The sequence below is a fragment of the Peromyscus leucopus genome, chromosome 4, assembly GCF_004664715.2.
Source record: "Peromyscus leucopus breed LL Stock chromosome 4, UCI_PerLeu_2.1, whole genome shotgun sequence".
In the NCBI taxonomy this organism is placed as follows: domain Eukaryota; kingdom Metazoa; phylum Chordata; class Mammalia; order Rodentia; family Cricetidae; genus Peromyscus; species Peromyscus leucopus.
This window is the reverse complement of record NC_051066.1, coordinates 107630407-107701667: the sequence shown is the minus strand read 5'-3', so window position 1 is coordinate 107701667 and position 71261 is coordinate 107630407. Positions and strand designations below refer to the sequence as shown.

Here is a 71261-nt window from a genome sequence, read left to right as displayed (position 1 = left end):
CATGGGGGTCACTATCCTTTGGTCACTGTCCTTTGGGTCTTTCAGCAAGGTGAAAAGACTTTGGGGCTTTGCTGGCTTTTAAAAGTCACATAAGCACACACTTTCTTTTTGTCCGCCTCCCTAGATGTATCTGTGATGCCCTGAGGGTCTCAGGGAACATAGCGGCTACCAGTGTAACTGGGAAGACGATACATGAAGAGATAGATATACACACCCCATGCAGACAAGTGTGTGGAGGATGAGAAAACCCACACCCAGAAGACATATTCCTTCAGCTCCGAGTAAAGGCATACACCCCGGGGTCATAAACCATTCAGTCTCTAAAAAGAGAATACCAATCACATTTATCCAACCTGCATGGGTATGATAACTGTGACCAGTGGGCCCTTAGAAGGACAGCTATCTGAACAATTCCCTGAAACTGGAAGAGCCGGGTACCGGCGCCAACATGGATAGGTGTTGGGAACCAAAAGCGTCTGTCCTCTGCAAGCATCACCACAATTCCAAACCTTCCGCAATAATTTTACAAGGTTGAAAAGGAAATGGTAGGAGGGCTTAGAAAGAAGTGACTTACAAAGCGAGCTGGGATCCGGTTTCAGAACTGGCCTCCCTAAGCACCCCGGTGCAGAGGAGCAGGTATAGCAGGTACTAGGAATATGCTACATACTCAAAAAAAGTCTCCTTTGTACCTACTGACGTTCTTAAAGCTAGGGGACAGGCTTTGCTATCTTCTCACAGAGGTGGAATACATGGGTGAAGTCAGAGAGAGAGTAGCCCCCAGTGTCAAGTAATTGAGCATTGACCTCTTGGGTAGAAGTGAGTCAGGTTTGTTTCATAAGCTTGCTTAGGTTTGGGGGTCCCACCCAGTGGGAGTGGGGGTGATAGAATTGACAGCCTGATCAGTGTTTGTGCCAAGCATGATGATCATCTCAGACCCTATCTCCTGGGCACACTGCTGCTCCCCACACTAGGAACGGGGTGTGAATGAGGTGCAGAAGGCTGCAGAGCCCAGAGAGAGATCATCTTCAGCAGAGGCCTCCAGGGATCGTGTTCTCATAGCTAATAAAGCGCTGCTGCTGACCTCACTCCTGGGACATGACAGGCTCATGGCCAAGAGGGATGGACGGAAGGGTGACGGAGTGGGGGAGAGATTGCAGGTGACGTCAGGAAAGTCTGGGAGAATGCACCATTTCTTGGGGCCTTGGGTGCTTCAGCACCTCAGCCCATCCTACAAATCTGTCTAGAAACTGTCTCTGAAGTGCATAGACGACATGAGGCCTCAAGCCTCACGTGACCTTAGAGGAGAAGGCCCGAAGACATCTATGGTTGGGGAAAGGATGGTTCTAGGAGGCTGTGACAAAGACTGCCGCAAGCTTTAAACGACACCGCTGTTTGTCCAAGTCCTCAGGCCCATCCTTAGCCTCATTCCTGCCTCCTATCCCAGGATCCCAGCTGTCGTCTAACCACTCACCTCTCCTTACTTCCCACACTCTTCCTCGGACCCAGGTGCTTTTGCAACTCACCAGGGAACCTCCAGTTTTCCTGGGCTCAACCCCATGTTAATGACGTCTGCTCTGGTGCCGTCCCTTTCCTGATAGTCAGAGTCTGCTGAAACTAACTCCTGCTCATCCCTGCTTCCTTTCTCCTTCCTCCAAAGGCTCCTCTCTACCCTTAACATTCCCAAGGGTTGTATTCCTCGTCTCAACTCTCCACATAATCTCATCCACTCCACATCTCAATGACCACTTACATGTAAATGACTCCCAGGGACTGTCTTGAGCTCCAGATGTGTGGTCAACCTCCCAGGCACACCCCAAGTCTGTACACCCCAAGTCTGTTTCCTTCCTACAGAGCCACTGAGCATGCCCTGCCTCCTCCACTCTCCGACTTCTTGGTTTTACATCTTGCCAAGATCTTTTTCACAAATCTCCATCTCTGAACAAGCCCCCAGGCATCTTACAGCCTCTCAGGTCACTCACGCCCAGCCTGTGTTCAGTGCACTGAGGGTCCTTATGTCCCCAAGAGCAGATATGCCCTGCACTTCTATGGTAACACACGCTCCACTCGCCTTCCTGTTGACCAGCCCCTCCCCCTTTAGGCTCCTATCATCAACCAGTCCCCGGGTTCCTCCTGTTCCAGTTGCTGACAGGTCGTGGCGAAGTGTCTGAAATCTCCATCATCCTTCCTTGTATTACAGTTCCAACTCCTCAGACCCCTCTTGACCTTGATTCTATTCCCATCCTTTGATACCCCCAGGGGACCGACTACATGGTCACCGTCTGTCCACTTGGAAGGAATTTTTTATAGTTGGCCCCCTCCCGCCCTGCTTCTTGTGGCTCCAGAGAAGCACAAATCCAGATGCTCGACAAGGCTAAATCAGTCCTCGGCCTCTCTGCCTGGAATAGCTCACAGAGAACCACTGAGGGGTAGGCCCTTTGAGAACGGAGCTTGGTGCTGTTCTCTGGTAGCCTGGGCTTCCTGTCTTCCCTTCCCCATCCCGACCTGTGCCTCAAGAACAAGGACACTAAGAGGATGCTGACCAGGGCAGAGACCTACATTCTAAAACGACTCTGGTCTGAAAGGACCCACAGGAAAACTGCAGGATGCATTCGGAATGGAGACATGAGACCTTCAGCCCAGTGGGGTGGCCGTGGTAGAGTGCTTGCTTCATGCATGAGGCCCTAGCTCCGATCCCCAATATCGGGGTAGGGTGTACCAATAAGGAGTCCAGGAAACGGAGCCACACAAACTGGGCGCTCAAAGAAACCGGGCTGGAAGTACAATACACCGGCAGCATCGCCAGCACTCGAGCTGCTCCGTTAATACACCGACAGCCTTGCCAGCACGCGGGCTGCCCCGTTAATACACCGGCAGGCTCGCCAGCACTCGGGCTGCCCCGTTAATACACCGGCAGCATCGCCAGCAATCGGGCTGCCCTGTTAATACACCGGCAGCCTCGCCAGCACTCGGGCTACCCTGTTAATACACCGGCAGCATCGCCAGCACTCGGGCTGCCCCGTTAATACACCGGCAGCCTCGCCAGCACTCGGGCTACCCTGTTAATACACCGGCAGCATCGCCAGCACGTTGGCTGTCCTGTTGGCACAGCTTTCTTCCCCACTAACTGGCTCCACCCGGGTGTCTGTGCTCACTCCTTTCTATCCTGCCAGAAACCAAAGAAAGAGTCCTAATTCCTTTTCTGTTCTTTTCATAACATACCTCTACCAATGAAATTTTACTGGTGTGTGTGTGTGTGTGTGTGTGTGTGTGTGTGTGTGTGTGTGTGTGTGTGTTCAGAGGATAACTTGCTGGAGTTAGTTCTCTCCTTCCACCTCTTACGTGGGTTTCAGGATTCCATCTCAGGTCCCTTGGCTCATGCAGCAAGCACATTTTCCCACATCGTGTCATCTGCTCGTCCCTTTCCCTGAGAATGAATCAGATTGGTCCCACTCATCCTTTGAGCCAAGCCGAAGAGATCATGGGTCACTGGCCAGCTCACAGACGGGCTGATTTGAGGTCAAACCTAACCGCAGGGGAGGCAGGTGGGAGTAGGAACGGTCACAGAGGACAAATGCCATCTGCACACCAGCATGGGGGAAGTGAGGTGCTCGGAAAGTGGGAGGAGAAGGTGGGTAATATGGACACCTCTCGGCACACTGGACCAGCTAAGGAGGCCGTGGGCATTAAAGACACTGATCGCTCCCTGCGGGATACAAGGCGTCGTTTTTCCTCACCTGACAGCTAAAGGGTACATGGGTTGCTAGAACTCCCAAGCTTACACTGTCTGCTTCACAGTCTTCATTGAGGGCTTTTCCTCTTCGCTGCGCCGTGACCAAGGGCATGCTGCTCAAGGTTGAGACCGAGCGGCTCGGAACTGCAGCTACAGCCAGTGCCTGCCTCCAGTCATCCAGCATCCAGAACCACAGCTCCCCTACGATCTCACGCATGCCCTTAATGGCCGGAGGTAGACTCATGCATGAAAGACTGGGAAAGTAGGCGGGACTGGTCTAGGAAAGGGGCCCAAAAATTCTGCCAGCCAAATTCAGACTTCCACCCGACTTAGCACTGCCATCTTAGTTAGGGGTTCTGTTGCTGTGGAGAGACACCATGACTGTAGCAACTCTTGCAAAGGAAAACATTTAATTGGGGCTGGCTTACGGTTTCAGAGGTTCAGTCCATTATCATCACGGCGGGAACCATAGTGGCACACAGGTAGATGTGGTGCTGGAGAGGTAGCTGAGAGTTCTACATCTGGATCCATAGGCAGCAGGAAGACACTGTGAGCCACTGAGTCTGGCTAGAGCTTCTGAAACCTCAAAGCCCATCCCTAGTGACACACTTCCTCCAAAGAGGTCACACCTACTCCAACAAGGTCACACCTCCTAATACTGCTACTCTCTGGGGGGGGGGGGGGGGGACATTTTCATTCAAACCACCACACACCCACAAACTAAAAGTGAGGGAAAGTCAAAAGAATATTTTATGGTAATGTGTGAATATTACCATCTAATATCTTCAGTTTTGCCTCTTGATTCATAAAATGTAAATTTATTCCCTTGACCTTTACAGGAAAAGCATACTGGCCTCAGTCTTGGGATAACATAAAGGAATCATTGATTGCTTCTTGGTAGAACTACCTGGACCAGAACAGGGTTCTGGCAAGCAAGAAGCCTCAGAAAATATCAGGCAGGCAGCCCTGGTTGTCTGCAACGCATTTCAAGCTTGTATTCAGTTATTTAACTTTTTATTGAAGTATGTTCATTGTACATCGTGATGGGTTATTTCATCTTCAGACAGTCGTAAACTAAGAGTTAGCCCCCCTCACCAGTCCCTGGGACAAAGGAGTTATTCTGGATTGCATCTGCTTCGAGGACGTTGTCTCAGATTGGCCAAATGTAGGGTTTAGAAAGAGACCTGAGAAAACCAGAAACTAACCAGCCATCTGCGGCAAGGTGCCAGATGTCAATGTTAGAACTACAGGAAGCAGGTCTGGTGACCTGGGCTGTCACAGTTCACTGCACTCACTGGGGAGTGAAGTTTGTAAGGTCCAACCAGACTAGTCAGTGCCCTAATGACTGAAAATGAACTTGATGGGAAGCCTGAAAGCAACTTAGCGAGCTGGAAGGTAGAGATGGAGGTTCTGGACCTGGGCCAGTAAGCTACCTCCTAGCACATCCTGCCTGTTTCCATGCTGCGTTCTTCTCCATCTTCCTTGATGCATCCCTGTCTGTCTCCCATAATACATCCTTCTGCATCCCTCTCCAACCTGAAGGTGGTGTTAAATCCTTTCTAAGTCTGACTTGTGTTTCCTTCCCAACTCTTTCCTCTTGTTCTGTGTGTTGGCCATCTGTCATGGGTCCACGTCAGACTGGAACACCAAAAGACAATCAGATTTTATTTCTAAGCTGTCAGGGAACATCTTATGGTCACCCTGGTGGACAAGCTTGTGTGTGTGGTGAATTCTACCCGCACAGGAGGGATCTCCATGCCTCCTGACATCCTTCAACCACACAGTACTCTCTAGCCAGCAGCAAACACCTAGGTCACTGAGTAACTCATGCATTTGATGTTTACTGAACACCTACCATATACCAAGTAGGTGAGAATAAAACAGTTTCCAAGAAGAAAAACAAAAACGAAACCTTCGGCCTCCATGGAATTCTTTTTCTATGATATCTAGGGGGTACACGATAAACTAAACAAACCCTACGGTAGGTTGCATAGGAATAAGGAAAGAGAACATAAAAAGGAAGTGGTAGAGATAGGGACATGACACCCTAGAACATGTGGACGTTCTCAGCAGATGGTGGTGTGCAAGAAAAGTCCTGAAGACATTAAGGAAGTGAGCCGAGCGAGTGCCTGAAAGGAAACATTCCAGGCAGAGGAGACAGCTGATGCCAAAAGTCATGACTTGATAGGATGCCTGGAATGTCCGAAGATCACCAAGGATGCCACACCCTGTGGCAATTTTAATCAAGAAACGAGAGTGGCTTTGTGGGTCAGTTCAGGCACCGGGAGCGAAGGGGTGGCTCTGGGGGTGTTCCAGAGATGAGGCCCGCTTTTCAGGTGCCACACATGATCACAGGATCCTCCCCAGCTACCGATTAGTCAGCCCTGTTAGGAGTCGTTGTCCCTTGGGGAAGGTTTAATGTCTGATTGATTTGGTTTTGATCAAAGACAACATTTCTAAGTTAAAGTAGCATCCTGTGAAGCGCTTTCTAAGACTTTCCCTTTAAAATACTAAAAAAGAAAATGAAGATGAAAATTTCAAAACAGATATGAGAAATAGACTATCAGCCAAGCATTTGCATGCTGTGGGAACCAACTTGAAGTCTTGTGGGTCCTTGCCAGAATTAGCCCTAAGTATCAAAGGCACCACTGGCCAGGGGTGTGAGGCTCCTCCATTCCACAGACCCACCACCACCCTTAACTCCAAGAGTCTACTTGACCATCAAACCATCAGCCACCATCCTGCCACCCACAAGGGACTTTCTGAATCATCAGGAAATGAACCAAGACCCACCACTTTTCTGATCCCCTCCAGGGACTTCCTATGCCCACAAGGACCAGGTTATCTAGTCAGCATGTAGGTTTGGGGTCAGAAGGAACTTAACAGAGTAAAATTGTAGTCTTCCCACTGTGGTGGTATTGTGTTCCCCAAAAGATTGTGCACCCTAATAAACTTATCTGGGGTCAAAGAACAGCCACTAGATACAAAGGCTAGAAAATGGTGGTACTCACACCTTTAATCCTAGCACTCTAGAGGTAGAAATCCCTCTGGATCTCTGTGAGTTCAAGGCCACATTGGAAACGGCCAGGCATAATGACTCACACCTTTAATTCCAGAAAGCGAGCCTTTAATCCCAGGGAATGGTGGTAGAAAGCAGAAAGGTATATAAGGCATGAGGACCAGAAACTAGAAGCTTTTGGCTGGTTAAGCTTTCAGGCTTTGGAGCACAGTTCAGCTGAGAGCCATTCGGATATGAAGACACAGAGGCTTCCAGTCTGAGGAAACAAGACCAGCTGAGAAGTTGGCCAAGTGAAGTTAGCTGTGGCTTGTTCTGTCTCTCTGGTCTTCCAGAATTCACCCCAATAACTGGTCCAGGTTTGATTTTATTAATAAGAACTTTTAAGATTCATGCTATACCCACTGTTTCATCTGATCGAGAATGAGTGGCTGGATGAAGTTTTAGGATGTTCTTCAAGAAAAGAGTGGGTTTTCCTGGTAGGAGTACAATAGAATTAAGAGTAATCATTGGCTTCAAAACATAGCCTGCAGCAGCATACCCCTTAAGCCATGGAATGCCTCCACTGTGGGTCCAACCCTGTGGCCTGGTCCTTCCAGGCCCCTTGTTGGGGTGAGGACACACTTGCACCCTGAGTGACTTCCCAGTCTATTACCAGTTGCCAGAAATACCCTTCTGGGTCTGATGACTCTCCCAATGAAAGGTGTATCTATCAGCTATTATCATAATGTTGTGAAACAACCTACCACCACAGTCACAGATCACAACTGCAAGCTTTCTTTATCTTGCCTATGTCTGTCTTCAAGCTCCAGGTTTGGCTCAAGATTTTCATGGGTTCAGATCTATTCCCATTTTCCCCATATTCTCCTTGAACCATCAGCTAGAGCATGTATTTCTCATGGCAAGCGGTAATTGTACAAGAAGCCAAAACCAAGTGCACACGTTATCAGCTTCTGCTGCCTGCCTCAGGAAAGACGCCTTAAGTCACAGGAAATCTGTGCACATTCCTTTAGCCAAAACAGTCACATGGCCAACCTAACCATCAATTGGACAGAAGAGTAGACTCTGGCCCAAGGGAAGAGACATGAGTGAGTATTTGCTGAACAATTCTCTAGCATATCATAAGAAACCAACTTTCCTGGCAAATGTAACCCTGTGCCTTACTCTACCCTGTGTCCGGGAGCTCCAGGTGTAATTAATGAAAAGCCCAGTGCCCCTGAGGAACCTGGACCCACTTCTGATGACTGTTTTGCTTCCAGCAAGCAAAGATTTTTTACACAAAAGTGGGACCATTCAGGACCAGCATCCAGATAATACTGTGCGATTCAACCATATGTATAACTGTGAGGTGGCAAGGTGACACCCAGAGGGTGGCTGTGACCCTGACAAGGAGTCACAGGATCACATTTCTGCTTCTTTGAACCTTTTCTTCAGTCTGTTGACTGTTGAGGGCCTGGTTTCTTGGCAGCGGCTCTCAGGAACTCCTGAGCAGTCTTTCAGCTCTACCTCCTAGGAAATAACTAGACCCCTGCAACTCCATCTCTCCCAGACTCCCTCTCCCTCTTCTAAGGCTGGCCAGTCACGGGCATCACCGCGCCACTGCCTTCTGTCACCACAAAGATGCTGTGTCACAGCCAAACACAAGATCTCGGTCATTCAGAAATGACACCGACTGCTCACACGTCTGTAGTCAGCTGACCTTGGCTAGGTTTGTGTGTCTCAGGGCTGGCTGTTCAGTGACCTAGACCAAGCTGGCTTGTCTCCAGAATGACTAGAGTGACTTGGCTCTGTTCCAGATGCCTCCCAGCCTAGCCCAAGCACGTTGTCATGGTGACTGCCAAAATGTAGAAAGTTAAGGAGAACAGGCAAGGACTGTTGGCGCACGCTCACTTCATTCTCATCTGAAGTTGCATAGCCAAGCACAGGTTCATTTGTGAGGGCCTCTGTAAACAAACAAACAACAGATAGATTGGTGGAGCAAGGTAAATAACAGAAACTTATTTCCTTACAATTCACAGGCCAGAAATCCAAGTTCGAGATGTAGTTGAGTCGTTTTCTTCTAGAGACCTCTCTCCTTGGTTTACAAACGGACCTTACTCTTTGTTGTCTTCAGTCATCATTGCTGTTTGTCTACATCCTACTCTCTGTTGCTGAATTAGGGTCTATTCTAATGACCTTTGTCTTAGGGTTTTTATGGCTGTAAAGAGACGCCATGATCACGGCAACTCTTATAAAGGGACTATTTAATTGTGGCAGCTCGCTTACAGTTCAGAGGTTCAGTTCACCATGGCAGGGAGCATGGCGGCATGCAGGCAGGCATGGTGCTGGAGAAATAACCGAGTGTCCTACATCTTGTGGGCAACAGGAAGTCAACTGATTGTCACACTGAGTGAAACTTGAGAAAAGAGACCCCAAAGCCCATCCCCACAGTGACACACTTCCTCCAACAAGGCCACACCTCCTAATAGTGCCACTCCTTTTGGGGACCATTTTCTTTCAAACCACCACATTCTACTCCCTGGCCCCTAAAGGCTTAGAGCCATATCATAATACAAAAACTACATTCAATCCAACTTCAAAAGTCCCTATAATCTATAACAGTCTCGAATTTATTTCAAAGTCCAAAGTCTCTTCTGAGACGCATGACAATCTCTTAACTGTAATTACCTGTAAAACTCAAAATCGAAAAGCAGATCACATACTTCCAACATATAATGTCACAGGATATATGTTACCATTCCAAAACACAGGGGAGGGAGCATGGCAAGGAAATACTGCTGGACCAAAATGAGATAGAAAACCAGCTGGGCAAACTCCCAGCTCCTTTGATCTACAATAAACCTTCTCTTCCACCATATCTGGGAGCAGTCATGTCCTTCCTTTCTTATTTCTTTTTTTCATTCACCCACATGTAGTAAGCTTTCTTGTCAGACTATCTTTGGATTGCCAGCACCCAAATAATCACACAGAGACATTCTTATTAATTATGAAAGCTTGGCCTTTCTCTTAGGCTTGTCCCCAACTAGCTCCTAACTCAAATTAACCTGCTTCTATTAGTCTACATTCTGCCACATGGCTTTTATCTTTTCTTGGTATGGCACATCAGACTCACTCTAAGTCTACTGGCAAATTCCCTGGGCCTAGATTCTTCTGGAGTTTCTCTCCTTCTCTGGAAGTCCTACCTATTCTCTCCTGCCTATTGGCCATTCAGCTCTTTATTAAACCAATTGGAAGCTTCCTTATACAGCCATACATCTTTACAGTGTACAAAAAGATTATTCCACAACACCCACCTAGAACAATTATGTTTTTCCTGATAAGGGTGCAGGGGATTTAATGATGGTTGTGCATCATACCTGTTAGAAGTATGTCTTTGGTGTGGGAATCAGAGCCTGATGGATGGTCAGTCCTAGTGAGTGTGAGTGAACATTTACATCCTAGTATCCTAAATTTCACTTATCTCTAATGGGCCTAGTGTGGTAGATTAAATGTAATTGGCCCCCATAAGCTCATAGGAAGTGGCATTATTAGGAGGTGTGGCTTTGTTGGAGTAGGTATGGCCTTGTTGGAGGAAGTTTGTCACTGTGTGGATGGATTTTGAGGTCTCATATATGCTCAAGCCACTTCCAGTGAGTCAGACCACTTCCTGTTGCCTGTGAGTCAAGATGTAAGAATTCTCAGCTCTTTCTCCAATATCATGTCTGCCTGCATGCTACCATGTCCACTATGATGATAATGGACTAAACCTCTGACTGTAAGAAGCCTCAATTAAATGTTTTCCTTTATAAGAGTTGCTGTGGTCATGGTGTCTCTTCCCAGCAATAGAAACCCTAAGACAGAAGTTGTTACCAGGGTATTGCTGTAATAGGTCTGACCATGTTTGTTTGGAGGAATTTGGACTTTGGTACTTTGAGTTAGGAAAGCAGTGGAATGGAATGTTCTAAGCACTGTTTAAGGGCCATACTAGTAGGAGCATGGAAGACAGTGGTGCTAAATGTGATTTGATGAACTGTGAGGGCCTGGATCAAGAGGTTTTAGAAGAAACAAATGTTAGTATGTTATTTAGAGATCATTCTTGTGATATTTTGGTGAAGAACATGGCTGCTTTTTGCTCTTTTTTTTTTTGGAGTCTACCTAAGCCTAAAGTGAAGAGTTTTGGATTAATTTCATTAATCTCAAAATAGCCTAGTATTGACTCTGTTCTGTGGTTATTACTGGTCACTCTTATAAAGATTTATAATGAAAAGGAGCAAGCTGAGAAAGGAAAAAAGAAAATGTACAATTTGAGGAGAAAAGGAGCACCAGGAAGTAGAATGGAACTAAGTCCTGTATTCAAGGAGATAAACAGATTAAGAAATAAAACTGTGAAGAGGAATCCCCAGTAGAGAGTCTAATATTTTACAGATGCCAGGACCATAGGACATGCACCAAGGAGAGCTTTGGCATGGCGTGGAGCTGGCTCTGCAAAGAATCTGTCTGCTGAGTGTGTCAGAGCTTGAAGGCTCAGGCTACGCAAACCTTCCCGAGCCCTGTTGATTACATCACAGTCAGAACCAAATCAGGGGCTAGCAAGATGGCTTGGCAGGTAAAAGCAACCCAAATGTATGGTGGTATTTTATTTGTACTGAAATGTGATTTTAATTGTATATTAATAAATAAAGTTGCCAGGGGTCAGAGCTATTAGAGCCATAGCAGTGGTGGCACACACCTTTAATCCCAGCGCTTGGTAGACAGAGCTAGATAGATCTCTGTGTGTTCAGGGATACAGCCAGCATTGGAGACATATGCCTTTAAGATCTGGAGGGCTGTACTTACAGGCAGTGACGAGGCAGTCATGTGTTTGGGTTTACAACCAATGAGAAGGCAGAACAGAAAGACTATGTAAAGACGTACACACAGGAAGTAGGTCTCTTTTGGAGAGGTAGGAGCACTGCAGGAGTAAGGGTAAGGTTTTAGCTCTGAGCTCTGACCTCTCGGCTTTCTCTTTTACATTGGTTCTGTGTTTCTTATTTAATAAGACAGTTGGTTACATCTACACGAATGACCTAAGGTCAGTCTCCAGAACCTGCATAGTAGGAGAAAATCAACTTCACAAAGCTGTCCTCTGACCTCCACACACATACTTTCTCTGTAACCACAATATGCAGCCTGCCAACAAAAGAACTGGCCGAGAAAAATACCCTGCTTGCTCACACTCTGTTAATCTATAACAAGTTACTTAGATGTAAATGTATGTGAGTTCTTGGCATGACATTGTTTTAATCATGTAAGGGAAATGAAAAACTTGTTTTTTACCTGTATTCATTATAACCATTCACTCGAAAAACAAAATGTAGCCATTGTAATTTTTATATTGTCTGAAAGATTTTGTTGGAATATATGAGCTGTAGAAGAAAAATAAAGAAAAAAGAGAATACAGAAGAAAACCATCAAGAGTGTGAGTGTCTTTTCCCTTACCCCCTTAGATAAAAAAGTCTTAGTACACTGGCTCTATAGATTCCCTTTGAGCCCTGTAGTGCTAGAGGCTAGCCCTCAGGCAGAGGTAGGAATGTTTACTCTGCACCATTATATGTTGGAAATAAACTGTTTTATATTTTACAGGAGCTGACAAGTAAGAGACTTTAGACCTTACAGTGTCAGAACTGTTAGTGACTGTGGGAACTTTAAAGTTGGACTAAACGCATTTCATATTATAAGATGGTTATGAACTCCTTGAGACAAGAGGTAGAAGGTTTATAGCTTGAAAGTGATGTTTTTGAGCCCAGTGTGGTGGCGCACACCTTTAACGTCAGCACTTGGAGGCAGAGATAGGCAGATCTCTGAGTTTGATGGCTAGCCTGGTCTACAGAGTGAGCTCTAGCACAGCCAGTCTACACAGAGAAACTCTGTCTTGGAAAACCAGAAATTTTGGTGTCACTTTCATGAAGTCTGCAGTCACCTGGGCGATGGGCTGCTGAGCATGCATGTGGGGGACTATCTTCTTATGTTAATTGATGTTGGAAGACCCACTTAATCATGAGGGGGACCAACACCTTTTCCCTTAAATTGCTTTCGTCAGTGCATTTTATCACCGCCACAGGAAAAGAAATTAAGACAGTGTGTTTACATTAAATACAGAAATGAGCTGCTCTCAGAGGTTCAGTTCCTAGCACCCACATGTAGCTCTCAGCCATCTGTAACTCCCTTTCCTGGCCTCTGTGGGCGCCAGGCATGCACACAGTGCACAGACATACATGCAGGCAAAAGACCCACACACATAAAATAAAACAAAAAAATTTTTAATTGATTTTTTTTAAAGAAATGAGCAAAATTAAAACTAAGATGACAGGTGTCTTGAGAGTGGCAGCCCTTTGGTCTGATTAGGATCTAAAATGTTCCCCCAAAGTGCAAGATCTCCCTTCCTCCCTCCCTCCCTCCCTCCCTCCCCTCCCTCCCTCCCTCTCTTTTCCAGATACTTCCTGCCATAATGCTTCACCACAGGCCCCAAAGCAATGTGTCCGCAGGGCCCTGGGCAGAAACATCCTAGACTGGGACCCAAATCAACCTTTCCTCTTTATAAGCCAGTCATCTCAGATATTTTCACACAGTAGCGGCAAGCTGATGGACACATCCTTGGTAAAGTTAATGACTGGGAGAGACACAAAGGCCACTTTTGTTTCTTGATGTAACACAATGAGGTTCGAATTTTTTAAAGCACAGCACTCATGATCTGTGTATTGTAGTGCAATTTGTAGTGGTTTTGAAGTAGAATAAGGTAGAAAAAAGCAGTTATTAGATATGGACTTAGGCTATTAGATACAGTGATTTACTTAAGGCGCTTTTTGTACTGCCTATTTGCCAAGCATGACTTCATTTGCCACCTAAAACAGAATGACATAGAGAAATAGCTGAAACAATGGGTCATTGTCCTTAACAACCTGCCAATGGCTTCCTATAGGGCCATAAAATCTTGCTTGCTTTACAGCGCCACCTTGTGGGTTTAGGGTATAAAATGAGGATACAAACCCGACCCTGCATGGAAGCCTTTCAGGAGCTACCCTGGCCTGGGTCCACCGGCGCCATCTCCTCCCTTCCACTCACTGCTGCCATAGTGCTTACTCCAGAAAGATTTCTGCAACAGTTTGAATGAGAACGCCCCCTACAGGCTCAGGTGTCTGAACACTCGGTTCCCAGTTGGCGGCGCTGTCTGGGGCGATTTCGGAGGTTGGGCCTTGGAGGAAGCGTGTCACTGGAGGCAGCTTTGAGAGACTCCAGTTCCCTTTCCACTTCTTGCTTCTGGTTGAGGATGTGAGCCTTCAGCTTCCTGCTCCAGCATCATGCCTGCCTGCTGCCATCCCCCCCCCCCCCAAGATGGCGATGGAGCCATCCCTCTGGAACAACCAATCAAGCCGAACCCTCTCTTCTGTAAGTCACCTTTGTTGTGACGTTTTTTCACAGCAACAGAAAAGTAACTAATACACAGTTACATTCCAGTAATATTTTTTTTTTTTTTTTTTTTTTTTTTTTTTTTTTTTTTTTTTTAATACTACAGGTCTATCACAGTCTCTTCCTGTTAAATCGAAACGTTTATCCTTTTTAATGAAACCTTATTTTGTCCCATTGATGTAGCCAGATTTAATGGGACACAATAAATAAATACATTTATACCTAATACTTATTCCTCACACTTGCATCATTGGAACCAACACATATCAGTATTGTGTGCACAACTCTGACATTCAGCTTCACTTGAGGCGTAAACTAAAGTAACACTTCTTACTTATTGACTTGTAAATGCATTTTTTCCTCCAGACAGGGTTTTGCTGGCTGTCCTGGAACCTGCTCTGTAGACCAGGCTGGCCTCGAACCCAGAGATGTGCCTGCCTCTGCCTCCCAAGTGCTGGGATTAAAGGCATACATCACCACTGCTCAGTTATAAATTAATTTCTTGAAGCATAATTAAACTTTCTCAGCTCAGAGTCTGGCATATTAAATGAAATAACTAAACATCTACTAATAACTAAACATCTACTCAAACAACAACAAATGAATGATTGAACAAATAAACAAAAGAAAATCCCTCACATTAGGAACCAACAGCACCTCATTTTATTTATTAACGAAAAGTCAGCAGCAATGTAGGAAGAGATACAATTACAATATTATTATTTGTTCATTATTAGTTAAAGGGCGGTCCCGTGACGACTTGGTTGGGTCATTCTTTTGAATTCAGAAAGGCTCAGAGAGTCCCTCTCAATGCAGCTAGCGCTGTGTTCCCATATGGCCAGAAGGTGGTGGCAGAGGTCACGGCTTGGTCCAAGGCTTGGCCTTTCTTCCAGAGAACAGGCCTATTAACGTCCGCCCCTCCCGGGCCTGCCTTGTGAGAAAGGGAGCCAGTCTGCCTTGTGTGTCCTTGCAACTGGAAGATACCTGCCACCAGCTGCTGGTGTGAGCACAGTGGGACGGAGGAAGCCCCGGCGTAGACAATGGTATGTGAAGCTTGCCTGTGGAGAGGAGCAAAGGACAATCAGAGCACAGGGACCCAGGTGATCATTAAAGGCTGGGGTAAAGGGGTGGAGGGTCACCATAGCAGAGGGAATTCCCCCCAGGAGACTGGAGAGCTTGCAGTCTGGGTGAGGAAGTGACTTCTAGTCAGCGTTTATTGGTCCATGAGGCAGAAGGGCCTATGAGACAGTAAAGAGAACAGATTTGTGGGAACGAGGGGAGTCTCCGAAATCTAAGCTGACAAGGGAGGCCCAGAGGACTGTCACCAGCACTGGGGAGTGGGTCTCCAAGGTTGGCGTCAAGCATGGCATCCTCCTTCCCTTCCCAACTCTGTGAACTTCTTCCGTTCAGCTGCTCTTCCGTCAGGCACTATTTTAGATGCACTGGGTACACAGCAGTGAACCTGGAGCTTCCACAGGAGTGGGAGGATGGACAGGAACTGCATAAATAAACAGACACCAAATAACAAAATAGGGAAAGAAAAGCTGTGAAGAATGGCCAAGGAAGGGGACGAGCAGGAACCACGGGGAAGGGAAGCTTGGAGGAGAGTCCCAAAAAGTGTCTGAGTGGAAATCTTAAAGCAGCAAGGTGGGACGGGAGTTCCAGACAGAGAGAGCAGCCAGGACTGAGGGAGGAGGAGGTAGCAAGTGGATCTTGGGACATCTCACAGGGTGCCTGCAAGCAGCACCTTGGTTCTCCAGTGTGAGGGTGGCCACCAGAAACCAGGGAGTCTGGACTGGCCATCCTGGTGGGCTGAAGGAGGAGGTTACAGAGGAATCCCATCTAGCAGGCTGTTGCAGCCTTTCAACGCAGGACAGGCAGGAACAGTGGGGGGGGGGGGTTGAAACGATTGGATTCCAGATGTGTAAGGAGAGTTGATGAGACTCACCTATGGCAGTTCAGGTGATGAGGCGTGGATAGGGACCTGGGTGTTCTCCTGAAGCCAAAGGATGGCAGTACCACTCACTCAGATGAGGAAGAGTGTGGAGGGGTTACACCTGTGGAGGGACGGGATGGGGAGTTCTGCTTTGGCCCAGATATGTCTGTGGGGAGATGGTGTAGGCGGCACTGTATGGCCTGTGTCGTTTGCGTCCTCTGCTTGCTCTGGTCAGTGGACACAGCCCTCCTCCTCCAGGAGAGCCTGCTGGTATGGCTTGGTCCACAACTGAACCATGCTGACTGGTTTCAGGAGAAGAGCCCAGGTGAAGCGATAGACAAAGGTAAAATCCCAACCCCCAGAGCTGTTTACAACTAGTCAGCGCGCGCGCGCCACACACACACACACACACACACACACACACACACACACACACACGAGAGAGAGAGAGAGAGAGAGAGAGAGAGAGAGAGAGAGAGAGAGAGAGAGAGAGAGAAGCCCAACCCAAACTCATAAGCAAAGGACAGCTCCCTGCCCACGAGCTAGAGAGGACATTGAAGTCCCTCACAAATGAGAAGACAGTGTGGTGACATGGCCCTGAGCTGGGGTGTCTAGATGGCTGTGTGACCCCATGTGGCACCACATACTGAGATAGGGGTATTAGTAGATGCAAGACAAAAAGATGAAGGGTGAACCCTGAATCCAACAGGCCCAACTCATATGTGCCCAAATCTGTAAAATAAAATGCCCAACACTCCGCCTTCCTTGGGAGCAGGTGTGGGGTCTTCTTGACTACCAGCAACAACCACCGCTAGAATAAAGGGACATGATCATGGCTTTATCCACCTACCTCCTCTTCAGCTGTATGGAACAGGGCAGTGGCCAAGCCCTTTGTCTAGTAGTAAATATATAGCATGAGGTTAAATGTCAGGGTCACCTTAGCAGGACACTTCCTGCCTGCTCTCCTATACACATGGGAAATGGGCTCAATAAACTGGCTGACCCAGAGAGAAGTCCAGCCTCTTGACACTGCATTATGTTGAAAAAACAGTTAATTAGACGGGTGATTCTTAAGGACTAGCCAGCAGCCTACTCATACTACACCTCGGAGCTTCCCTTTTTCCCATCCCAACGAGCCCAAGCAAAACCCAGTTACTGCTACAGTCTGGATCTAGACCGTCCTCCAAAGGCCAATGGGTTAAGACTTGGTCTGTGGCACTACTGAGACACGATGGAACCTTTAAGAGACAGGGCCTCACCCAGGTCATTTTAGGCATGCCCTTGAAGGGCACATTAGGACCTGGCCTGCTGTGGGATGTTCTGTAGTCTGTGGAGCCCTTCTTGGGTTCCTTGTGGCGTTACCAGCAGGTCCGTATAGAGGATGATTAGGACCATGAGCCTGAGTGCAGGTGTTTGAGATGGTCTGCACTTGGCTGTGCTGGGGGATGTCTGTATGTCAAGTTGTTCTGATTGGTTATAAATAACCTATCGGCCGTGGCTAGCAGGAAAGATAGCGGGACTGCAGAGAGAGAGAAATAAAAGGACAAAGGCAGAAAGAGACGCTGCTGCAGCGCCGCAATGACCAGAGAGGCTGCACCGCGCCATGACCAGCAGCCTGTGAAGACGCCGATAAGCCACCAGCCACGTGGCGAGGTATAGATTTAGAAATGGATTAATTTAAGATAAGGACAGTTAGCAAGAGCTGCACGCATACAGTTTGAAGCCTCTGTTTACTGGTTGGTCTGAGCGCTGTGGACTGGCGGTGGCAGATTTTCCTACTGTGCAAGGAACTCAGCTACTGCCCTTTTTGTTTCCCAGCCACCATAGACAGACAGTCCTCCACCACACGCTCTTACCATGACCTACTAGTCAAACACAACAAAGCCAACCAACCACAGGCTGAAACCATGAGCCAAGACAAACGGCTCCTTATTTAAGTTAATTACCTCAAGCAGTTTGTCTCAACAATGAAAGCAGACTAACACAGAGACTTCAATCCGAGATGCCTCATTCCTACCGTAGGCTCTAGGCAGCTGCCATCACGTGAAAAGTAACCGTCATTCATAATTGATACAGTGGCAATGGCAGACACAATGACTGCCCAGTACCCCTGCGGAGTGTGTCTGAGACTCCCACCAAGTGACAGCTGAAAACCTTAACTCTGGAGTCCCCAGTGCCTATGACACAAGACTCCAGGATACAAACTTTTCTTTGCAAGTGAACTTCCAGGCCATGGAAATGACATCCTGGTGTGTGTTCACAGAAGTGTCGCACACTAGACAGAGCCCAGATGCCACGCTTGCTTTCGGAAACTCCGTCAGCATGAAGGAAGCATGTTAGAGGTAGAGTCTCCTTCCGAAGGGCTTTTCTCTTCCTTGTCCATCTGCCTCCAATCTGTTTGGGGACTGTGTCGTGCACACTCCTCACAGGACACAGCTATTTGAGGGAAGGCAACATCCTGGAGACATCCCAGAGGGCTGACCATTTCGGCAGATTCTCCAGAGCCATTGTCCTGCATCTGTCCCCATCTGCATCTCCCAAGGGTCCCTCGGCTTCCTCCTTTGGTTGATCCCTCCCTCCATAAGACAGCATGTCCCGAAGCTGTGTGGCCCAGGAGCCCCAAAGAAGTCCTTCTGAGAACTTTGGTTTCCTCTGCTATGAAACCCTCACACAGTTGCAGATACAAAGGATAAGGGGTCACGGGCAACAGATCTAATACAATAATAACCTATTATATGAACTCAAGGTCAGTTCTTATCACCAAGCCTTTGAGGCCAGCCTGGTCTATAAAGTGAGTTCCAGGACAGTCAGGGCTACTACAGAGAAAAAACCCTGTCTCGAAAAACCAAAGAAAAGAAAAAAAAAGAGAGAGAGAGGAGGAGGAAGGAAGGAAGGAAGATCCCTTACAGACTCAAGCATTTGGTTCCCGTTGGGTTATCTGGGGAAGCTTGGGAGGTGTGGCCTTGCTGGGGAAGTCTGTCACTGGGGTCCAACTTTGAGGTTTCTTTTCTTTTCATTATTTTATGTGTGGGTGTTTTGCCTGCATGTATGCCTATATACCATGTGCATGCAGTGCCTGCAGAGGCCAGAAGAGGATCCCCCGGAACTGCAGTGGTTACAGATGGTTGTGAGCCTCCATGTAGGCACTGGAAACTGAACTGAGTCCTCTGGAGGAGCAGCCATTGCTCTTAACCACTGACCATCTCTCTAGCCACCCAAAACCCAGGCTTTGAAGTTTCGAAGCTATTCACCATCCCCAGTTCACTCTCTCTGCTTCGGGCTTGCCGTTTAGGATGGAGCCCTCAGCCTCCGCTCCCCCGCCATGCCTGGCGTCCGCTGCCTCCACTCCACCATCAACCACTCTTTTCCTCTCTAGAACTGCTGAGCCTTCCTCCTCTCCTCCTACAATTTGCTTTGATCACGATGTTTTAGCAGAGTGATGGAAAAGTAACTAATACAGGATGTGAGTCCTTCCTCGCTTTATCTGCTCTCAAGATGTTGTCAGCCCTCTCTGCTACGTGAAAGAAATGAGCTGGGCCAACATGACCATGTTTGCAGTTGGGAGGGCAAAAAAGCCATCTTCAAATACAGCTTGTTTTGAATCGAGGCACACACGAAGTACAGAAATCTTCAGTGCACAGCTTGATGTGTTTTTTTTTTGTTTAACCTACATATAAATCTATCAGCTCCCGACAACTATGGCCACCTCTCACTGCTGATACTGTAGATTCCTTTTGCAGATTCTTGAACTTGTAATGAAAAGAAAGCACCCAGTGAGTGCAAGGCCTTGTGCCTGCGTTCTCTCATTCGGTACTGTTGAGACTGACCCACTATGGTGCACACAGCCATCTGCTCTGTCCCATCACTGCACAATGCTCTACTATATTTACATAACACGCACTAGTTCATTCTTTCTTCTGTTAGAGTGCACGGGCTGTTTCCAATTTCTAGCAATTATGAATTCATCGCTTCAGTGGACATCTGTACTTTTATTTCTCTTGGGTAGAAACCAGGAGCAAAATGCTGGCAGGCAGTGGCCAACCTTAGTAGAATCTGCCATATAGACTTCGGGTATGGATGTGCCTATGTCCACTATCTACAGCAACGACTTCAGATTGTTTTGGTGTAACAGTCTCATGTTCATGTACAACATGAAAGGTGGTCTGGACTATGGTGTAGGCAGACTTGACTGCCTACCTGAGAGACAAGCACACTAACTAATGTTAAAGCTTCGCTTACCTGCAGAGATAGATCATTCTTTCCAACCAGCACTGGCATCCATTGTACCAAGAAACTGTGAGCGAGACTGGCGAGATGGCTCAGAGATTAAAAGCACTACTGCTCTCTTCCAGAGGACTCAGGTTCGGTTCCCAGCACCCACATGGTAGCTCACAATCTTCTGTAACTCCAGTTCCAGAGATCTACACCCTCTTTTGGCCTGTGGGACCAGGTATGCACAAGGTGCACAGACATACATATAGAGAATATCTACACACATAAAAGCTTAAAAAACAAGCCCAGCGGTGGTGGTGCACACCGCCCAGCACTCAGGAGGCAGAGGCAGGTGGATCTTTGAGTTTGAGGCCAGCCTGGTCTACAGAGGGAGTTCCAGATAGCCAGAGCTACACAGAGAAACCCTATCTCAAAAAATGATAAATAAATAAGGGAAGAAAGAAAAGAAAAAGGTTTAAAAAACAAAAATGGTGGTTGTGTCTAGCATTTATGATTGACACCCTGCCAGCATGGGATTGGTGCTGGTGCTGAATGTTCTCTCTCTGTCTCTGTCTCTGTCTCTGTCTCTCTCTCTCTCACACACACACACACCTCTAAAGGTCCCCAACATTCAGTCACCAAATAAACATTTGGAGCCCCCCCCCCCTGGAGTTCTTTACAACTCCAGCACCTGGTAATTAATTAGTTCCCTCCTACTTTATGTCTTGTGGCTGCTTTGGTCTAACCTGCTGCAGCTGGTGAAGAAATCCAGGGACCATGGAAGCTAGCCAGCCTCTCTCACCACAAGTTCATAGTGAGTAAAGGTGGCTTCCGACAAAGGAACCTGGACCCCAGAGAAGGCAGCCAGCAGTGATCAAGGGAGGGCCCACAGGACATTGGTTAAGCTTGCTTGTGCAAGACATCCAACACGTATCGTTAGTTTAACTCAGACGCATTGCCCTGTGGCCAGCAGTGAACTCATCAGACTCCGGCATGGAGCCAAAATTGGGGTATCCGGCCATAGAATTTACCTTCATTCAACACAACCTGTCATCCAACAAGCTTCAAGAAGGGCAAGTGGTCAGAACCAGGCCCATCCTAAGAGAGTGGGCCTTGGGCTGAGAGAAGTACATATTCCAGGGGGAACTCACTGAGCAGGGACAAACAGAAGGGTTTGTAAAGGGATGCCTCGGTAAACTTTAGTACATTCCCTTTAGGAGTACAGTTACAACTCTTGCACCAACCCCTAGTCAGAGATGTGATTAAATGAATGCACACACAGAGGCTACGAACCGAGAAGGGAAGCCAGGAGCATGGGAAGGGTCACTTCTTTTATTATCCCAAAATGCAAAGTATTGAAGGCACTTGCAATAACATGGAGGGAGCGGGGGAAGCAGGAAGCCAAATCCCACCTGGTCATAACCCAGCCTGGAGAAAGAGAAAAGCTACAGGGCCAGGTCTGAGGCCGGCCCAGTGTCCACTACAAAAGATAAAATTCCATTCTACAGACAATTAGGGAATTACGAGTACATGGGCAAGGGAACGGACCAGCAGTCACGAGTTAGTGGTTCTTTAAGGAACACATTTGGCAGTGAGGACACCCTCAGGGGCCCTGCTGGAAGAGGTCTCGGTACATCTCGATGAGACGAGCGGCCTCGCGCTGGCCAGAGAGCAGAGCACCGTGGGTGGTGGAGTAGTATTTGCGATGCGTGGCCTCCCCGGAGAACAGCACCTGCATGGGCTAAGTGGGAGGAAGGGGAAGTGAGGGCGGAGACCCCGCCCGGGCAGTGGGCTCCCTACAAGGCAGACACCAGGCGGCCGGATGCAGGTCCTGTTCCACCCACCTACCTGGCCCCCTTCCCATCCCTTCCCCGAACACCACGCCTCAGTTCCTTCTGTCCCAAGGTTGTTAGAAGTCCTGGCTTTACGGTCCCAAGGCTCCATTCACCTCTTAATAATTGTCTAGCCCTCCTAAGCCTTTACTGTCTTATCAGCCGAACAGATTTATTTAACCACCTACTCCTGAGGCCGGCTGCAAAGATTGAGTGAGACTATGAGTGTGAGCACTGAGACTCTGGGGGAGTGTAAACAACAGTAGGTGGTAATTTAACAAACCTTCATGGAGCCCCTGCTGGGGTCCAGGGACTGTTCTGGGTACTTGGATGATAAAAGTGACCTGGCTGCTGCCTTGTGGAGCTTCCATGCTGGTGGGGAAGCCAGACACGAAACCCAGTTACTAAACAGTGTCCTATGTGATGACGGGTGTTTGGGTGAGGTGCTGAAAACCCAGAAAAGAGGGTCACGTCTGGGAGATCCCACAGAGCTTCCTGGAGGGCAGGACCTTTGCACTGCGTCTCAATGGATGCCGGGGTGAGTAAACGGGCAAAGGAATCCAGCCAGAGGCAAAGTCGCCACATGAAGACAGCGAGATCTCTGACTTCGCTGAGGCTCAACCTCAAGAAAGCAGGTGTCTCGGTGAGTCCAAGGACAGTTCAGCTTCCTGCACACCAAACTCAAGCGAGGGCTTTCTAAGAATGCAAGGTTGACTCCGAGTCTAGACTAAGAGCATGTGTCCCTAACAAGCTCCCAGGTGAGCTGCGCCACCAATAGGGAGCTCGGGGAGGTCGTTAATCAGAAGAGGGACGGGGCTGTGGCCAAGCACAAGCTGCCCACTCCCACACTCATCCACTCTTCCCTTCCCTCCTTAGTTAAGTCCTGGCTCTTTCTGTAACTGTTTGTTTTGAGACAGGGTCTCAAAATATGTAGCCTGTCGGGCCTGGAACTCACAGAGATCCACCTGCCTCTACCTCCTGAGTGGTGGGATGAAAGGTGTGCGCCACCACCCCCAGCTCGAGTCCTTCCAAAGTCATTCAAAACATAAATGACACAGCTCGGCCTCTCTGTCAGCGATGCGCAATCATGTGACTAAGTTCTAGATAATAGGCTTCAGGTACTGCTGTCTCAGCCCCAAGGACTCCCTTCTGGTCCGTGTGCTTTCTTCCGGCTTTCAGTTCGTAAGAGCCGTTGTTCTTACAGCCCTCTTGGACCACTCGGTGACCGAGCATGGAAGGCAGGGGTTAACAATATTTGGTCCTGCCACGGTCCTACAGACCGCTGCTGATCATTTCTGCTTTGCTTCGCTTCTGTCACAACCAGGGGTCTCCTTTGTAGGAAGACACCCTCTCTGAGTAAAGCTAGACAGACATACCTTAGTTGACAGAAATCTCCTTCATCAGTGACTCCAAAGAATTCCTTTAAATATAATTGTTGCATTTTAACATTTAATGTATGTTCACACTTAGTGGACAAAATTTACTGTTGGGAGCATATTTCTCTCAGTTTTTAACATAGTGTGTGTGTGTGTGTGTGTGTGTGTGTGTGTGTGTGTGTGTGCACGCACCACGTTACAATGGAAATCAGGACAACGTGCAGGAATCAATTCTCTCCTTATCTTTTACATGAGCTCTAGGGATTGAACTGAAGTCAGTCATCAGGCTTGGCAGTGAAGCTCCCTTACCCAATTTTTACTCTGCTTTAAGACAGGGTCTAGGTGTCTCAGGCTCACCTTGAACTAGGTAGCCAAGGATAACTTCAAGCTCCTGAGCTCCCCCACTCTGCCTCTGCAGTGCTACAGAATTGCAGGGATGCATCACGACACAGGGGTTCTGAGGTGCTGAGGACTGTACCCAGGGCTTCAGGCATGCCAGGCAAGCGCTCTACCAGCTGACCTACAACCCCAATTCTGTCCCCCACACATACTGAGGAAATCATTGTATTGCTGCTGCCCAATGGACATTTTGTACTGCATGACCCAATGTGGGGACAATTAGGCACATGAGGCTGTTGAACTTGAAATGTAAGGAGTACAACCAAGGAACTAAAACTTTAATTCGTTAATTTAAATTCTATTTAATTGATTCGATCTAACTGTGGCTGAAGGCGTATTGTCCAGCACAGCAGGCAATGATTCATGATGCTTCAGAAGCTCAAGAAAATGTTAAATTTCCATGTGATTCTAATTTTTTCTTCAGATGTTAAGCGTTGTCTTGTCTTCTCTTTCACTAGGGGGTTCACCCCCATCGCTCCTCACCCTTAGTGAACACTACCCCAAGATTCTCCCCTGGCCCAGACACACGTGAAATACCCGCTCCAAGGCCCGTCCTCGCCACTCACAGCCCACTCACCGCAGTCTTGGAACTCTCGGCGTAGGGTAGGGGCTTGGCCAGCTTCTCCACATCTGCCCCACTGGAGCCCACCTGTGTGTATGAATAGGAACCTCGGAAGTATGGGTTGCTGCCCCAGGCTGAGCGCAGGATTCGCCGAGGTTTTGGTATATTGGGGTTCCCTGTTGGGAAGTCAGAAGGACCAGGACAAGAGAGCATAAGAAATGGCTACATATGGAAGGCACCCCAAGACAGACAATCTACCTACCTCCTGGGCTCCAGGACATTCAGGAAGCCAGGAGGTAGGCATAAAAGATTGAGAGAAAGGGGGGGGGGGCTGGGCTCAAGCTGTATTCCCACTCATCACTTCCTGGTGAACCCCAGAAAACAAACGTTACTTATCTCAAGGCCTTGATTTTCCTACTTTAAAGTATGATTGGAGGTGGGGAGGTGCTTCAGGGGTAGCTATCATGGGTAGCACTCATGAGGCTAGGATTTAAAACAATTTCAGATAATCATGTTTTCCTTTCTAATATCATGGGCTCCTGGGAAGTTCTCCTGCAACGGTGGGCAGAACATAACCAACTAAAAATCAAAGATGTGGGGTATGATAGCCTATGCCTGTAGTCCCAGCACAAGGAGGCCGAGACAGGAGGATCAAAGTCTAATCAGCTGCAGTCCAGTGAGTTCCAGGCCAGCCTGGGCTATACAATGAAACCCTGTCTCAAAAAAAAAAAAAAAAAAAATCACTCTATCGGAGTAAAACAAATCTACCTCTGAATAAGATGCCATGCCACGGGAAATGGCCAGCTCATGGTGATGGTGACACTGGAGTCCTTTTTACCATGAAGTCCTTAGTGCACAGAGCCATCATTTTGAGTCATTCAAACTTCAAAATGTCAGCAACTGAGGTGACGGAGGCTAAACACAGCTCCCTGCGGTGGCCCTCCCGGTAGGACAGCCACCCCAGTGCCACAGTCTAGAAAGGGGAGGACTGCCACAGACCTAGGAGCGGAGAAAGCAGCCAGGCCCCAGGGAGCAGCCAGGCCCCAGGGAGCAGCCAGGCCCCAGGGAGCAGCATGGACCCAGGGAGCAGCCAGGCCCCAGGGAGCAGCCAGGCCCCAGGGAGCAGCCAGGCCCCAGGGCCCACCTGTGAACTGCCGCAGCATCTCAGTGCAGATCTCAGCCACGGCTTCATCATCGCACCTCTCCATGACGAGAGCCTCCTCCCCACAGATCCAGCCACTCAGCACGTGGCCATAGCGCTCTGGCGGGTACAGGACATCGAAGCCACAGATCTTGCGGTACCAGAGCTCAGGTGGGTAGGTGAGGGTACAGCTCTCTGCCTCGTCTTCCCACACAAACTGCAGGCTGTTGCACTCAGGGCCCCAAAAGGGCTCCTCGAATTCAAGGAAGATCTTGTCGGTGGTACCAATGCCCAGGCGGTGGATGGCAGCCACCTTCTCCGTGGGCAGGCATGGCCTAAAGAAACTGGTGTACTGCCTCTTAAGCACACCCAGCGAAACGGTCACGATCACATGGTCCGCTGGGATCACCTCACAATCCTCGCACTCCACGACTACCGGCCACTGCTCATCCTCGTCCCACCTCCCCTGCTGGGGACTCTCTCCACTCTGGCCACCCTCCCCAGTGTCGTGATTGTGGTCACCCTCACCACAGGGCTCAATCTCAGGACCCCGGGGGCGAGCCGAGGCCTGGTCCCAGTGGATGCAACGGACGGGCTTCCCCAGCTGGATGACATGTGGGGGAATGCCCTCAGCCAGCAGCTCCACAACTCGCATGAAGCCCGAGGGGATGATGTGGTGGGCGCCAGGGATCTCCGTCCATTCTCCGAAGGCGCTCAGGGACACCTCGTCTATGCTGTGAGAACTGCTCTCACAGCTCTCCACCTGTGGGAAGACCCAGAGAGAAGGCAGCTGACGGCAGGGCTGGGACAGAGAAGGAACAGCAGCTCGGAGCAGCACGGCCCTTAGGACCCAGACTCCCCCAGAACTGGTCTTTATTAGTCTGGCATCTATACTCCACAGCAAAGATACCTTCAGGTACTGCTGGATCATGGCGAGCTTCAGGCGCTTGGTGGCCTCTGTGTCGTCAGGGTCATCCCTGATGCGATTGCGCACCTTCTCCCGGGTGAACACCCCGACGCTGTTCTGACTCTCAGCATTGACTGGTTTACCATGCCGGAAGAACTCCTGGGTCAAGTTATAGACCTGCCAGAGAGACCCCTGGAGACTGAGCACTTGTATCACCCTCCACAGCAGACAGAGGGCCCAGCTAGAAAGCCACCTGCTCCCAGGTGCCCTGGTGCAACTGCGACTTCTGAATGAAATTGAGCACCTGCCCTGGTCCGCCAGCTCCTCACCTCCGAGGCTGTAAGAGATGTGCGATGGACCTAAAGCTCTCTTAGGGACAACTTCCTAGAGCAAACCACAAACATCTCCAACCTGTAGAGCCTGGGGGAAGGAGATGCCTCTCTGTGGGCTCTGTACCTGTCTCCAAGGGCCCCACATTCCCCTGGAGAATTTGGTCTGCACACATTCACCTTTCCTAAGACCCAACTGTAGGAAGCTCACCCCCGTAGACATCCTCCTTGCACTACTCAGATCCCTACGAGCCCTGTCGTGTGGTCTGAAGTTCACGGAAGGAAGAGGGAAGAGCACACAGAAGGGAGGAGCATCTCTGGGAGGCCCCAGCTCGCCGAGAAACGGAGACCACTTAGCAGACATTTCAGCCATCACACCCACCCACTCCTTATCCACAGTGGCCATCAGTCCCTTGAACAAGGTCCTTCGGCCTTCCTTCCCTGACAGCCTACCCCATAATTCCCCCACTCCCAACCCCCTCAAACACTGAGCAAGGCTACCCCTAGACAGGCCCCAGCACTCACTCAGCATGCATTTGTGGGCTCCACACCCAAGATGTAGTGACACTGTGATAGCAAAGAACCCGGGGGTGGTGAGGTTAACCCGGGGAAGCCGGACTCACTAGGAGACAGAACAATGGCGATGAGGGGAGACGGTTACAGAGGAACGCACAAAGATGCAGGGGGAGGCCGTCAAGAAACCTGCAATGGGTTAGTTTGGTGAAGAGGCCACAAGGAGAACACTGTAAGAAATAAATGGCCTTGGAAAGGGAGGTAGATGCCAAGGCAGAAAAGCAGACACCATGCCGAGGCCCTGGGTCCCTGAAGCGCTGTGAGAAAGATAGCAGCATGATTCCCACCCACCGCTGGCATGTCTGGGGCTACAGCAAATACAGGCTTCTCAGCTGTGACTCCTGTGGCCAGGCTGATTAGCGGTTATCTTCCTCCCTGAAGAGCGTCTGGATTTGGCCAGAATGCATTCATGGGAAAGATGTCTGCTCTACACTGCAGCCCCCCTGCTCTACACTGCAGCCCCCGCATAAGCTGTGGGGCCAGAGTGGAGGGGGGCAGCAGGGTACCCTCCAATAACTGCCGTGCCATGGGGAACGCCTCCACATGAGACAGGCGCATAAGGATGCCTCTGCAGCATAAATTACAGAGAAGAGTACGAGTGAGACCATTCACTTGTCCTGCCTACAACCACACGACGCTGGTGGCCAGCAGTAGCTGGAGCCTCAGCAAATTCCTTCTGCAGGATCACTGCCAAGAACTCAAGTGGGGACTCTCCTTCTCCTCCCTCAGTGTTCCCCTCAAAGATAAGCAACATGGTAACTACTATTCAGCTCACGGTCACTGGGACCATAAAGTCCAGCTGAGGACTAACAAATGTAGCCATCACCAACTAGGCCATAGGTCCATTATGTGGGTACACTATCCTCCCACACATGAAAGGAGGGTATGGGGGACAGCCCTGTGACCACTACACCAATTCTTCTTAAATACTCTTCATTGGGATTACAATCCCTGTAACGTTGGGAAGGAGGTATAACCATGCACATTTTACAGATGAGGAAGTTGGGGGTCTGAGAGGTCCTATAACTTAAGTGCTCGACGGTCTACATCTAAGGCTGGGGTAGAGCTCAGTGGGACAGGACTTGCCTATCACAGGCAAGACCCTGGGCTCAATCCCAGCACTGAGGGAGGAAAACAAAAACAAACCAGGGCTGGGGAGACGGCTCAGTGAGTAAAGTGCTTACTGCTTAAGCATGAGGAACCGGGTTCAAATCCCCAGCAGGCATCTGCAAACCTGGCCCTGACAGGTTAGGGTCAGGCAGAGCCCAGAGGTTCACCCGCCAGCTGTTCCAGGTGAACCAGGGAGCTTCAAGTTCACAGAGAGACCGTCTCAGAATGTAAGGTGGAGAGCAATAGAGGAAGACACCCAACAACGTTGACCTCCGACCTACACACACACACACACTCACACACACACACACTCACATATATACACACACACTCACAACACACACACATATACAACACACACACAACACACACATACACAACACACACACAACACATACATATACACACACACACCACACACACACATACACACTCACACATATACACACACAACACACACACAACACACATACACACACCCTCACACACGATTTAAATGTACCCATAAGAATGGCCCTTCAGAGTCATCATTGTTGGAAACACCTACTATAAGGCTGCCCTCAGGCACAGCGTCACATGCTTTGTTCAGAAAGGCTGCCAGCATTGACTAAAAGCCACACAAGGAAATCCTGACCTATACCTCTTCCTTCAGACCTAAGCAGCACTGCAGTTTGATAACCACCGTATCCATTTTATCTTCCCCAGCCCCCATTCTTGGATTTCAAAAGTGAAACTGACCAACAGGAAGGAGAAGAAGTCGTGACCCCTGAGAGTCATTCTCAAAGGTATGGCACAGCCGGGCATGGTGGTACACATCTGTAACCCCAGTACTGGGAAGGTGGGAGAAAAAGAATCAGGACCCCAAAGCCAGCCTTAGCTACACAGCAAGTTTAAGGCCAGGCTAAGCTGTATGAGATCTATCTAAAAAATAAAAACGTAAGTATTCATGCTTAAAGCACTTAGAATGGTCAAGAATCAGTGTGGGGCCAGCAAAGGCTACTTTGAAGAACAGAGGTTACTACACTTTGTATGTGAGTGAAAATAAACTATGGAGCTGCACACACACATACACACACACACACACACACACACACACACACACACAAAACAGGGAGTGTGTCTCCTCCACAGACCAGGGCCTCCACAGAGAAGAGCCTGGCAAGTGTACACTAAGTGCTTAGTGGTCCAGTGTGCTGACCTAGAGTGTGCTCGTGACGTTACAATAAGAAAATAATCATGTATTTACCTCATTTGTTCAGTGCAGTTTAGAGCCCTGCTGAGAGACGCCAAGAGTAATGATGGTGTTTTAAAGCTTGGATGCTTCAATACTAAGGTACAATATTGCTACTTCTAATACTGGATTGTCATACCAACCATTGTCATAAGACTAAGAAATACTCTGAGGCTGGACTCTTAATATAGTAACCACTACATATCTGTAGCAATTCAGAATTTAATATTAGTTCCTGCATAGATTCATTCAGCGACATTTCAACTACTTAAAAGCCACAAGTAGCTTGAAACTACCGCACTGGATAGTGCAGGTCTAAAACATTTCCGTCAGTGCAAAAAGTTCTCCTGAATAACGCTGGTTACATATAATTCCAAAAATATTATTAGAATACTAATGACTATACTAATAGATATGTTATTTGAATGAAAATAGTAACCATCAGGGAATTGAGATCAATGCACAAAAATTAGTTCTACTGCTATATATCAGGAACAACTAACTAGAAAATGCTTTTAAAAAAAATGCTGAGATCCATAAAAAACCACAGTGACAATTGTCACCACCCAAACACCTAGTGAGGTTAAACAAATGACATTCAAGGGCTTTTTGAGAAAAATCTAGCAGCATCCTGCTAGCTCGGCACTCCCGTTGCACCCCCAAACATCCCGACGTTCCTCTTACCTCGTTGTATAAATCGCTGAATTCCTCAACCACGTCCTTCGGGATCCGGCGGCCACGGTTGGTAAGGTAGCAGGCCACGCCATTCTTGGAGTAGTGGCTGATGCGGCCCACACTGCGCTCCCCGTCTGTTGTCTCTTCCAAAAGGCCATTAGCTTCTGCTAGATGGTAGACAGGATTCCCATGGGACCCATGGATCCAGGTGGCTCCCAGCTCAAAGGTGGCGCGTCCTGGTGGGGACAACAGACCCTTAGAGTGGAGGTTTCTCAAAAGAGGCACAGGACTGCTTCCCTTCCCTAAGAGGACCCCCACCCACAAACACTCAACAGGGCAGGAAGGGATTTGGGAGCTTGCTCTGAGAAACAGATAAAGCCTATAGAGGAACATGACCTGACAGCAGATGAGGTGATCAGCAGGGAGAGGCACTGCCCAGAGTTGACTCTTGGCTGTGCCCCAATGTTACCTCATGCCATCCGTTAGAAGTTTCTCCTACATGCCAGACCCCTGGACCCCGCCCACTCAAGAGGAATACTGTGGGTATCGCCCAACATTATTCTAGCTCCTTACTACCCCATGGCTCTGGAGTCTAAACCCTTCTCTCAGATGGAAGACGCCCCCCTCCCAAAACGTTTAGGACAGAAAAGAAAGGACAACTCCAATTGAGAACATTTTCCCCAGGGTTGAGGAATACGAACCAGAGCTCCAGAGAATGTTAAGCCCTGAAATCCTCTCACACAGTGGGGCAGACCCTGAGATTCTGTGGAGGAGGGTTGAGGAGCACTCCTGGATCCAAGATGTAAGAGGCCTAGGAACCCATCCTATCTCCTCATCCCCAGCCAAAACAGCAGATCTGAGGTGACTGCCTGTCCTGAGCCTCACTTTCTTCTTCAGATGCCTCAAAGCCGTGAGGCAGCTTTCCCTGGCTAGCTTCCAGAGCGGTGAAAATGGAGCAGAGGGCACAGAGAAACAACTTGTGGTGCTTGTTCCTAGAGGCCAGACTCAAGATCTGTATGGTCAATTTCCGGTCAAGATAACAGTAATTTCTCCCACCCTTGTGAACCCCCCCGCCCCTGGCTTAACAAAATGACTGTGCACGCCTTCCCATCCCACTCCCTAGAGGCAGGCAGGGTCTACCTCTAGAATTTGGGTTAGACTTGTGACATGCTCTGATCAGCAGAATGTGGTTTAAAAAAAAAAAAAATGCAGCTTCAGGGCCAAGGCCTCAGGGGGCCTGTCTTAGTTAGCCTTTCTATTGCTGTCATACAACACCTTACCAAAAGCAACCCAGGGAGGAAAGGGTCATTTCAGCCTACACTTCCACCTCACAGTCCATCACTGAGGGAAGTCAGGGCAGGAACTCAAACTGGGCAGGAACCTGGAGGCAGGAGCTGACGCAGAGGCCATGGAGGGTGCTGCGTACTGGCTTGCTCCTCAGGCCTGCTCAGCCTGCTTTCTATGGAACCCAGGACCACCTGCTTGGGTTGGCACCACCTACAGGGCCCTGGGCCCTTCCACATCAATCATCAATCAGGAAGACGCATCACAGGCCAACTGGGTGGGGTGGAGGCAGTTTCAAACTTGAGGTTCCCTCTTCCAAAATGACTCCAGCTTGTGTCAAATTGACATAAAAACTAGGCAGCACAGGCTTCTACCTCAACCTCTAAAAGTGACAACTATGGGATAAAACACAGGCTCACCTTGCTAGGAACATAAGCCCAGACCAAAGCCTACACCCCCTACCAGACAAGAGTGTGAGGCCATCTTAGAGATCCTAACCAACTGACCCTGGGCATGCAGGAATCAAGGCAAAGCCAGAAAAAGACCCACCTGCCTGAGTCCTGCCCACACTTCCAACCCACAGATTGTGAGTAAATAAAAAGACGTGTGAAGCTGTTTCATCTGAGGTCGCTTGTTCTGGCACAGTCTAAAGATGGCAGCACTGTCCCTCACCCCAAGAACTGGGCATGCGCTCCTTATTTGCGTGCCTTCCCTTTCTTGGGATGTTTCTAATTAAACCGTCAGTTACTAAAAATAGCCCTGTAACATGAATATGCCTAAAACAAGAAAAAGCACAACCCCATGCTACAGCTAGCAGGGTGAGAACAGTCTGGTGTCTCTGAAAGAGGCAGGCATGCACCAGGCCCCTGGTGTAGGAAAGTAGGCAGACTGAAGGCCACCAACCAAGAACTCAAAAGTCCAGGATCTTGCCTACAGAAGCTGCCTGGTGACCATTGAGGCCACCTCAAGAGCCTCAGGCTTTGGGGCCCCCAAAGTGTCTGTTCTAGTTTGAGCTCCCAAAAGGAGCAGAGGGAGAACAGTGATATTATTGTTATCAGTATTATTAACAATTAAACTTGTTTTTAGACAATTCTGCACATGTACACAATGCAGTACCAACCACTCTCCCCTCCCCATAAACTCCTCTCTCACATTCATGGCTGTTCGTTTTGTTTTGTGACCCACTGAGACTAACCAAGACTCTGCTGTGTGACCATGGCTTCAGAGCTGCTGCTGGATCCTGGTGGGCCTGCAGTGCGAATGACTGGACACAGTCGTCTCCCTTTCCCAGAGACTTCACAGCCAGCAGTTCAGAGCGGGGGTGGGGGGGGGGGGGGGGGGAGACGGGACACGGACGGACGGACGGACGACGGACAGCAATCGAAGGAGGAACTGAACCCTCCCCCCGCACACACACACAGTAGGGAGCCCCAAACCACACAGAGACTGGGCAAGTCAGAAGCAAGGAGATGCCTTTCCTGTCTCTAGATGTTCATCAAATGTGAAAAGAGGTGAGGAGCAGGGTCAGGTCAGGGTCTGCCAGGAGCTGGGAGGACCAGAATAAGGCCGCCACTGAGGATGCCCCTCCCACTTACACTCTATCTCTGCCACATCCCTACTTCCAAAGGGTACCGGGTGCCGTCCCATGCCTACTCACCTCGTAGCATGTGGTGTCCTCAGAGCCTCTGGCTCTAGACCCCTGTACTCACTACTGACAGGTACATGGCCACTAAGCCATGGTGCAGCATGTCAGTCTACACCCTGGGCTCTCGGGCCTGCCTCCCTGCCCACAACACAGACACCCTGAGCGGCATGCTCTCCCCTACCTCCTTCACATTCCTCATTCCACACAACCTGGGCCCCTTTCGTCTCCGCCCATCTAGCCTCCTGCCAGCCCAGGCCTTCCCTGCGTGGTTTCAGTTTTCAGCCTCCGGGGCTGGGCCACCTATCTCCCCATCTTCTGTTTCTATATCAGACTCTGAACACACCCCAAGACTCATAAATGGGACTGCCCTGAGGCTGCCAGCCAGCCAATCAACAGTGAGCAAAGAACACTGAGGCTCCCCGGCTGCCCCAGCCTTAGGAGCGCTTGGATGGCACTTTCCTTCTTACTGCCAAGAGACAACCTAGTTTGTGAATGAAAGGGGAAACAAACCTCATATATGCCTTCCAGGAACGGCTCTAGGGGAAAACTCTTAATGTGCTCCATAGCTCCACAAGAGGAGAAAAGGCCCGGGGGTGTCCTTGATGTCCCTCGAGTCCCAGTCTGACCACCTAAGTAAGTCCATAGGCTCTGTGTGGCAAACACAAGCCCCTCCAGAGGTGGACTATGGTGGTCACACCTCTTACTTCAGTACTTGGGAGACAGGGAACTGGAGAATGAAAGCCTGTCTCGACAGCGAAAACAAAGCCGGAGAGGGGTCTCGGTTAGTAGAGGCTTGTCACAAAAACATGAGGACCTCAGCTAGATCCCCCAAATCCATGTCAGAACTCCAGGCAAGGTGGTGCACACCTGGGATTGGCAGAAATGGGAGGACCCTGAGGACCTACTGGCCAGCCAGCCTAGCAGAATAGTTGAGTTCCAGGTTCAGTGAGAAACAGAGACCCTATCTGTTCAGAAAACAATTGAGGGAGACACCCAATGTCAGCCTCTAGCCTCTACACACACACACACACACACACACACACACACACACACACACACACAAACACTAATTAATCCAGAGTGTCTGCGTCGCTCACATACTCCAGGTCACTGCATGTGGTCTCACTGGGTCATCATCACGGTCTCAACCCACCACCGGCCAAAACACCCCACACAGGCTGTGGCTGTGGAAGCCCTGATTAGCAGCTCCATTTCAGGAACTATCCCTACTCTCTAGAACCCTGGCAAAGTCTCCCTACCCCAGGAGCATGTCTCTTATCTGGCTGCTTTCTCCAGGGTCCTCATTATTTGCAACCCGGATCGAGACAATCCCAAGACCACACAAGGAAGCCTAAACCCTGCTTCCCCTCGACCAACCTTAGTTCCTGTTGCCTGGACCTCAGTCATGATACACTAATTGATAGTAAAAGCTAATGACTGATCAGAAATTACACAATCTCCCCTCCTGGGACGTTAGAAATGAGTCCCCACAGTTCTCAGACAGTCTGACTCTGGGTATGTCCTCCCCAACAAACACTGTCCACCCCGAGTCTTGCGCCAAGCCAGCATTCCCCATAAATGGAATGTCAGTGCAAGGGGCAAAGGAAGCTTCTGGAAAACACCCACACAGGTGGCATGGTCAAACATGTATCCCAAGACCAAATTAGGAAGACTTCAGGCAGGACCAGGGTACTGGGGGACAAAGGGTGGCCTAGAGAGGTGGCTAGGCCTGAGTGACGCTTACCAAGTCTCACGCTCTGTACACGGCCCCCGATGTGTCTGGAAGCCTCAAGCACAGTGACATCGGTGAAGCCCTGCTGGAGAAGTGCTCTAGCTGCAGCCAGGCCAGCCAAGCCTGCACCGATCACCACCACACGAGGCTGTCCTCTTCTCCGCAGGCCACGACTGAGAGGGTCATCCGCACTGTCGCCACTGGGTTCACAACTTTGCATACCGTCCGGACTCACCTTCTAGGAGCCTGTGACGAGAGAGGGAGAGGGGGGAGGGGTCAGTCCACCTGACCCAAGGGACAGTCACAGCTGCACCCCCTCCCCCAAAAACCTGATCGAGAAGAGACACCTCCCAAAAACACAAAAAGGGAGACAGGAAGGGGCAAAGAGAGATGAGAGCCAGGGAGGGAGATGCGTCTTAGGCCCCACGAACAGGCCAGAGGTAGAATCCATCAACCCCACCCTCAAATCTCTTCAGCTCTGCCTGCTCCCTGTCCATGGGCCCTAAAGTGGAGATAAGAGGTGACCTGAGGAGAGATGACCAAAAAGGCCAAAGTCAGGACACTGACGACACTGACGATTGGTTCAACTCAACATGGCTGCTCTTTGTGCCCACCCCAGGCTGCTCACACAGATATCGGGGCACTCACACCTACGAGGGATCCTTGCACATCCTCATATTGCCCACACCAGCCCAGAACACATGCACACACAGCCCTGGGCTCTGTCCCCACCTCTCACCTGGCTCTTCCTAGGCCTCTATCCCCTTATACCTTTCGCCTCCTTGCCTTTCTGTTGGCCTTCTGAGTCCTGGTGAGGTGGCGATGTGGTGGGAGAGACAGTCTTCACCTCCCCACTCCTCTAGAAAGTGCTAGTGTCCAACAAGCCTTGCTATTCTGGGTTGGTCCTTTTCCCCATCCACCCAGCCCCCCGGTCACCACAAAAGAGCAATGAACCCAGGAAACAGTGAACTGTGATGACCCACAGCACCAGAGGCCAGACATCAAATTGACAGTTACGCTCTGCCAGCTTACTTAAAGACGCCAGGCTTTGGGCAGCTGGCAATGCAGGGAAGAAAGGAAGTGACCCACGCTGGAATACACTAGTCCTCTATTCCCAGAATGAGCGGGATGGTTTGGGGTATCTGAGGACCACCATGTAGGAGATACTCAGCTCATTTCCCATTCCTTACATTCCCTGACTCAAGTGCCTTAAAGAGTCCAGTTGTCTTGGCTCAGGTTTGAGTCGCCGATGTTGCAGAATTTAATAGTACCAAGACCCAGCAAGAAATAAATGCAGGTGGATGAAAGCTCCTGGGCCACAACCAAGAAGCAAATAAAACCCTGTCACCCACACCCATGAAGCAAACATGACCTTTCCCAGACACAGTAATCCACTTTTAAGAATCCACCAGAGATGCAGGGCACATCCCACCACATAGACATGTCAAAGAAATTTATAGCTTTATCCCACTGACCAAATCCAGAAAGAACCCAAAGGCAATGGGAACAGATGCATGAGCTACGCACTGCCCTCGCCCCATGCCAAACTCAGCAACTACAGAACCAAGCTGCTGTGCCCTCCACAGACACAAGACTGAGCCAGAGGCAAGAAGACATGAGACTGAGCCAGAGGCCAGAAGACATGAGACTGAGCCAGAGGCCAGATACCCAGCAGCAGCAGCAGCACATACTGTACAGGTCCATTTACATAAAGTTCAGGGAGAGGCAAGCAATCTGTTGAGGACGGGGATGAAGGGAGAGGGGAAGGGAGAGAGAAGGGCAGGAGTGGGTTTCCTGCAGGGAGGGAACAGATCCACCTTGACCTGAATGGAAGTTACATGGCATATCAAGACCTGCCAACTTCCAGCTCAGGTTTCCGTTTCCCTCGGGACACTGTTCTCTAACACTTGGAGGTTCAGCAAAGGAAGTATGGTTTGGTGTTTTGTTTTGTTTTGTTGTTTTTCCTAAATATGCTCAGGCTAAGAGGCTGCTTCTCCCCAGCTTACTCCATATGATGCCTGGGCCCAGAAAGGAATGCTCCCTCCCCTAAGGCACCTCCTACCCCAGTCCCAGAGTCAGACTGGCCCAGTCAGGGTAGAACAGGTTTCCTAGGCTGCAGGCAGGTGGCGCTCGAGGCCCAGACTCCCTCCCAGTCCATCGTAGCTTTGCCAGAGGATGAGGCCACCAGTAGGTGGGCGCAGGCCTTTCCTGCCTCCTCCTCCACTACCCTCTTCCCCTTTGCCTCGGTCCCCACCCTCCAGGGAACATGCCAAGCAGGGCTGGCTGGACTCTCTCCCTCCCTTCCCTCTGCTCTCGCCCAGGTTCCTGAGCACTAAATTTAGAGGTGAGGATGTGGCAGATTGCACGCGCTGGCAGGGTCAGCTGCGATGCCACCGGAAGTCTGCCAGCCACCGACGCCGTGACAAGCTAGTAAATACACGGAGCGGAGCGCTGCGGAGGGCCGGCCTGTGTCAGCTGTAATGACGCCAGGGTGTTCAGGCATGGGTGAGACGTGACGCCGCTGCGTGCCCCAACCCATCCTCTGGAACGAGAGTGGGGGTTCCCCTTCCCGGCACCCCTGCCCCAGGGGCACCCCAAGGGTGGGAAGGCTGCAGTGTTTGTAAAGCTCACTGGTGGAGCCACATCTTGAAATGCTACTGTGTTGAGCAGGTGTTCCTGCCGGAGTTCCCACACTGACTATGGCCACACACACCTGTAATTCTAGTACCGTGAAGGCTAAGGCAGGAAGACCATGAGGTTCAAGCTAGCCTGGGCTATAAGGCAAAACATTACCAAAAAAAGAAAAAAACAAAAACAAAAACAAAAGCCGGAGTGTGTCCTGCTTATCGCTAAGGCACCATCTCAAAAAACCAGAAGTCCAGGGGCTGGAGAGATGGCTCAGTGGTTAAGAGCACTGGCTGCTCTTCCAGAGTACCCGGGGTTCAATTCCCAGCACTCACATGGCAGCTCACAACTGTCTATAACTCCAGTTCCAGGGAATCTGGCACCTTCACGCCAATGCACATAAAATAAATAAATTTAAAAAAGAATAAAAATGTAAGAAAAAAAAAAAAACAACCAGAGAAGTCCAGCTGACCTTCCTTCTCCTAGGCTTGCTGGCAGCCCCTCACAACACCGCTGTGACAGTCAAATAATATTTGGCTGTCACAGACTGTCAGCATTTAAGGACCTCACACTGAAGGATCAGGTGCTGTAGGTACATTATGAAAGGATTCTGGAATGGACCACAGGCCATCTTAAAGATGACTACGGAAATAGTCCTCAGCCCCCAACACCAAATCTCAGAGACCTTGAGCACGGGCAGCATCAGGATGCTGGAAACAGTGCGGGAAAGCCAAGCCCATGTGGGTCCCGTACACCACTCACCTTCACGGCTAACCCCACAGTCGTGGCCTTCCAGAAGCCTTGTCCCAGGTCAGTTCCATCCACCCTTGTCACCCACAAGGAGCCAGAGGCACCACACACATAGCCACAGAAAGCAGAGTAACGTCGTCTACCACGGCCCCCTTGACACCCCATGTCCATCCCCCAAGGTCCAGCTAAAAACTACGAGACGGGACGGCATGTCCAGAAAGCCTGCTGTGGCGGCCCCACGGAACAGGCTGTGGCTGTTGTCTTGTTTCCTGTTAGTTCCTATCATTTTTCCCCTCTGGGACTTTGGGGGGTTTTGTAGTTTTGAGAAAGAGAGACAGAGAGACAGAGACAGAGACAGACAGAGAGAGACACCATCTTATTGGGGAAGAATCATGTAGCTGGCCCTTGATGCATGCCCGCTGTCCTCTCTCGCCTTGATCTGCATGCACAGGAGAACAGAACACCCTGTACTTGCCCACAGATAAAGGAATGAAGAAAAAGTTGCTGGCTCAGCCAGGCGGTGCAGGAGGAGGAGGGAGCCGAGGGAGACACAGAACAATAGACACTTGCCTTCTTGCTCTGGCCTCCGTGGTAAATTGGGGTGGGGGGTCTAGGGCTTCCTGCCCAGCATCCATGTCCCCAAGCAGGCCAAGCCCCAAAGCTTCAAGAAATCAAGTCAGCCAGAGCATAAGTGCCCCCCTTCACAACACCCCATGGCCTCCTGACACCACTTCCCTGGCCACAGGCCACAGCTTCCCACTGCTGCCCAGTGCCAGCACCACCTCCACACCATCCTGCTGAGCCCCTCCCAGAAATGCCCAGAACTCAAAAAGGCAGCCAGCACACATCTTCCTGGACTCATCCCGCAACAGCCCAGGGTCAGAGCTGTAGGTGTCCTTGGAAGAAGACCCCCTTTGTCCATTGTCAAGCCATGATCACTCCTACAACCCCAACACTATGACCTCTACCCGCAACGTTCTCAGGGACTCCCCGGCTTCCTCCCTCTTGAGTCTCACCTGTACCCAGTCTCAATCTCTAAATCAGCGGTTCTCAACCTCCCTGATGCTGTGACCCTTTAATACAGTTCCTCATGTTGTGGTGACCCCCAATCATAAAATTATTTTCATTGCTAATTCAAAACTGTAATTTTACTATTGTTATGAATTGTAATGTAAATACCTGTATTTTCTGATAGTCTCAGTTGACCCCTGTGAAAGACTCATTTGACAACCCTGGGGGTCACAACCCACAGGTTGAAACCACTGCTTTAAAGGCTAACTGGCTGGGCCTCAGTAATATGACCAGAGAATATAATCCAGCAACTCATTTTGAGTGTCTGCTCCACACCAAACACGGAAAGCCCTTTATCCGCTGGCCCTGCTGGCCTCAGTTCTCCAAGATACTCCCCTCCACACACAACATAAATCCCAAACTACAAAGCCTTGGGCTTCCCCAGCCCACCTAATGGCCCAAGGGAAACTTCTCCCTTGCCAAACATCAGAAGAGCTGCCTCTGGTTCTAAGCCGCACAGTCCTCATTGGGACTCAGGAGCTGTGCCACCATTTCCCAAAGCCACTGTGAACTGCAGGCCCCGCAGACTGGCTCTGAAGTACAACCGCCATCAGATGGCTCCCAGAGCACAAGGGTCTCACTAGGGACCTCTTACTGCCTGGTATCTCAGGACTGAGGCTGCAACCTCCCAGTCCCTGAGCAAGGCCAGACTCCAGGCTGGACTGGTAGTTCTCCAGCAGGGGAGCATGGTCAGCAGCCCAGCCAGGGTAGACACCCCTGCTCCTCAACACCAGGGCCAACTCTGCCTCTCACACTCATCCACTGCTCCCCAGCTGTAGTCACTACCGAAAATACGATTCCACCAGCGATCACCTCCCAACCTTTCAAAGACACAAAAAACACTCTACCCATCCTGGACCCTCTGATACAAGTTACTCCCTAGGGTGTCCGGGATGCTATTCTTCCCTCAGGTCACCTCAGTCTGGATTTCTTCATCTGCTGCCTGCAGAAGAGCAAGGCTCCAAGGTCACCAGTCTCCTCCTCACTTCATCTCCTTTAGAGTCTAGGACCACACCAGCTGAAGCCCTCCAAACTAGGTCATTGCCTCTAACCAGCATCCTTCCCCTCCCTCAAGCCCGATGTCTGCTCATGCGAGATCTACCCAGGACTCAGGCTACCTTCCCTCCACTGCAGGAGACAGAGCAGCTGCCCCCTCCTCAACCAGCTCTGGGGACCTCAGGACTCTCTCCCAACAGGTAGGACTAGTGGCCTGGGGCAGTAACAGCTTCATCTTCCCTAGAGGGATACTCTTTCCAAGCTTCTAGCAGGAAGAAAGGGAGAAGGAAGAAAGTGGGGGATGGGGGGAGACGGACTGGTCCAGGAGAACATCTTTGGGCTGTCCAGCAGGTCTACAGAGGGATTTGGAGTCTTGAGACCCCCTAGACAATGCAATTATTCTTCTAAGGTAAAAAAAGAAAGAAAGGGGAAAAAAAAAAGAAAACCTCCCAGAAATCCCACACCAGCTGCCTTGCTGTGCTGGCGAACAAAGGACTCTGTGTCTGTGCAAGCCTCCTCCCACCCTCCAGTCGGGGGCAGGCTGCCCCAGCCTCCCAGCCAGACCCTTCCCAGCCTTCATGCCCAGGCCACAATGAGTACACTGCGCAGCACCACCAACCAGAAGGGCCAGGCCAATGGACAGGAATAGCAGGAATAGAGGTGTGAACCCAGTGGGCAGAACAGGGCAGTCCAACTCTGCAGCCTACTTGCTTGCTAAGAATCCCTGGGCTAGGGCCTGCCTTTCTCTAGGCCCTATTTGGCCAACACTTCTAAACTCACCCCAAGAGCACCACACACGCTCCCACCTCCTGGGGTCACATGGCTCAGGGACACCTGCCCGTCTTCAAGCTTCTCTGTCGGGAATTGGGGAGGGCTCTACCTGCTTGTGAACTGCTGGGAGAAGGATACAACCACAGGAGAGACGTATGGCCACCTGCAAGTGCTACCTCACAAGAAAGGTCACGGGAGGAAGGTCCCCAAAGGACTGTTAGAGAGGGTGGAGTCACCCTCCAAGATCCCAAGCTCCATTGCATGTAAAGGAACCCAAAGCTTTGTCTTTGCTCAGAGCCCAGTATCAGCCGTGGCCCCAACCCAACAGAACCCTCACCCTGGTGTCAATCAAATGCCCACAACTTGACTCCCAGCCCAATCTCGACTGGGTCTGAGCCCCTCAGCCCTGACTCTGCCTGACCACCCTTCCCCGATTCAGTGGTCATTAGGCAACTCCAAGTCCACAACAGGGCAACAGCAGAGGTACCTCATTTCCCAGACCAGCAGCAGCCCTGATGACAACCAAGGCCCTCACTTCCTCCTGGTGCCTGGCTTCTCTCCAAGCACTGTGCCTTTGTTATGCACCTCTCTTCCCTCAAAATGTAGTTCTGAAAAGGACAACTTCAAAAAGCTTCTTGTGACCCTGTTTCAGAACAGAGGAGGGGAGCCAGCACTCTTGGCAGCCCCTGACTGGCAATGCACACACACACACACACACACACACACACACACACACACACACACTGACACACCGTCTCTCGTGGAAGGAGTGAGGTAGGAGTGGGCGGTACACTGGGAGGGGTGGGCACCCTGGGCCAGACTCAATTTCCTGCTACACTGCAAAGCAGAACAGACATAAGGTACTTTATAGTGCCCTGAACAGGCAGACCCTGTAAGAAGCCTAGTTGGGGGATCGCCCTCTCTCTCTCTCTCTCTCTCTCTCTCTCTCTCTCTCTCTCTCTCTCTCTCTCTCTCTCTCTCACAAATAGTCTCCTCCTACAGGACAACTTTAGCACCACAGTTTTCACGGATGTCCTGGGACGTGATCACCAACTTTTCAACGTCAGTAATTTGAATTTCCACCACTTACTGGGTGCGTGACAGGTCAGTTGGCTTTTGGTTTTTGTTAACTTGACACAAGCGAGAGTTATCTGTGAAGAGGAACCTTGCCTATAGGCAAGTCTACAAGGCATTTTCTTGATCAAGGATGTGGGAGGGGAGGGCCCAGCCCATTGTGGTCCTATCCCTAGACAAGTGGTCCTGGGTTCTGTAAGAAAGCAGGCTGAGCAAGCATGAGGAGCAAGCCAGTCAGCAGCACCCTCCATGGCCTCTACATCAGCTCCTGCCTCCAGTTCCTGCCTTGGCTTTCTTCCATGGACTGTAACTCAGAACATGTAAGCCAAATAAACGCTTTCTTCCTCAGGTTGGGGAACCTCATCAGTAAAACGGGTTGTGTGACAATACACACAGAGGCCTAGAGCCGTGCACGCATAGCAGCAATATTTCTTTATTCTCCCGCAGGCCCCCACCTGTACATAGTGGGAGTCACCAAAGAGAAGACTGAACCAGGTGAAAAGACGTAGGTGGAGCTTGGGAGGAAGCAAGCCCACCCAGGAAGGGTCACAGGCCTTTTAAGTAATCTCACATTAAGTAATTTCAAAGCAGGAATGTGAAGCCAATGGCAGAGCTACCCACCCCATAGAGACATTCCCGTTGTCTTGTGGTAAGGACAGAGAAGGGTCAGCTGTACCCACCTGCTGCTGGTGCTTGGACCTGCCAGGCCAGAATGCATGAGTGCAGCCTCCCAAGAGCCCTTCCGGGACTCACACCCTAGCGTAGCCCTCTCCGCTCCACCCGACCTTTGCAGAAAGATAGAATGCGACATCTGAAACTGGGTTATAAGAGACACGGTGGCCACACCATCCTGCCAAGCAGGCGTGACCCACCACGGGAGCAGATCCTCCAGCCCCTGAGCCTCCAGATGCCTGCAGCCTCCTGGAGGACCCTGAATCAAAGCCACCCAGCTCAACTGCATCCCCATTCCTGACTCACAGATGAGCTACAAGTGATGATTTCGCTGTTTTAAAACTACTAGCGTTGAGGTAATTTATTGCCCAGAAATAGATACTGAATAATCTCCAGTTTCCTATCCAGGAGGCCTTGAGGGGGAGGGAGATCCCCGGGTAACACCTCCGTCACTCAGGAGCTCCATCGCCTCCACTGTGAGAAGCAGAACTAGAAACCAGGCCCACTGACAGGTACATCACATTCCCCAGGAGACGTCTACAAACACCTACACTCACACCACCTCATTTAAGTCAGACTCTATGGAATGGAGCCGACTCCTCTGTGAAGCTATTTCAGGTGCAGGCTCCAGCTGCAGAGACTGCAGGGAACTGATGCTGTATCGGAGGAGGAGGCTGACGAAGCCGAGCCCAGATCATGGCCAAAGTCCTCCTTTATGTTGTCACTGACTGGCTTCCAAAGTCCTCTGCAGTCCAGGTCTGAATACACCTCAAGCCGTGCGTGTCCTTACCATCACACTCCCACGTCCTCTTCCCCTTCCTCTGCAGCCTCTGCAGAAAGAGAGACCCCAGGACACAGGGCCGGGGTCTAACTGAACAAGCTGGGAAAGCCTTTTCTCGTCCCCGAAGTGGGAACAGCCATCACACGTGCCCTGGTCTGGGTCCTATGCTCCCCGTCAGAAATACTCAGTGAGATCTGTGTTTGCATGTTTTGTCTCCTACAAGATGCAGCCTTGCCTGGTACTGCATTTGACCCTGTCGAGGACAGAGCATCAAATTATAGAGACAGGACGGCCCTGAGGCTCGCAGCTGGGTAACTCAAAGGTACAACAGGGAGCTAAGATCCAGACTGTGGAACCTAATACAGTCTGGGAAGGGGTCAGTTCCGGTCCCCGACGGTGGCACTTAGAGGCACAGCTGATGAGAATAACACGTCACTTGAGATCAAGGTGCCCCCACCCCTCCCTGCCTCCATCCTGTCCTCCCTACCAAAGGTCTCCTGCTGAGGCCTGAAGTCCCAGGTCCCAGAGGCATTCACCTGACCTTCCTACCATGCCCAAAGAGTTGGGAATAGACATCTAAGCAGGAGCAGGGAGGACGCATCCCACCTTCTCCCCCAAGGGAAGGAGTCACCCAATGAACAGCATACAGGCATCCCAGTCTCCACAGGCCATGCATGTCCAGTGGCTGTGGAGTCTGGGTGGGCACAGGGCACGTGGGTAGGGTGTGAGTTTCTTACTAAATCACGGGGGCATTCTAGGCCTGGGCTGGGCAGATCTGAAGAGACTGGACAGCATACACAAAGCGTGAGAGAAATCCATGTGGAACCAGAGCCAGGTGGTAGGGACAAACCTTTTATTCATTGAGCAGGTTTTAATGAGTGCTACTCTGTGGCAGCCCTGGGCACTAGGAATACAGAAAAGCTAGAGCTTGCCTCCTTAAGAACCTGACAGGTCAGACAGAGCTTACGAGAGCCACAGAGAAAGAAGCTGGGGTGGGGGCCAGGGAAGGCACTGGCTCAGAGGAAGTGAGAATGCCGTGTGGACCTCCCGGAACTTACAAAGAGGCAGGATGTGGAGCCAAGGCAAGGCTCAAGTCACAAGCGTGACTTCAGTGGCCAGTCATGACACACACAGCTGGGAGAAACCCAGACTAGTTCTTTGTCATCTCGCTGACCCTCTGACCCCTCATGGTAAGTCTAGGGTGTGGGAAAGATCAAAAACCTACCCAAGACCAAATACCATGATGCAGGCCCCAGGGCTTGAGGGGTGAAGCCTGGGCTCTGTGCTCCTGCCAGGGTCATCACCAGAGGTGAACAGGCTTCTGCAGGTCACAGCCCCTAGCACACACCCCCAAACACAGTAGAACTGCACTGGGCATCACCTGCACTGACGAGGCACCACCTACATCAAGAGGCAAATGCACCCAGCGTCACCTGCAGACACAGGCCAGTCCACCCCGGATGTGAGTCACCATGCCCAGGGCCAGATGCAACAGAGATCTACCCTTGGTGAATACTGAAAGACGGGCACCCAGGAGGTGTCAGCTGGTAGACGAAGGAGTGGCTTCCCCGCGGGCTTCTTTCCTCTCCCTTCCCACACACTGGCCACAGCTCTAGGGCAAAGCAGACCGGCACAGTCAGCACTTTCGGCTGACTCTTTCAAAACCACTTGCAAGAACTGAGGCTGTGAACACAGCTCAACCACTCAGCTCCGCTCCCCCCCCCCCGCCCCCCCCCCAGCCCTCAGTGGCCCTCGTGACTCTGCACAAAGCCCAACTGTGCCTGACAGTAGACCCGGTGGGGGGTGGGGGTCCTCCGGCAGCAAGCCTGTCCTCTCTCCTGGGTCACGGAGCCTCCGCTGCACCCAGCATGAGACTTGTGCTCCCTGCATGCAAAGAAACCCTTCAGCCCCACAAGGGCGGAGATGTCTAAGGTCTGCTGGATCTGGGGAGCGTTTGCAAGGAGGGAGTCCTTGTCTTCAATAAACCCCTTTCTAGCAAAACTTCCACTCAAAGGTCCCCCCATTACAGTACAAATTACAAAGCTGAGGTACATGATCTCAAAAACATTTGCATCAACAAAAGAACCTCCCCCAGTCCAACAACAGAAGAACACCAGAGCAGACAGACAGACTGCTGTTTGATTTTTCCATTCTGTACCAAACTCTGGGCTGGGCTTTCCATTCACTACATCCTTCACGCTCCCAAGCATCCTGCCCCCCGTTGTACAGATGAGGGAACAGGCGAAGAGGGCCTGAAGAGAGCAGATGGAGGCCGCAGCAGGGTCAGCCTCTGCTCAGTCTTTACTCGGCACCCCACCAGGGCAGCAGTCCCAAGGGTGGCTTGCCCCAGGCTTGGGGGCACTTCTCTTGTCCTACCCTGCTCTACTGTAGACTGACTCTGTACACACTATGCCAGACACTTGGGGATGGAAAGAGTCACCTCAAAGCCTGGCAGCTCACCCCAGTTGCACAGCCAAAACCTAGGGCTGGCACTAGGAACCACCTGCCTCTTGGCCTGGGTGCTTGGCGAGGAGGCTCCAGACCCCTCTAGTCTCCCCGCCCCAGGCGCTAGCTTAGGCTTGCCAGGCAAACACTGTCAGACTTGCCCTTCACACTGGTCCCTCCTGCCCTAACAGGGTACAGGCGACAACAACGTTGCTTTGCCAGCCCAAATGGAACCACCAAGAGTGACAATCCATGAGCCCCACTGGCCGGTCAGTCACCTCCTCTGGCTAGCCCAAGACTTCCCCCTCCTGGTGACTTTAGGGTGCTAACAAGTGCCGGAGACCAGCCACCGAAGGGCTCTTCACACTATCCACGCAGGAAGCACAACCCATACCCGAGCGAGCCGTCTGCAAAGCCAACGGCGTTCCCAGCAAAGGCCACAGCTGGGTCTAGGGCCTGTGACGTAGCCCATAAAACACCTGGGGAGCTAAGACACCGAGTTTATACACCAGACAATCCCTTCGCGTCTTCTTGTGAGGTTCAAAGAGACTCAGTAACTCCCTGCTTTTGAAGCCAAAGGTCTCCCGAAGCATTCTGCCATTGTCGCTATTTTTTTATGGAGCAAGTTTGAAGGCACAGGGTGGCAACGCTAAACACCTCCCTGCGGAAGGCCTAGTCCTCACAGCCATGCCTCCATATTACAGAAGTGAGCACCGAGGCTCAAAGGTCATGAAAGCCATTCTCTGAGCTCACACTCTTTAATTTCGATGTCCATCCCAAAGCAACTCTCCGGACGCCAAACCCTTTCCAGTCTAACTCACAAAGTTTTGCATTATGTAGGGCTTTATGTCAATTTACCAAAGGTAAGGAGAGTGAGAGTCCTGAGTACTGAACAATGAAAACTCTTTTTACACATTCTTCCGAGTGTTTGCCTGCAGGCCATCCTCGGTGTCTCCTGACAGCATTATCCGAAACTCTATTTGACTTGGAGTCTAGGATTTCACTAGCCTTCCAGGGACAGCACCCCCAGCCCCCGCATCAAGACAGCAAGCAGACAGGCAGAGTGGGAGTGGGCACAGTTGAAGGTCTGGGTACAGGTTCTGAGGGGGCTGCCGGATGAGGAGAGAGTATCAAGGCAGAGAGAGGGTGCAGAACCTGGGTTTCACCAGTGTCCCCTTTCTGTGAAAGGTGACAGTAGCCCGGGTCTCAGCATGGGGGCGGGGGCAGGAACCAGTTCATGGCTGGCAGGGGTGACTAGGCTCTTTGCTTTGTTTTCTAATAATCCCAACTCCCTTCCAAGTGAGGCTTCTCCTGATCGTAAGTCATACTGGCCTTAACACCCTTCCCCACGGAGGCGGAGGACTGAACGGCTGGGGGGTCAGACCCCACACCAGGCCACCCAGCCAGGCCTAAATGCGATGCTTTTCTTCAGCCTCCAACCTTGGTGCTCTAACCCCGGACTTACAGAGAACCCAGGGCTCCAGCCTGTTCAAGAGCAAGGGCAAAGGACACAATATGCCACAGGACTGGGCCGAGGCTGGTGAGAGGCCCCACGGATCATCCTCTTCCCAGAGGGCCCATGGCAGAGGCATCGGCTTGTCAGCACCTCTAGGTCCGGCCCCTCCTCTAGGACTGCTGGGAGGCCACACCCTGTCTCCCCACCTGAGCTGCTGAACAAAGAGTCCTCACACTGCAGATGTGCAGGGGAAGAAGGGTGGGGGAGCTCAGACTGTCCCCACCAGCCACAGGAAGGTGGGGGGCAGGCACCCCAGCACACCACCTCCTCCCCGTCCTGTGCTGACCACACCCACTCAGAGAAGGTCCTCATATTTTGCAGAATGATAGACTCTGAGGCTAAGAGTCACACACGGCACCCGACCACTCCCCACGTTCTGAGCCATGACGGGGCACAGATACTGGGGTCCTGTACCCCACCTCCTCACTGTGTACTCCGCCATGTTGCTCACTAAACACTGTCCTGGTCACCTGGCTCCTTGGGGCCTAAGTAATTAAGACAGGTTCCCACCCGTCTCTTACTTGGTCTTGTGTATTGTTGTTGCTATTTTTTGTTTGCTTTGCTTTAAGTTTTGAGATGGGGGTCTCACTATATAACCCATCCTGAAACTCTTGGGGGTGCTTCCTACCACTGGGATTACATGCAGTTAACGCCATGTCCTGCGTGGCCACTGTTCTCTCCCAGGGCTCCTCTGGCCCCCAGGACCAAGCTGTGGTGTCTTACCCCTCCCCTACTTCCTCACCCCACTGGGCGCTACTCCTGAGGCCAGTTCCCGCTGCCCTAACCCCCCACTCTTCCTTTCCCTAAGCAGGACTCCACCCCAGCCTCGGGGGTGTCTCTGCTGGCCTCTGTGCCTCTCTTATCCAGGGTAGGCCCTTCCCTGGGTCCTTCCTGGAGACACTGCTTCCATCCATTTGTTAATCACACAAGTGAAAACTTCAAACTGGCGCTCCACGTCCTACAGCCCCCGTGGCTGTATATATTATCCCCGTGGCATAAATAAGAAACTGAGTCACGGGGAGGGTCAGCTTCTTGCCCAGAGATCATATCCTGCTCAGGTAACTCCTGAATGAGAGGGTAAGAGAGGCGTACGTACATCAAGGAAGTGGCGGGACAGTGTGACACTGGCCGACGTCCCTCCCAGAATCAGAAGGTCCGAGCCTGCGGCCGTGAAGTCCTGGGCATCAGATTAGACCTTCTGGGTCCGTCAATCACTCACCCAATGAAGAGAGCAGAGACCACCAGAGCCCAAGACAACTCTGGGCCTGGGATCCATCTCGCCTATCCCTCCCTCTGCAAAGCCCTTTGTGTCCACGACTGTCAAGTGTGCTTGTCCCATCAAGCCTACCCCTCTCAGGAAACTAGCCCCCGACCCTTCCTTTCCTCCCGAGCGCTTCTGAGCCCATCCACCAGCCATGTTTGCGGTTCGCAGTGAGCAGCATTCTTCCACAACAGCCCTTCCCAAGGGGTATTTTCCTGCTCAGTAAGACAGTAGGAAATCTTTAAAGACACATTATTTCCTTAGCAAAATAAGCTTGAGAAACATGTGATCGTCTGTCTTTCCTATATAACTTGTCTGGACCTCCAATTTTCATAAACACACTCCCAACAGGACAGCAGAGCGGACCTGCCAATTTCTTCTCTCATTTGTTTCCTAGTCCCTGGGGAGGCTTACAGCAGTCCTTGAGAATAGTACCCCTCAGGAAGACTTGGCAAAATGGGGAGAGAGGCGTGCCTGTACCCTCCTCTGAAGAGTTGGTAGAACACCTGTAGAACTCAAGCTAAAAGCAGACCAACCCCAGCCCCGCCAGCCCCTCGGGCGCAGGGTGGCATTCACCTTCACTGTCTGTCTTCCCACCTTCTGCCCGAGAGTGGTGACTGCATGCTTGGTGCCAGCATCTAATGGGACCTCAACCGACTGACTCTAAGCTATGCTAAGCCCGGAGAGCAAGGAGCCTTGGGAGAGCCCTAGGCAAGCCAGACGGTTTCCACACCAATTACTCACTCTACTGCATCACTAGCACACACTTTTAATGGTAAACCAGAAGTTAGGTATATTAAGCTCCTACTCTGGAAATACACAGAGCCCCACCCAACAAACTCTGTGACATCACTCCATAGGGGAACAGAACCTCTCTGTTCACAGACAAGGAAACTGAGGTGGCAAAAGGGAGCGGACACTCGCCCGTAGTGGCTCAGCCCAGGCCCTGACTCCTAAATACACTGGGGAGGCGACCAGGGCAGCCACAGCCTCGTTCATGTGACCATCGATAGCAGCAGCAGGGACTCCCACGGGCCAAAAGGAAGGAGAGGGCACGCTCCAGGAAGACAGAGGGCTTGTCAGAAGTGCCACAGCTGGGCTGGAGCTGAAGCCAGCTGCAGCCCCAATCTCTCGCTCCGCCCTGGCTAGAGGAAGGGTGCTCACCCCAGATTGGCTCCCCCACCAGACGAGGCTGCAGGCAGAGATAAGGTGTCCTGCCTGTCATCTACATGTCACCCTGTGTAAGGCCCAGTCACCCCAGACACCCCGTTGTGGTCTTGGAGCTCCAAGAAATCAGGCCTGTGAGGCCAGCCTCTGAGACTCAAGCACCCATAGGTCCCTCCCTCATCTAGGCCCACGTCGGAGCAGGCCACCTACAAGCATCCTCTCCTACTATCTCACTGAGTCCCTTCTACACTCCCCATCCCATCGGCTCCTTTGCCCACAGAGGTTGCTCCCTGAACTCTGCCAAAACAACCCACTAGGGACTGAGAGTGCCTGCTATAGGTCCCATCTAAACTGAGCCTGTCACACAGAACACGGGTCTAAATTCACTGCGTAGACAGTGGCCAGTGGAGCAGCATTTCTGCAAGGCCTGTGCCCTTAAAAATGCAGCCTCAACCAGGCATGGTGCACACCTTTAATCCCAGCTCCCGGAGGCAGAGGCAGGAGGGTCTTTGTGAGTTGGAGGCCAGCCTGGTCTACCTAGGGAATTCCAGAACAGCTACATAGTGAGAAACTGTCAGGAAAAAAAAAAAGAAAAGAAAGAAAAAAAAGAAAAGAAAACCCAGACAGGAAAGGAAAGGGGGGAAATGCGGATTCCCAGGCCTCACTCTGGACCCACTGAATCAGACGAGACTGACCTGCATTTTAGTTAGCCGAACAGGTGGGATGTCTGTGCTCAAGTTTGAGAAGCATTTTTAAAACCACAGCTCTAATCATATTGTGACAGCCATGACCTATAACCTTCGGTGGTTCCCTGGGGCCTGGTATAAGTCCAGATTCTGCAGCTGGGCAATCAAGCTTTTTCCCAGGCTGGCTTCAACCCACTTCCCCAGGCTTGACCTCCTTTTCCACGCTGGGAATGCCACCAGTCCTCTAAAGGGCTTCAGGGCACTCTCGCGGCACAAATGCTTCCAGGGGGCCTCTCTGAAGCGCGCCTGGCACTGCCAGCTCTCTTTGATTTCCTGAACAGTGAGGACCACACCCTTTGTCCCAGCTGCCTCTCAACACCAGGCTGGGTGCAGGAGATCCCAGGTGCCAACGACATCTAAGGAGACCTAGGGTCCAGCTCAGGCTCTGCACCAGCCTCCAATTCAACTCAGCAAACTAGGATGCAGGCATAGACAGGCCTCCTCCGTGAACCTCCTGACAACTACAGCAATGTCCTTGCTGTGTGCCTCAGTTTCCCCAAATGCAGAAGAGAATGTCCAACGATCCTACTTTCTCTTCTTGGGAGGAGCTGCCCAAGTGGAAGAACAGATCCCCTAAGCTCTGGGGCTCAGGATTTGTAATAAACATTACCCCTGTGTGGTCAGCAGCCCCTCCTCAGCCAGCCAGGGCCCTAGAGGTGGTCATGTGTCTGGAGGTGTCCCTGGAAAAAGGCTCACAGGCACAGCTGCCCTGGCCTGGGTCTCAGGCACCTCTTAGAAAGACCCTCATAAGAATGTAGCCCCACAGAACTGCCAACCTCCACCACCTCCAGGGGCAAAGAAAAAGTCTCATCCCATTTTACAGAAGGGCAGAGAGAGGCCAATGCACCTCCAGTCCCTCTTCTCTATCCCTCGGCTCTGTACTCACATCCTATCCAGCCCACCTCAGAGCCCAGCTGGGCCCCCAGGAGTCAAGCTTGAAGCACCGCCTCACTGTTCTAGGCAGGATCACGAAGAGGCTAGCTTGTCTGTGGACCCTCATTGAGCTTCTCTGGGGAGGGGAAATTCACAGCAGTGACAGGGACATAAACCACGAGGTGACATTCCAATTAGTGCTTAGACTCGAAGCACAACCCCGCCCCCGGCAGAACCCTGATATCAGTGTGCACGAACCCCAATTCATCCCAGAAGAGAAAGTGAGGCCAGGAGCGGAGAATCCTAGCAGCCCACCTCGGCAAGGGCCCCACCCAGCATTAAAGGGTATCGGGCACCCGTGCAAGGCAGGAAAGGCCCTTGTATGTTAAGAAGCCCTACACTGGCCCAAATCTAAGAGGCAAGGGGGAGCTGGCCTGGCTTCCAGAGCCAGATGGTTTGGGTTCAGACCTCACGCTGCCACTATTGGCTGTATACTGGACCTCCAGCCTGCCCTCAACAAAATGGAAGAAAAGGCAACCATGTAAGGTGCTGAGAGCAGTGAAGGAATCCATCGGCTGAGTCCTTAAAAACAACACCTAGTGCCCACTGAGCACACTAGGACCTATTCTTACCCCTTGCCCTTGGCCAGATTTCCTCTACTCAAGATGCTCTCTTTGCTCCCACCTATGCCAGTCCATGGCGAGCTAGCCATGCCAGCCTCACCCCAGATACGAACTGGTAGCTCCTAACTCCAGCACTTGACTCACAGTATGACATTTGGGTCTATGCTGGATTCCCCTGTCAAGATCCCAGCTCTCCGCCCTTCCATATCAGAGGTCCCTGGCTCTCCCCCTCCACTCTGAAATACTAGCCCACGGACTGTTCTGTGCAAACTGGAAAGCTGTGGATAGCAAGATGAGGCTTCCTAAAAAGACACACCCCCAACTCCAGCTTATTCTTTCTCTCACCTCCCTGGCCCTCTGGGTTGGAACATGCAAAAGCCACCCAAGGGAGTAGGCTGAACGAAATCCCAGGCTGTCTCCATGTCCTGAATTAGAGACCCTGCTTCCTACATTCCGCATAGCCACAGTCTAAACACACGTACACCTTGATTTCTAGCCAAGAAAGCAAAGGAAATCATTTAGCTGCAACCGACCGCCAGTGATCCCCACATGCCTGGTCTCCCCTAGTTAGACAGGAATGACCTCAAGGTACCCCTATCTTCTCAGCTTCCCCTTTTCACATCCTACTTGCTGGCTCACATTCTTGCAGCAATTTGCACAACTGCTTTTGTGGAAACAAAACTCTTCAGGATCACTTAAGGCTACAGGAGTCTCCCATGCTGACTGGAATACCCAAGTCTTTCTGCCTAGCCGAACCTCACCTTTACGGCTCGAGATTTCCTGAGTGTTACCTACAGGGCACCAAGCAAGATGCTTCAGATACAGCAATGGGCCAACCTGTCAAGGGACAGTGCTTTTAGGAGACCGGCAATGGGCCCACCAGTCAAGGCTGTAGACCTTAAGAAGGCAAACGATGCCCAGACAACTGTAACAAGGGTTGTCAACTCTTAAACATAAAATGAAGACAGTAAAGCAAGTTCTATGGTGAATCACAAGTAGAGGAGGGGCCCTCGACACAGGCTAGGATGGTATCTGGGGAAGGAATACTTAGATTTAGAACTAAGAAAATATAAGCAAAGCATGTCCAGTAAAAAGCACTGGAAAGTCATCTTCAGGTCAAGGAAGGCATCACAAGCAAAGTCTCTGGGCCAGGGAAAAGCTCGGGGTGTTGAAGAGACAGAAGTGACTCAATGTGCCTGCCAGGGAGACGAGAACGGTGACAAGAGTCAAATAAGGCTGGGAGGCCATCGGTGGCCACGTGACAGAGGGCCAGCTGGGCCATGGGAAGGTTCTGAGACTTCATTCAAGTGTAATAAGCCATCAAGGAACAAAGTGATCTGATCAGAATGTTCCATGTTATTCTTGCCGCTCTGTTTAATAAAAAGATGCAAAGGAGATAAGTGGAGGCACTGGGAGAGGCTGCTGTAGTATTTGGGAAGACTCGAAGGGCGGCTTGGCATGGGGCAGTAGCCTGACGTGAGAGCAACAGATTCAGAGCATGGAGAACAGATCCTAGATGGACTCTGTGGATAAAGAGCCAAGTGGTCTGGGACTGGCTGTGAGGGGTGGGTAGAAAGGAGCCCATGCTGCCTATCCTAAAAGATGGGTAGATTACCAACCATTTTCAGATGGCAGGACCCGAGAGGCTCCTGTCCCCAGTGCTCGGGATCCTGCTTCATCCACGTTAGTCTTCTGTCAAGCAGGACAGGACAAGCGATCAGAAGGGTGGTGACACCCAGCTGGGCCAGAGACAAAATCTGCCATTCAAAACGATGAGCATGAAACACTTAAGGTCTTTGTGTTCAGGGCTGGAGAGGCGGCTCAGCGGTTAAGAGCACTGGCTGATCTTCTGGAGGACCTGGGATTCAGTTCCCAGCACCCACATGGCAGCTCATAACTGTCTGCAACTCCAGTTCCAAGGGATCAGACACCCTCACACAGACATACATGCAAGCAAAATACCAATGCACATAAAATAAATCAAAAAAGAGATCTTTGTGTTCATAAATTGTTTTTGTTGTTGTTAACCATAAGAAGGAATGAAGCCGGGCGGTGGTGGCACATGCATTTAATGCCAGCACTCGGGAGGCAGAGGCAGGTGGATCTCGGTGAGTTCAAGGCCAGCCTGGTCTACAGAGCAAGTTCCAGGATAGGCTCCAAAGCTACACAAAGAAAGCCTGTCTCGAAAAACCAAAAAAATAAAAAGAAGGGATGAAAACGGGGGTAGAAAGTGAAAAGGGGATGATGTCTCATTAGAAGGGAGTCAGGAAAGGAGGTGCTGAGAACAGAGTCCTGGAGCCCTCCAACATTTAAGAGCTAAGTGAAGTGGTTCCAAGAAAGCAGGCTAAGGCAGACAGGCAAGAGGGAGGAACTGGAGAGCCCTGAGAAGGATACCACTCTGCACAAAGCTTTTAGGAGACCTGCAAAGTGGGCAAAGCCTGCTAGAGTGGCCAGTCACTGGAGACCCTGGGTGTCTCTTAGGGACACTGCTAAGGACAGGACTTTCAAGGAAGATACACTGTAATGGGAATTGGGTCCCCGCCTTCAAGGGGGTGAGATTCAAGGTTAACACGGGAAACTGTAGGAGAGGTGCCTGTTCTCATAACCTGTGGGTAAGAAACCCCGGGGAAACATATGGGAATGGTCACAGGGCCCAGGAGCCTACGAGGAAGCATGGCCCTTCGGGCACTGTAATATCCCTTCCTCTGTAAGAGGTCGCAGAACGCAAACAAGAGGGCCATTTACACACCTTCTTGACCCTCCATTTACCCCCCGCCCCGCTGACCTCCACTCAGCACCTGCTGTCTCCCCCACCCCCCAAGCTCGGCCAAGCGGACCCCAAGCGGGGTCGTGCTGTGCCACTACCAGTCGGTTCCTCGAACAACCTGTGGGCACGTGCTTGCTCCTGGTGCAAGATCCGAGAGGTCCGCGACCGCTGCTCACCTGCTCCACAGGCGCGCCACCCCCAGGCCGACAGCCGGCCTCCGCACCCCTTCCCGGCGAAGCGACTGCTCCAACTCGCCCTACCCCTTCGCGAGCCTGGCTCCCGCCAAGCCTGGGGCAGACTGCGAGCCCCGGGACGGCCCTCGGGAGAGCTGCTCCCCATTCCTCTCGCTGTCCCAAAGAGACCCGCGGACTCCCGGCCCCCGCCGCCGCCGCCGCGAGCTGCGCTCCCTCGGCTCCCCAGCGCGCACCCTCCGGGCCGCCCCGAGTGTCTAGCCGGCTTTGTCTGCGCCGCCGTGCGGGGCGCCCGGGGGATGCGGCCCAGACCCCGGGGTCGCAGCCGTCCGGGGCAGCTGCCTCTGCCCACCGCCCGCCGCCGGCCTCCGTCGGGAGCCCCTCGCCTGCGCGGCACCGTGGCTGCCCGCGCCGGGCCGGGGAGGCCGCGCCGTACCTTTCCCTGCGGAGCCGGGGAGCGTCTTTGCGAGCGGCCTCGGCCTCTCCGCCTCCCCTCCTCCGCAGCCGCCGGGCTTCCTCCTGCAGCCGCCGCCGGGACCGTAGGGCCGAGCCAGCCGCCGCGGCCTGTGCGGGGGCCCCGCTCCGCCTCGCGTCCCCGGCCCACCCCGCCTGTGCGCTCCGCCCCGGACCCGCCCACCGGGGGCGGGGAGCCCGAGGCCACCCGGCCTGGAGCCGCGGGCGACACAGCCACCTGCGCTCCCCTATCTCGCAAATGGGACGCCTCACCCACCCATCTGCCTAGGAACAGAGCCAGCCCTGGCGCTGCCCCGCCCTGCAAAGCCGCCGAGGTCTTCCGGCACTGTAAGAGAGCGCCCGCCTCAGTTTACCCACACCCAGGAGCCGCCCTTTCGAAAGGGAAGAGAGCCCCTCTCCTCCTGCGCTGCCTCCACTCACTCAGGTCTCGGTTGGGTGTCCACGTCAAGCCGGAACCTAAGGTGAAAAGGAAAGAACACTCACATCCCAACCAGTTCCCTCACTGCCAGGGCCATGGTCTGAAGTGGCCCTTTTAGGAAGTGTATTTCCCTGTAAAACCCCCAAACTTTTAATAAAAGCTAAAGTTAATATTAAGTGGCACTTTTTTCTTTAAAAAAAAAATTGTAATTGCTTAGAAATTATTTGTTAGCGGGGCAGTGGTGGCATATGCCTTTAATCCAATTGTTCTCAAGCTTCCTAATGCAGTTCCTCACTTTGCGTTGACCCCAACCATAAAATTATTTCGTTGTTACTTCATAACTGTAATTTTGCTACTGTTATGAATCGTAATGTAAATATTTGATATGCAGTATCTGATATGCGACCCCCCAAAGGGGTCACGACCCACAGGTTGAGAACGCTGCTTAATCCCTGTACCCGGGAAGTAGAAGCAGGCGAATCTCTAAATTCAAGGCCAGCATGGACTACAGAGTGAGTTCCAGGACAGCCAGGGCTACACAGAGAAAAAGAAAGAAAATCGTGTATCCATCTCTGCACCCCTATTCAGTCTTTCATGTTTTATTGGAAATACACCAGGTCAGCACTGGATCCAAGGGAATACAAGCCCCTGGCGGCAGCAAAGCCCCTACTTTGGGCTGTGTCTCAGGAGGATACCCTCCCCTGATGTCAACCTGGAACAGGCCAAGGCTGAGCACAGGTCACTATAGGTTCAGCCAGGAGAGAAACAGGATGTGGTGACAAATACGTGTGACCCCAGCCTCAGGAGGCCAAGTCAGGAGGGTTACAGAGTTCAAGGCTAGCCTTGGCTACACACCAACTTCAAGGCCAGGCGGAGCTACACAAGCCTGCCTCAAAGGAACAAGGAGTAGGGGTGTAGCTCAGCAGAAGAACACTTTTCAACGTATCCAAGGCTCTGGGTCCAATCCCCACAACTGAATTTTACCAAGCGGCCCAGAGAGCAGATGAGGCCCTGCAGAAATGAGCTCTTACGTTCCCTGGCAGAGGGGACCACTTAGGACCCAACTTCAATGGGGGCAAGTCCATTTCACAGGGGGTTTCTTCTCACTCAGAAAGGTCTTCTCATTGGTCAAGCTCAAAGTCCCTCTTCCCATTCTAAACGCCAGGTCCTCCTGGGGTTAAACTCGGGTAGACACCATCCTCTCCTCCATGACCCCTTCACCCTCCACCAAAGAGCAGAATGGTTATGGATGGCTTTAAGGACTCAAGCTCTTGAGTGAATTCTGCCTCTGGGTAGTTACTTAGTCTTACGATCTTGTTTCAGTTTCCTCAGCTGTAAAATGGGCAGGTACTATTACCTGCTCCAAAGAGTGGGAATAAATAAAAATACTAATCTGGTCTCATCGGGTAGGAAACTACTCAGACGGCTTTTGAGCAAATAAACGGGGAACTTAGTTATTTGTGTAACAGAAAACCCCAGCAGTGTGCAAAGACCCAAATAAATAAATAAAGACACAGACTTGGTCTTCCTATGCCTACCTGCTCCTCACAGTGAGAACCTGTTGTCAGCAGCTCTAGGCTCCTTCCTCACAGGCCACGCCCTCTTTTCTTTCAGTAAAACAGTTGGTTCCTATGTCATCCCACGGCAGTCACTGAGGTGATGCCTGGAGTCAATCCATCTACTCTAAGCCATATGAATAGAGTGAAGAAGAAGAAGAATTGTAGGGCCCTGTTAACTAGCAGAAGGTGAACGGGCCCAGCTGTGTGTGCCAAGCACACAGCAAGTTCCCCTCCAAAAGTCATTAAAGATACACATGTTCCAAATGAGACAAATAAGAAAAATCCACCTGTTCCTGGGCAGGTATTAAGCATTGTTAAAATTCTGTTTTTAAATTGCTCTTACTAGCTGGGCATGGTGGCACATGCCTTTAATCCCAGAACTCAGGAGGCAGAGGCAAGAAGATAGCTGAGTTCGAGGCCTGCCTGGTCTACAGAGCAAATTCCAAGACAGCTAGGGCTACACAGAGAACTCTGTCTTGAAAAACAAAATCACTATTAGTGATAAGTTTTTAAGTTCTTTGAGACAGGGTTTCTCTGTGTAGCTTTGTGCCTTTCCTGGAACTCACTTGGTAGCCCACGCTGGCCTTGAACTCACAGAGATCCTGCCTGGCTCTGTCTCCTGAGTGCTGGGATTAAAGGCATACGCCACCACGGCCCAGCTCTAGTTCTTATTGAAGTTCTACTGGTGTTTATGTTCTTGTCTATAAGCAAAAATGTTGGGAAATGTGGAGATTTTGTTCCCTAAATTGGAGCTATTGGATTCTATCTTTATTGGATTATTGATTTCTTTGAGCAAAGGCCTGCCAGTCAGACATCCAACTGGACTACCCTTGGGCCAATTGCAGCTGTTTGGAACTCTCCATGGACACAAAGATTGCCCTGGTTCTTCTGGCTCCTGAAGGCACAAAGCCAGGCAAGACTTTCAGTTTGCAGCACACTCTTTGCTATTTGAAGCCCAAATGAACTCAGATGATCCCACAATCATCTCCACCCAGGACAGAGGGAGCACACTTCCCCTAGTGGCCTAACAGAGGGACTGCCACGACCTATACTAGACCTGTAAACACAAATGTCCGTTTATGTATGTTAGGTGTATCGTTGGTACAAACACAGACCATCGTTTGTACATGAGACACGCTATGATTGGTCCAGATGCTCCTTTCCTAGCTAGACAGATTTAGTTCTTGATGCACCAGCTGAGAGACACCCTCCTGGGCCGCCTCCACCCCTGTTGCAACATTACACTCAGTAAGAGGCTTCTCTCCAGTGGCTTTGTCTGCTTTTAGTGGGGCTAAAAGAAGCAGTAGAGACCGTAAGAGGCAGAAACTCTGCAGTAGTGCAGCTCAGCAATCAGCAGGCCAGGCTGCAGAGTGACCGAGTGGTTAGCGGCTTGACAGCTGAAGAAGAGATACATCAGCAGCTTTAGGGAATGGCCAGAGCAGGAACACCGGGTGTGATCAGAGCAGACAGAATGGAAACCTGAGGCTGAAGCATAGAAGGCTGTAAGGAGCATGGGAAGAGAAACTGCAAACCTGGTCACCAAAGACTGCTGGAGGACCGTCTGGCCTTTAAGACACCCGTGGCTCAGAAGCTGTAACACTGGCTGCTGTCAAGGACTAGGAAATGCCAACTTCTAATCCTACCCAAGAGCTATATACTTGTATTAGTCAGGTTTTTTCAATCAATTCCTCTCTCTCTCTCTCTCTCTCTCTCTCTCTCTCTCTCTCTCTCTCTCTCACACACACACACACACACACACACACACACACACATATAGATATAGATGTAGATATATAGATATATATGGTATTTATTAGAATGACTTACAGGCTGCAGTCCAGCTAATCCAATGATGGCTGGCTATGAACAGAAAGTCCAAGAAACCAGTAGTTGCTCAGTCCATAAGACTGGATGTCTCAGCTGGTCTTCTAGATATTCTGGAATGCAGAAGAAGGAGGCTCCAATGCCAGTGAAGGAATGGACTTGCCAGCAAGGCGAGGACCAGCAGGCAAAGAGCAAGAGCTTCCTTCTTCCATGTCCTTATATAGGCTTCTGGCAGAAGGTGTGGCCTACATTAGATCTGAATTAAAGATCTGGATTAAAGATGTCTCCCCACCCCAAACATCCAGATTAGAAGTAGATCGTCTCACTTCATGCTCACAGGTGTGCCCTCTATTTTAGGGTTTTTAGTTAATTCCAGATGTAGTCAAGTTGATAAACAAGAATAACCATCACAATACTTGCAAAGCAGAAGGTCCCCAATGCCCTGGGCTGGCTAGGGCACCACCTACTGTGGCTCCTACCTACCTTGGCTTTACCTATTGTTGTCAAACTCTGGGGGATCCAAAAGCTGCCAAAGATCACAGGTGGAAGCCCTTACCCATGATTTCTATCTGGGTAAAACAAAAGGACTCCAGCCAGAGGAGGAAAGCATACGGTGCCGGTACTTTTGGAATATTTGTCTATGTTTGAGGAACTTCCCAGGCAACAAATCCTTCTCCACATCCCTACTTCAAAGCCAGAACCTCTCTTTCCCAGGCTCCTTTGAAGCTAAGATGTGTTGTAGGATATTTATACAAGGTGTGAAAATGGATTGCTGTGATTGGTGTAATAAAAAGCTGAGTAGCCAATAGCTAGAAAGAGGTTAAGCAGGACTTCCAGAGACAAAGAGGACTCTGGGAAGAAGAGCAGAGATGCCAGGAGATACAGAGAGGAAACAGGAGGTGCAAGATGGAAGAGAGGTAATGTGACGCCGTAGAACGTAGGTTAATGTAAATGGGTTAATTTAAGTTATAAGAGCTAGTTAAAAACAAGCCCAATCTAAGGCCAAGCTTTCATAATTAATAAGTCTCCATCTCGATTTTTGGTGAGCTGGCAGCCCAAAAAAAAAAAAAAAATCCGTCTACATATGGCATCCAATGTGAAGGCTCGAATATTCAAACATAGGATCTGAGAAAACTAAAAAAGTTCTGGACAAGGAGCCAGATGTGGCTTCCTAGTCCTGCAGTCTCCCAAGCTGGTGCTCAGCATACAGAGGCACAGCTACCAGCCGCTGCGTGCCTTCTGGAGCCAGCCACCAGCACCATGCACTAAGCCGAGCCACTTGGTGACTGACATGGCAGTTTAAGATTTGTCTCTCCAGCCGGGCGGTGGTGGTGCACGCCTTTAATCCCAGTACTCAGGAGGCAGAGGCAGGTGGATCTCTGTGAGTTCGAGGCCAGCCTGGTCTACAGAGCGAGATCCAGGAAAGGCGCAAAGCTACACAGAGAAACCCTATCTCAAAAAAAAAAAGATTTGTCTCTCCAGCTGACCTGAGCTAGTGGGAGCTCGCAGACTCTGGATTGACAGCTGGGGAACCTGCGTGGGACTGAACTAGGCCCTCTGAATATGGGTGTGTTATGCCTAGATCTCGGGGACCCCCAAAAGACCACCATGGAGACCAAGACAGAATCCCATATGTAAAAGCAGAGAGCCTTTATTTTCAAGCTCAGAGCTTGGGCTTTCTGTCCAACGCAGCAGTGAGAGCAGAGAGCCCAGAGTCCAGGCAGGGTGGGGTTTTTAATCATAGTAGAGGTTGAGGTTAGGGGATTGGGACCCTGATTGGCTGACATTTGTCTAGGTATAGGGAATGTTTGGAATGTCAGGTATTTCCTCTTAGATGCAGGCCCCACTGGGTGAGGTCAGCTTAGGGCTTTTCCTAGGTCTAGGTGTTGCCTACCAGAAGCTGTCTGGGCCTCTAAGCCTGTCATAGCCGCTGTGTGGTCAAGCTGTTTTGGGCCCCACTCCCACAGGTGACAGTTGTGTGACCTGGGCAGTTTGTAGGGCCCCTGGCAGCAGGACCAGGATTTATCCCTAGTACGTGAACTAACTTTTTGGAGCCCATTCCTATAGAGGGATGCCTTGCTCAGCCTGGATGCAGGGGGAGCAGCTTGGTCCTGCCTCAACTTGATATGACAGACTTTGTTGACTCCCTATGGAAGGCCTTACCCTTTTTGAGGAGTGGATGAGGAGGGGAGGTGGGGGAGGTGGGGGAAAGCTTGAGGAAGGGAGGGAGGGGGAACTGTGGTTGGTATGTAAAATGAAAAAAAAAAACTTTCAAATTAAAAAAAAAAAAGCCTGTGAATGCAGAATTTAAAAAAAAAAAAAATGTCTCTCGAAGTCAGAGAATGCAGCAGGCGCTTAGTAAAGCCAGGTCCAGACACAGAAAATCTCTAAAAACGTACAGTATGTTTAAAAATATGTTTAGCTACTAAAGAAAGAAAAGAAAATGATTATAGACGGTCAGAGACAAAAACTAAATGATTTAAAAATAATAAAGTAAATTCTCTAAAGAAAAAAAGTAATATAAAAAGAATAAGCCACGTGAAGATGGAAAAATACACAGGATATCTGGATCCTGTATGGTCCTTGGTTGACTTTGAATTTTTTAAATGCTAATGTACAAAAAACAGTAGCTGCTGAGAGACATTGGATTGTGGAAACTGCTAAATTAAGCCAGCCTATACATTTTTAAAATGTCTTAACTTCAAAAGTTTTGGAAGTCAGAAATTATGTTGCATTGGCAGAGAGGTTTTGCTTCCACAGGAAACAAAAAGTTAGGGTTCTCTTCAAAGGTAATGAAGGTAAGATAAATAAGATTTGATTGAGGGAGACCTCCTGAAAATCTTGGCTACAGACATAAAAAAGAAACCAAGAAAGACTACAGGCCAGGTGGCACATATGCTGAGCCCTCTACATGGTAACAGCTCTGAGACTGGGTGAGACATGATAAATCTTACTGGCTACAGAGTCCTCATGACTTATTATTACATGCCATCCTTTCATATGACATGGATAGAGGTTTCGTTATACAGTCCAAACAGACTTATAAAGTTAACAGATGCCTTTTACCTGCTCAAACATAAAACAAAAAAATCATCTTTAACTGACTTGTGCACACTGCACATTCCATACTTGTGTTAATACAGATATGTATGTTACCTTTAAAAGTTTATGTGTTTTCAGAAAAAAAAAAAAAGACCAGATGCCAATAAAAACAAGTAGTCTAGATGATCCAGCCTCTCATATGCCTCTGTTGGAGTTTCCTCAAAATTCTGCATCCAGAACAACTTCAGAGATGTTAGCTGAGATGGTCCAGCCTCACAGACTATCCAGCCAAGACTTCAGATAAGCTCTACACTTTCCCATCACACAGAAACTAAGCAAAAAATAATACAGCTAGCTCTCCCAGGACTTGACCACTATCCCAATTTTCTCAGGGTCCCCTAAAGATGTCATTACCCCCAGACAACGGGAAGCAGTTTAGAGAACATGACACCCACATAACCAACAGGTGGGGTGGGTGGGTTTTGGTCATTAAATGGATTATGGATGTTTCTCGTTGTTTACAGGGTTGGTTACAAGTTGTTGTTGGTCATGGTCAGGAAAAAAACTGAACAAAAGAGATTAGATTCAGGAATCTCTTTCTGAAGGGAAAAAGAGGGGATATAGAATGATGGGATAAAAGGGTGGAGTGTTGAGTCTACTTTTGAACAACCACTATTCTCAAATATTTTCTGTTGGTATATTTTTATATGTTGAAACAAATTTAAGGTTATTTTTGTGATACTGTATGTGTTTCTACTCTTGTGTAAGGTATTGTACCTAAGCAGCTCATTTTAAAATGTAATATAGTTCTAGTCCTTAAAAGCTATTATTATAAACCACTTAGGACAATTCAGAAGCACAGGTTAGTAGTTAGTCATCTATAGCAATCAAACTTTTAGCCATGTTAGGTATATTTTCAAGGTCATACAGAAATATATTTTAGATAGATAGGTAAGCTCCAAACACTTCAAAGACCTACAGATTATGGCATTTTAAATGTTATAATAACATAAGGCTTTTCATGACAGTGAGATATATCTGCTTGTGGCAGCACCAATTTACTTCAAAAAAGAATGATGGGCCAGGTGGTGATAGTGCACGTCTTTAATCCCAGCACTTGGGAGGCAGAGTCAGGCAGAGCTCTATGAGTTCAAGGCCAGCCTGGTCTACAGATTGAGATCCAGGACATGCACCAAAACCACACAGAGAAGCCCTGTCTGGGGGAAGAAAAAAAAAAAAAAGAATGATGGGCATTGAAGAACCTCCATATGGAGTTTACTTTTATTGTGACAAAGTTATCCATTGGGCAAGAAACTGCCCTTGCTCTGACTTCTGACAGTATGCTCTCCAAACTGGACAAGAAAGACACAAAAGAAGGCAGCTGCCAAACTTTGCCAAGACAAGGTAGGATAGTCCTTCACAGAAAAGATGGATGCCCCAATGTTGCAGAGAAACCTTGGGTGACTGTCTAGCCAGCCAGCTGTGTACGTCATTTCTATAGTTCAAGAAGTTGTTTGCTCTACACTTCCTGGTACTCAATATTATATCCTTCTCAGGTCTTTGATGGGGTTAATGACTAGATAGTTATAGTTTTACAGTTTTCCTTGTTACCAAATTCCAAGAAGAAACTTACATAAAAGATATAAAGTTTATAAGGTTGAGAAATGTAAAAGCTTAAGTTGTTTATCTAAGAAGATATTTTTAGATCTAAAAAGATATTTTTAGAATGATAATACAAGTTATGATAGAAAATGGTTTAGGTATAAAACTTTGGACTCATTAAGATAGAGATAGATAATAATTTCTCCAAATTTGACAAATACAAATGGACTGGACTTGTGATTGTAATTTTTAGTTGATAATTATTCTTATTATATATAATTTTACTGTATTAGAGTTAAAACCTTTCCTTTTTATTTAAACAAAAAGTGGGAAATGTTGTGGGATATCTGTACACTGTGTGAAAATGGATTGCTATGATTTGTGTAATAAAAAGCTGAGCAACCAATAGCTAGAAAGAGGGTAGGTGAGACTTCCAGAGGCAGAGAGGACTCTGGGAAGAAGGGCAGAGATACCAGGAGATACAGAGATGACACAGGAGGTGCAAGATGGAAGAGAGGTAATGCCACATGACAGAATGTAGATTAATATAAATGGGTTAATTTAAGTTCCAAGAGCTAGTTAGTTAAAAACAAGCCTAATCTAAGGCCAAGCTTTCATAATTGATAAGTCTCCTTGTCGGTTTTTGGTGAGCTGGCAGCTCAAAGAAAAATCTGTCTACAAAGATGCTCACACAATGCAGGCCCTGCCAATGAGAGAAATCACTAAAAATTTGTATGTAAAAGGAAGTGATATGGAGAGCCAGAAAACTCAGAATCTATTCAGAAAAGGCTAGCAAGGAGGACCTGGAGGCTTTAGGAGCTACAGTGGGAGGCTGATGGAGAGTTTGCCACAATAAAGGAAAATGCACTTTCAGGTGTCTATTACTACATGACTCCACCAAAACCTAGTAGCTTAACAAAAATTCTTATTTCACACAGTTCTTTGGGTTAACTGCACAGTTCTGTTGCCATATGGTATCAATTAGACACAGCAAATGGAAATCCAGCTGCAGCCACACAGGACATCCCCAGCCGAACAGTCTAGACTTCCTTACAACATGGCTCTGGTTTCTCAGATGAAAACAGAAGCTGCCAAGCATCTTAAGACTCTGGCCCAGGTCTGGCAAGTAATCATGTCCACCACACTCTATGCCAAAAGTCAGAAAGCCAGCCAGGACTCAAAAGAAAGATAATGGAGGGGTAAGAAGGGAGAAATGATGTAATTATATTATAATCTCAAAAAGAAAAGAAAAATAAGAAATAGGAGGGGAAAAAAGCAAGCCTACTCCATCACTTGTAGTAGGGCTGAGCATTCTCTAGAGTGTTCCACTATGAGATAGCACGAATTAAATGGCTTGAATAACAGAACTCAGTGTCTTAGAGTTGTAGTAGGTAGAAGTCCACAATCAGGATGCCAGCAAGATTGGTGCCTCTCGGAGGGAGAATCCATTCCACACTACTCTCCCGGCTTCTGGAAGGGGCAGGCAGTCTTTGCCATTTCGAGACTTCTAGATGTATTACCTTGGCCTTGGCTATCATCTATAAATGGTCATAATAACTTCATTTTATTACATTTGATTACATCTGTAATGGATAGGGTGTAGTGGTGCACACCTTTAATCTCAGCACTCAGGAGGGAGGCAGAGGCAGGTGCATCTCTGTGGGTTCAAGGCCAGCCTAGTCATTATAGAGAGTTCAAGGATAGCCCGAGCTGTGTAGAAAGACCCTGTCTCAAAATTATTATTATTATTATTATTATTATTATTATTATTGTAACAACAATAAATTTCCAATTGATGCCAAACAATGTCAGACTTAGAGGTACTGGAGAATAGGACTCCAACATATCATTTTGGGGAAACACAAGCCGTCACATAACAAATATGCACACAGAAGCAGCCATCTTTGCAGGTAATAAACAAGAGAAGAACATTCTCTTTTATTATCAGGAACAGATTCCTGAGGCAGGCAGGTTCTTTAAGGCCTGGAACTTTAACCAATCCTTGCAAGCAATACCATCGGCGGCTGAAACAGCCATGGGTCTAGACTGTTTCTTCTCCCCTACCAAGGGAAACAGGAGAGAAACGCAGAGTGGATTCTCCCTCCTAGAAGGAAGTCAGGACTATTTGACATTTTCCCTTCAAACTTGATATGCAACTAGGCCAGAAGACCAGCTGCCTGGAAACCTCTGGATGGCTGAAAATCCCAGACCTCCCTCAGAGTATTCAAAACCCCTCACCCAGATTATTCATTTACACGAGTGTTGTTTGTTCCCTGGCTTTTTGTCTCACAATCTTTTTGTGTTTAGACCCTTGGACTCAGAGTTTAGGAATTTGGTCTTAGGCAAGAATCACTCCTCCTTGTAAATACCCATCACCACCACCATCTAACCTCCCATGGGCATGCCCACTTCCTGCCATCAACCCAGAAATTTTCATCCACATACAGCCTAAACAGTGACCATTACTCAGGATTTAGGGAAATTAAAAAGAAAAAAAAAAAAGACCTAGGGCAGGGACCTCACAAATCACAGGCATTAAAGAGAGACTGAGTCAAGAGAGGCAGACAGAGAGGGGATGTGGGAAAGGCACACTGGTCCAGCAGGCTCCTTCACTTCTAAGTACCTAACTACCTCATGAGAAATAGACACTGGGATGAGGTACCTTTCAGCATTCCCACACCATGCACAGCCCTTCTTACTGCTGAGACCGCCCCCACTTTCTAAAGAGCTGGGCAATGTGCCCTCACTCCGAAGGTCTGTTCTGAGTCCTGAGCCCACGATGCTGGGTCATTGACGTGAGCGGCCCAGCTGACTGTCCCAAACTTGGGTGCAGAGAGAACACTGAACCTCCTTGGCTCCAGGGAAACAAACAAATCTGGTCAGTGTGTGTCAGCATCCTGGTCCTTCCCACACTGGGGGGCCCTTGGTAGATAGGTTTGCTGACCACAACCTATGTGTCAGCAAGGAGTAAACAGGATGGACTCATGGCTGTCTCTATAGACAGATGCCACACACCAACTAAACAGGAAAGGAAGGACTTAGCCCACACAAGGCCTGCGTTCAATGCTCCGTAATGTAGAAAGGAGAAGGGAGAAGAGGACAGAGGGGCATGCAGGGGCAGGTGGGGTGGGGTGGGAGTAGTAACACGGAGAACAAAGACCATGAAGACAGAGACACATGGGTGGGGTCCCAAAACCAAATTCTTGGGATGCTCTGACTGTACTTGCCAAGCTCCGATCTCTCTCTCTCACGGGTCACTCAAGACCCCACCTCTGAGTCCCTAAATCTGATCTCCTCCTATCCTGTCCCTGTTCCTTGTCTCCTAGAGACCCCCATATGTCCTTCTTCCTCCATTTACCAGGCCTCGCTCAAGCTATAGATTATCCTGGAAATCCTCAGTGATTAGATCACCCCAGGACCTCTCCCTTTGGTACCAGAAAGTATCTAGAGTCAGGATGATTCCCGGAGTCCTGGGTTTACCTTTGCCTCTTTGGGATGGCTCCTGAATCTGCTAATATTTTAGGTTACACAACATCCCCGTTTTCATATAAGAGCACTGAACCCTTGGTCAGTCTGCCCGAGGCCACCAGCAAATCAGGAACAAATTTCACCTCCTAAACTTAAGCTTCAACCCTCATCTGTTTTCTTGAACCCACATCTAGCTCATCCTTTTTGGCTCACGTCCCTGGTCTTGGTGGTAATTTTGCCTTGACAGGAGCACCACAGGGCTCGTGACTCAGGTAGGAGGATGGGCTGTCAACTTCCTGGGAGAAGCACTTGCCCATAAACAGACCATCGTGTGAGTCACTAGCAGGACTGGGAGACTCTGAGTCATCCTCGCTTCCATTCCAGCTGAGAAGGAAAGCGTTCCTCTGGGGTAACAGCCTGTACATTGCTTTTTTCCCCAACAGCACTGGGAGCTGGAATTGAACCGGATGGAAAGGTAGGCCAGCCTCCTAGTGCCTATCCTGGAAGGAGAAACCTGGGAAGGCCAGTCCGGAGGCCTTTCAGAGCACAGTGGGCAAGGGCGAAGAGCAGGACACAAAGGTCAACGTTCAAATTCAGACCCGAGAGACAACAGAGATGGATGCATTTGAAAAAATGTTACTTGTCTTCAACATACTTCCTTAGAAAGATTTGAGAGTTCCTTTACATGGCACTCCATTCCCCACGTGGATTTTAGATCAGTGAGAGGGAGGATTCCCCAGAGTTCAGAGTGCTGGGAACTCCTTTCTAGGAGGACAGCGGCTGGCTTGCCTGGACTTGCTCGTGCATACATCCTCGGCTCCTTTCCCCACCCCCTTCTCACAGCTTTCAGAAACACTGGAGGGCTTGTGAGAAACTGAGCAAAGCAGGCCTCACCCCCACAGTTTCTGCTCCAGTGGGCGGGGGTGGGGCCTGTGGTCTGCCTCTCTGAGTTCCCAGGTTGCTGCTGATGCTGCTGGACCATGAACTCGCTTTGAGAGCCATGAGTGTGGGTGGCTTCAGCCTGGGCTCTCTTCACATCCTCAAAGGACTGGGAAGCTTGCTGTTTATTCAGGCCCCAGGCTTCCTAGAGCACTGCCCTGCTGGCCCACCGCTCTTGTCCTGGGAGTTGTCTTTCTCGGTCCCCACTGTGGCTTCTTTTTCCTTTCTTAAGTGTTCTCAAGCCTCTTGCCCACCCCCACACCCCCACCAGCCCATCTGGTGACCCAGCTTCACACCTCACTGAGAAAACAGAAGCCCCTTGTTAGGGTTTCTATTACAATGCTAAACACCATGACCAAAAGCAACTTGGGGGAAAAGAGGGTTTATTTCATCTTACAACTCTCAGGTCACAATCACTGAGGGAAGTCAGGAACTCAAAGCAGGAACCTAGAGGCAGAAACAGAAGCAGAGACCATGGAGGAACACTACTGACTGGATCACTCCCCCATGGCATTCTCAACCTGCTTTCTTATACAACTCAGTGCCCATGTGCCCAGGGGAGGCATTATCTCCGGTGAGCTAGACATCACTCACATCAGGACCACAGTCCCTTCTGGAAGGTACAGGGGGTGTCCTGCTTCCACCAAAGGTCCTTAACACCACTCACGTTCCTCCTTCAAGTCTCTGGCCTATCTCCTGTTTACTCCATCATTTCTTCCCCAGTAAGTCACTCCACATGGGCGAAGTCATCCCGAGCATGCACAGGGAGCACAAATCAATCAAAACCACTACCTGAGACCACCCTCAACCTCCTCGTCAGCCGCTAGCTGCCACACCACTCTCAGTCCAGAGAAGAACTGCCTCGAAGAGTTCTGAGGGGTTCCTATCACCCATTCCTTCCTTCCCAACCCACTTCAACCTGGCTTTCGTCAGAAGCACTCTGCTGAAACATCAAACACTTTCACATGGCCACATCTGGTAGTTGTTATCTCTCTCAGTCCCCCCAAAATCTTCAGTACACTAACTACCGCCTCCCACAGGGTAGGTAGGCTTTCTGTTTGACTCTATACTCTCTTGTATTCTCTTACTTCCCTGGACACTGCTCCACTCTATATCAGTGTAGCCTGACCACCACTTCCTCTTCCCTACATTTTCTCTGGCCTCGTGGTTCCAATACAGCACCTGCTCAATCTTTATTGACAGCTTGGGTCCCTACCTGGTTCAACTGCCTGATCATCTTAATCTTAGCATGTCTCAAATCAAACTTTATTCCCTTTCTGGACGCATATTACCATATATATTATACTAGGGCAGGTGAGATGGATCAGCGTGAAAGCCTGAGGGCCTGTGTTACAACCCCAGGACCCATGTAAAAGTAAAAGAGAACCAACTGAACAAAGTTGTCTGACAGATAAACACACACACCATGGTATTAACACCCCCACAATTATAATACTTAATAAAGTTTTATATATATATATATACATACATATATATATATGCCACATTAAAGATAACATTTCAAGTGTATAGTTCAATAGCATTGGATATACTCACAGTTTGGATAACTATTATCTCTGCCCACATCTGGAACTTCCATTGTCCTAAACTAAAATCCTGTATTCATGAAATGCTAACCCCCAGTCTTTAGTGATGGCAATTCTGCTTTTTGTCTCATTAAACCTCACTACTGTAGGCAGCTCGTAAAACTGGAACTATGTGGGTTTTGTTTCTGTGTCAGCCTGCCTGACTTTTAAGTACCTCAAGTTCCACCATCCCCCAACTGCCCAAAAACATTTCCCCAGACAAGAAAATTAGCTTCTCTAAGAAAGTTTCCGGGCTGTTGTTCGAATTTTTTCATTAGTTTCTATGTCATTGTTTTAAATCTTTAAACAAAAATAAATAAATAAATAAATGGCTAGAGAGATGGCTCAGTAGTTACGAACTCCTGTAGAAGACCAGGGCTCTGTTCCCAGACCCCACAGCTGGCAACACACAACCACTTGTAACCCCAGCTCTAGGGGATCTGATGCCCTCTCCTGGCCTCCATGAACACATGCACATACCCACATACAGAAACACACAGTCATAGACAGACCACACACACACACACACACACACACACACACACACACACACACACACAAATAATTAAAAATTTTTAATGAAAACAGAAAGAAAGAAAAGAATTCCCAAGAAAGACACAATATCCACTTGTCAGATTTGATCATTGCTGAATTTTATATCATTTGCCCTGTTGGCTTTTAAGAATTTTTTTTTTTTCCTGAGAGTTGGGCGTGGGGAGGTCAGGATCTACCAACAGAGTGGAGCCACCAGTGTCCAGGAAGTTAAGAGAGAAGACAAGAGAGAATGGGGTCAAATTAGCCACAAGCAGAAAGCCTGCCCTGTGGGGGGCAGTGGTCAGTGTGTTGTCGAGGGACTGAACGATTTCAGCTGCTAGATTTGGCCATGGGAGAGGGTTTGGCGTTGT

The 71261-nt window shown here is 49.8% G+C and overlaps 1 protein-coding gene across 3 annotated transcripts; it reads right to left on the bottom strand.

Moving 5' to 3' along the window:
- Window positions 1-21631: 21631 nt before the first annotated feature.
- On the bottom strand, window positions 21632-56153 carry Smox (spermine oxidase). 3 transcript variants are annotated; one of them, XM_028878605.2, is made up of 7 exons: window positions 55881-56152; window positions 35128-35361; window positions 30464-30690; window positions 26540-26713; window positions 25633-26392; window positions 24504-24664; window positions 21632-22060 (listed from the first exon to the last, which is right to left on the bottom strand). In XM_028878605.2, exons 2-7 carry the CDS (start codon window positions 35333-35335, stop codon window positions 21923-21925), a joined length of 1668 nt encoding a protein of 555 aa, XP_028734438.1. In that variant the 5' UTR covers window positions 35336-35361; window positions 55881-56152; the 3' UTR covers window positions 21632-21922. The 3 variants fall into 3 exon arrangements, with proteins under 3 accessions (XP_028734438.1, XP_037061126.1, XP_037061127.1); XM_037205231.1 differs by lacking the exon at window positions 55881-56152 and adding an exon at window positions 54106-54127; XM_037205232.1 differs by lacking the exon at window positions 26540-26713 and having other exon boundaries at window positions 55881-56153.
- Between the last annotated feature and the right edge of the window lie 15108 nt (window positions 56154-71261).

What these genes read in the sequence shown, in the direction of transcription:
- Smox (XM_028878605.2), bottom strand. Translation starts at nt 35,335, where the DNA reads ATGCAAAGTTGTGAACCCAGTGGCGACAGTGCGGATGACCCTCTCAGT. An exon ending in TCAGCGATTTATACAACGAG is followed by an intron (nt 26,714 to 30,463) that starts GTAAGAGGAACG and finishes TCTCTCTGGCAG; the next exon opens with GTCTATAACTTGACCCAGGA. An exon ending in TGATCCAGCAGTACCTGAAG is followed by an intron (nt 26,393 to 26,539) that starts GTATCTTTGCTG and finishes GTCTTCCCACAG; the next exon opens with GTGGAGAGCTGTGAGAGCAG.